General features: G+C 34.6%; 3 protein-coding genes and 1 non-coding gene across 6 annotated transcripts; 3 read left to right on the top strand and 1 right to left on the bottom strand.

Annotated features, from left to right (window-relative positions):
• Nucleotides 1–6598: 6598 nt before the first annotated feature.
• On the top strand, nucleotides 6599–13220 carry LOC114287349 (protein EARLY FLOWERING 3). Its single transcript, XM_028230674.2, has 4 exons — nucleotides 6599–7584; nucleotides 8594–9390; nucleotides 11781–11832; nucleotides 11945–13220. The coding sequence occupies exons 1-4, from the start codon at nucleotides 7369–7371 to the stop codon at nucleotides 12923–12925; spliced, it is 2046 nt and encodes a 681-aa protein (XP_028086475.2). The 5' UTR covers nucleotides 6599–7368; the 3' UTR covers nucleotides 12926–13220.
• A 1105-nt stretch (nucleotides 13221–14325) lies between these two features.
• Nucleotides 14326–29362, bottom strand: LOC114287358 (protein neprosin-like). The gene is made up of 10 exons (XM_082895408.1): nucleotides 29031–29362; nucleotides 21962–22049; nucleotides 21046–21143; nucleotides 20477–20588; nucleotides 19265–19351; nucleotides 18871–19143; nucleotides 17964–18125; nucleotides 17783–17836; nucleotides 16725–16871; nucleotides 14326–14816 (listed from the first exon to the last, which is right to left on the bottom strand). Exons 1-10 carry the CDS (start codon nucleotides 29360–29362, stop codon nucleotides 14433–14435), a joined length of 1737 nt encoding a protein of 578 aa, XP_082751534.1. The 3' UTR covers nucleotides 14326–14432.
• Nucleotides 29363–52360: 22998 nt separating this feature from the next.
• On the top strand, nucleotides 52361–57754 carry LOC114263615 (uncharacterized). The gene is made up of 4 exons (XM_028204183.2): nucleotides 52361–52729; nucleotides 53205–53312; nucleotides 54091–54258; nucleotides 57335–57754. Exons 1-4 carry the CDS (start codon nucleotides 52628–52630, stop codon nucleotides 57455–57457), a joined length of 501 nt encoding a protein of 166 aa, XP_028059984.2. The 5' UTR covers nucleotides 52361–52627; the 3' UTR covers nucleotides 57458–57754.
• A 1154-nt stretch (nucleotides 57755–58908) lies between these two features.
• On the top strand, nucleotides 58909–66148 carry LOC114272290 (uncharacterized). Of its 3 annotated transcripts, XR_014344588.1 has the most exons (8): nucleotides 59056–59185; nucleotides 61512–61548; nucleotides 61629–61662; nucleotides 62499–62571; nucleotides 63169–63203; nucleotides 63386–63524; nucleotides 65098–65280; nucleotides 65577–66148. It is a non-coding gene; the product is annotated as an uncharacterized LOC114272290 (transcript). The 3 variants fall into 3 exon arrangements; XR_014344587.1 differs by lacking the exon at nucleotides 63386–63524 and having other exon boundaries at nucleotides 58994–59185; XR_014344586.1 differs by lacking the exons at nucleotides 63169–63203; nucleotides 63386–63524 and having other exon boundaries at nucleotides 58909–59185.
• Nucleotides 66149–72089: the final 5941 nt, after the last annotated feature.

Below are 72089 nucleotides of genomic sequence, written 5' to 3' on the forward strand. Positions count from 1 at the left end.
AATATTTTTATTAAGAAAATATAATGTTATACAAATGAAGTTTATATAAGAAAAAAAAATTATTAAATACACGAATTATATAGAGATGATTTATGCAAATAGATAAATAACAATGTTAGAGGAGCACAATTTTTGTGGTCACAATGGTTCAAAACTGTCAAAACGACGTCGTTTTGGATGCAAAACATGCCAAAACGACATCGTTTTAACAGTTTTGAGCCATTGTAACCACAAAAATTATGACCCTCAAACATTTTCCATAGACAAAATAGTGACACGAACCCTCATTTCCATAAAACCGGCAAGGCTAATAATTGTGAACAAACTGGTAGAAATGTTGCTGAAACACTTCTTTTGATGCCCACGTCATATCTAAGAACTAAAATGATTGAAAAGAATTTGAGGATGTGCATACTACGAACCATTTGGGAAGTAAAAAAAAAAAAAAAAAAAAAAAAGGTTAATTTTTAATTTTTTAATTCATTTTAAATCAAATTAATTTATATATTTTTTATAAAAAAAAATTAAAAAATCAACTTTTAATTAATTCTCAAATCATGCCGGAGTAGTGTGTGAAAAGAGACCCCCCTATGTTGTGCTCTTTCCATTTATAGCTTTCCCTAATCTAGATTAACCTAACCCATCTTGTAGCTTATCCTAGACTCTCACTAAACAAGTATAAGATTATTCAAATCCCATAGTCGTGCTGTCATCAAAGACAAAGGGTAACGATGGACTTCCCACTCAATTAATGGCTAGGCAAGCATGCAAGAGTTTTTACATAGGATAAAACTCTTCTCTATATTTGTATCTTTTCATATTAATTATACTTTTTTTTTAAATGTAAATTCAGATTTACATTGATAATTTAAATCGTTTATTCCTATAATAAATGTTATTTATATAAAAAAATCAATTTCATCAAATATTTATAAATACAAGAATATATCATATTTTATTTTATAAAATAAATAATAAAATTGAACCATTCATTTTGTAAAACAAAACGTGATTTGTTTCTATATTTATAATTATCATAAATCTAATTTTGTATAGATAACTTTTACTGTAAAATTACAAAATATACAATTTAAATCATAATAAATTCAAATTAAAATTTACAATATATATATATATATATATATAAAATTAAATATAAAGAGATAAAATATAGAGGAGAGTTTAACCTTTTACATACGATGTCAGTAATTACCTGACCAACCTATTTGGCACTAAACTCAGCAAGTCAAACTACTCTAGGAGGACCAAGTAAATGATTCTTGTTTGGCAGGAGATTCTATTTACATCTAAAAAATCATTAAGTTCTTATTTGGTATTATTTAAAAAAAATTAAAAAATTAAAAAATTACTAAAAAAAGTAAAAAAAATTATACTATTTACAATGTTTGGGCGAGAATCTGGGGCTGAATACTCATGGGGCAAAAAGATAATTTTGTCCTTACTTTTGTCCCTTCCTTTGAGAATACAATTATTAAAGAGATACTAGGGTTTACAAAGGGTCTCACCTCAACATCTCCTCTCCTTCTCCAAACACACGCATAAATACTCCTCCGTCAAGCCGCCGACAATTCCTTACCCTCACACTGCCGATTGCTGGAGCTTCGCCACAACCTCCTCCTTACAGCATCACCAAAACTCTCCTTCTCCAAACAGATGCTAAACAACTACGAATTGAAGCCACCGACAGTCCCTTACCCTCATACCGCCGACTACCGGAGCTCCGCCACAACCTCCCCTTACAGCATCACAAAAAGCGTCCCAATACGCGAGTGCGTCACACCAGTACCGGATGGGAAGGACCAGCTGGTGTCCAGATCTGCACCACCGCTGACCAGATCTTCACCATTTCGGCCCGTATCTCCTAAAGTAGAAAGTAACATCACTTGCAGACCAATATTTTTGCCCATGTCAAAAATCCGTACATAACCCCCTTTTGCACAAATTGTTTAGCCTATTCTGTGCCATGTTCGACTTTTTAATTCACAGTACAAGACAGTGGTATGAATTTGTTTACCTTTTTTTTTGGCTTCCATACTTTGGATGTTCACATAGGCATATGAATTTGTGTTTGCATTTTTATGGGTTTTCCAAATTTTTGGCGATTTATGTCTCTCGTCTTTTCCCCTGGTTTGTTAGTTTGTTTGATGAATTCTATTTTTATTCATAAATGTAATGTATCTTATATCTAAGTATGTTTTAGACTTTTACATGACTTTGAAGAAACGATGAAGAAATCAACAACCAAAAATAATATTGTAATTATCAACAACCAAAAATTCGTAAACACATCAGGTTTTTAACATTGTACAATTGTACTTTTAAATTTTTGAGATAATAAAAATAATTAAAAAAAAACTTCTAAAAGGTTTGCATTTGTATCTTTTAATTTTGAAAATTTTGTTTCACTGTCATTAGTAATATTATTGAAATAATTTATAAACTTATAATATTATTGTTCATCACCACAAATTAACATAGAAAATATGAAGGTAGTATATGTATATTTCACGTGACACAGCTACGATAATGTGTTTATAGCGTGAAGTCTTATCTTCTTAAGAAGAATATGAAAAAGAGGACCAAAAAAAAAAAAAAGGCAAAAAAGTATGAGATGTTGAAAACATTATAGTATAATGTAACCCCAAAAACTTCACATTTGTTGATCAACATTAGCACATCACTCGTTTTTGTTTAATTTGTTGCATTTTAAATTTTTTTTTTTTGGCTTTTAAATTTTTTTTTTTATTTGCTATTTTTTTTTTTCATATTGCAGACTAGTAATTGTACTATTAGGCTGCCACCATTATGACATTATTGAATGCAGCACAATAATCTTTTAAAAAAAATTTGCACGGCTCATGGTTGAAAATAATAAATAAAAACAAAAGAAAAAAAACAAAACCAGTGGTGCTCAGTGCACTGTCTCAAGTTTGACAACTACACTGACATGTACGGAAAACATGTTTTCACTCAGAAGGTATGACCGTAATTTTGATATTTTATATAATATTTTAATATATATTTTTTTTTGTAAAAATTTAAAAAATTATTCTAAATAATCATCTTTTTTTTTTCCTCTATTTTTTAACCAAAAAAGTCAAAAAGTCCCAAACAACCCCTAAGTACACCTAATTTCAAAATACACCTTGTTTAATTATTTTTCCCAAATTACCCTCAAGATAAATCCAAATAATAAACAATAAACAAACTATAAAAACTAAATTATTTCAAAAACTTTTCAATACAGAAAATAATTCTTAAATACAGAAAAAAAAATTTAAACTTTTACATAAACATTATAAAACTTTTCAATATAGAAAAAAAATTACATTATAAATTATCCACAAGAATGCACGTGAAAAAATAAAAACCAAACTATAAGCTCATAAGCATCAGACACTAACAAGAAAGAATAGTTCTCAAATAATGTACTATTTAAATGACAAAATAAGAACAACTTCAATAATATGTTATTGTTAATCTAACTATTGCGCACTTTAATTTTTGTAAAAAAAAACGATATAAAAAATAATTGATGGTGCTCTACAAAAATATGAATGCTTACCTCATTTTTTATGAGTTACTTCAAAAAACTATTTTAATTATTACTCTCATCTACTATTTGATTTTGTTCAAATTTTTTTTTAGAATTTAGAGTTTTAAAAGAATAAAAAACAATGATGTTGATGTTTTAATAGGAACAACTGATTAAGGTGTACCATGAGAAGAAAAAAAAATTATTTTAAGTTTTAATATACATTATTCTTATTAATAAATTTATATTATGATATAATAAAAATTAAAATTTATAAATTTAAATTAAACTTGCTGACACATATTTTGGGTTCAAATAGAATTCCCTTGTTTGGCACCAACTGTGACATATATGCTTGTTCATTCGTGCTATGGGCCAATGCTTTTATAATCTTTCATGGGCCGAACTTGATCGATCTTATCTGTTCACGAAGGAAATTACGTGGGTAGGGAGATGCAACTGGTGACACTAGTGTAATTAAAAAATATTTTCTATATTTTTGTAATATTTTATATTAAATTTTTTATTTATAATTTTTTTCTTGTGTCATTATTTAGAAAGTCTTATTTTTAAGTGTTATATTCTATTTAACTTATCTTCTTTTTTAATATTTCATTACATCATGTCTAATATTTCATTAGATCCTATCTAATGGAATATGACAAAATCATCATTCCAAACTTTTTAGGTGTATTTCTATTTTAAAACTAATACATAATAAATAATAATATTAATCCCTTATTTCAAGGAAAGAAATTCTCTTTTATTTTATGAAAAAAAATCTCTCTCTCATTTTAGAGAGAAAATCCATCTTTTGTTCTAAGGAAAAAATCTCTCACATTCCTAAAACTTTAAATTGTCTACCTTACTCCGACGTGAAGAAGCATTGTTGTGAATATTTACATCGATCGAAATATAGACACTATGAATATCTACATTGCTGATGGTTGCTTAAATTTGTATACACAACCATTGGCTTAAAGTGGATTGCGATAAATAAATGTTGTTTTTAATGTTGAAGTTCATATCAACAAATGCAAAATATTCAAATCTGATATATATATATATATATATATATCCTATTGTGTATAATATTTACTATCAACATAGAACAAATGGTACAATAGCCTCAAAAAAAAAAAAAATTATAAATCAGGAAAAAAAGATCTTATAAGATGCAAGTCTAACACCAAGTTTGGCAATTTTAAAATAATCAATCTTTTTATCTTTTTTTCATCACATCACCTCTCTACTTTTCTGCACATCTTTTCGTAAAAAGACAAAAACTACACTTATTTAAGTCATCCCAAAATATATGAGACTTGATGGAATACAAGAAACTTTGTGAATTTATTAGACTATAAGTCCATTAAAAAGGATTTATAATGGTGTGTTTGGTAACGTTTACGTTTTCAGTTTATATTTACAAAAATTTTATAAACTAGTTTTTGTTTATTTTTTATTTATTTTTAGAAAAACATAAACCACAAACGCGTTTGGTAATTGACAAAATGTTTAAAAAATTTAAAAAAGAGTGAAAAATGGCAAGTGGTGGCAAGTGGCGGCGAAAGACGGTGGTGGGAAGTGGTGACGGCGGGTGGTGGTTAGCTGGTGGTGGATGACGGTGGCAGGTGGGTGGGTGACGGTGGCGGGTGGTGGGTGGTAGCGAGTGTGTGGTGGTGGTAGTGGCGGCGGTGGCAGGTGGTGGTGTCAAGTGGGTGGCGGATGGCGGGTGATGGTGGGTGGTGGCGAGTATGTGGTGGTGGCGGGTAGGTGGCAGGTGGTGGTAGTGGGTGGGTGGGTAACGGTGGCGGGTGGTGACGAGTGGGTAGTGGTGGCGGGTGGTGGATGGTGGCAGCAAGTGGGTGGCGGATGACAGGTGGCGGTGGGTGGTGGCGGGTGGGCGGTGATGGTGGTTAGGTCGGTGACGGTGGCGGGTGGGAAGTGGTAGCGAGTGGGTAGTGGTGGCGGTGGCGGCGGCGGGTGGTGGTGGCAAGTGGGTGGCGGATGGCGGGTGGTGGTGGGTGGTGACGGGTGATGGTGGTAGTGAGTGGGTAGGTGGGTGACGGTGGTAGGTGGTAGCGAGTGGGTGATGGTGAGTAGTGGTGGTAGGCAGGTGGCGGGTGGGTGATAGTGGTGGTGGTGGTAGTGGTGGCAGGTAGATGGGTGACAGGTGGCTGGTGGTGGCGGATAGTGGATGGTGGTGGCAGGTGGGTGGTGAGTGGTGGTGGCAGGTGGGTGGTGAGTGGTGGTGGCGAGTGGTGGCGGCGGGCGGTGGATAGTAGTGGCGGGTGGTGGGTGGTGGATGGCAGGTGGGTGATGGGTGGTGGTGGTGATGGTGGTAGTAGTGGCAAGGGGTAGGTGGTGGTGGCGAGTGGGTGGCAAGTGGGTGGTGACGGCGGATGGCTGGTGGGGGGTGGGTGGTGGTGGAAAATGGTGGCGGATGGTGGGTGGTGGTAGTGGAAGACGGTGGTGGAAAATGGTGGCGGGTGGTGGCGGGTGTTGGGTGGTAAAAAAAAAAAAACTGAAAACTCAAAATGAAAATATATTTTTTGTGTTTTCATTTTTTGGCCAAATTTATAAACTGAGACCACTGATTTATAAATAAAAAATTTTACCAAATAAGTTTTTATTTGAGTTTTTAAAATTTTTATAAATATAAACAGAAAACTGAAAATGTAAGTGTTACCAAACAGCATCTAAATAAATCTCTCTTTTTTGTTTCATTTATTTATTTATTTACTAATTGTAATATGCATACCAAATAAGAAAAAATTACACACCAGTAGAATCTTTTTAAAATAATTATTTTTTATGAAAAAATTTATAACTTTAATAAAAATTTTATTAATCTAAAATTATTTTTCTCCATACCAAAAATATAAATGATGTTATTAATTATTAAAATTTATAAAATTTTTAACAATCTGAAATTATTTTTATAAACATTTGCTATTCTCCCTACCAAAAATATAAATGATGTTATTGTCAATAATACTTTTTAAAGATGTATTCAGCTCTTTTTAACAGAAGACAATCCATACCTTATCTATTCGACTCTTTTTATTGGAAAACATTTATTTGTTTTATAAGACAATCCATACCTTATCTATTCGACTCTTTTTATTGGAAAACATTTATTTGTTTTATTTATTTAATTATTTCTTTTATCACTTTCGTTCTAGTTCCATCCACAGTGGACCCACAAAACTCGCACTTTTGCCCTTTCCCTTCTTCACAGACCTTTTTGCGATCTTCAGCGACGTCCCTCCGTTTTCTTTGCCGAATCTGCTCTTTCATCTCTCTTTCGATCCGACAATCCGCATAGATTTTAGCATCGTTTGTGTAAGATTAACACGTCCTTTCTCTATTTTCTTCATCAATTTCTCGAGAAAGTACTGTTTCACATACTGGGTCACTTCTCTATTCTTCAGAAGGAGGTTGGTTTTTTGGGTTTTCTGTATTCTGGGTTTCTGCAAGTGGGTGCTGGTCTTTCCTCATCAATTTCAGCTAGAGATCAGTTTATCCCCAACTGGGTTGGCTTTGAAGTATTGAGAAATCGCTTAATTTCAAGGCAAAGGATCGATCTAGGCGTCTGGGTTTGTGAAATCTAGGTTTCTCCAAGTGGGTTTTGGTTTTGGTGGTCTGATTTCCTGAGGAATCTCTTTATTTTTCCAGAAAAATCCGATTTTGACAGCTGGGTGGTATGTTTCATGGGGTTTTCAGGTGAGTTTTATGAAATAATCAGTTATTGTAGTTGGAATTTGCGTTGTTGAATGCAGAGATATAAATAGAAGAAAGAGAAAGAAAAGATGAAGAGAGGGAAAGATGATGAGAAAATTATGGGACCCATGTTCCCAAGGCTTCATGTTAATGATACAGAGAAGGGAGGGCCAAGAGCTCCCCCAAGGAACAAGATGGCCCTTTATGAACAGCTCAGCATCCCTTCCCAGAGATTCAATCATGGGGTGTTGCCTGTGAACCCCAATAACTCTGCCAGTGTGGTTCCCCCAGCATCCTCAAGCCAGGTGTGTTGAAATTTTTTTATGGGTTTGTTGTTTTAAATTCATGCTTTCTTTGATTTAGGCATCTAATTTTAGTGATGGTTCTGTGTTGTTCTGTTTGAATTAATTGTCGTCTTTGGTGCCTAATTTGATGTTTATTTATAGAACTGTTTGAAGATAAGAAAACATGATTTATGTGTTTCATTTCATATTTTTGTTTCTAATAGGCTTGAGTAACTATTGTTGTCTTCCAAGGAAAATGAAGTTCTATCATTTCTTTTGGTTAAGTTGAGGTGTTTTAATGAGCTGATTGAGCATTCAGGAGATATTGTTTTTCATATGGATGATTGATTGCCTTGTCGAGGGCCTATGCACCCTGGGGATTAGTTGGGCTTTGATCCGGACACTCAATGCGAATAAAAAATGTGTATATATATACATGGATGCTTGGTTGTTTGGTGGGGGGATAAGTGTTGTGTTAACATTGAAATTTGGTATGACAATTTATTGTTTGTTGCATAATTCAACAAATAAATTCCTCATAACTCCCAAAACTGGAATGAAAAAGCTCCCAACCCCCCACTCAAAAGGCAAAAAAGAAAGAGGTTGCTAATGCACAATGAAGAACCCATTACCCGCGTAACCCTATGTCTGTGAGGGCACCACTTGGGCTGGTGTTGTCATGTTTTTTGGAGTCTTGAAACCTCAATTTCTCCAAACTGAAGTCTCTTAGTGCCAACCTATAACTCATGTTATGCCCTTAATTGGCTACTTCTCCTGTAGACTGACTGTGATTGAACATGTTCCTTCTTCTTTTTTATTTCCATTATGGACACACTCCCTATTCAAGTCTCAGATGTCACCCCTCTTATGGGATTTTTATTTTTATTTTTTGAAGTTTCCACTCTTCATCTTCTTGGACTTTTGTCCTTATTATAATCACATTTGAGGATTAAGCTTAGCCTGTTTGTATCTATACTCCTGTAGAATCTGCTCCTATGTCCCTGATACTTTAAATAACTTGTGGTTGCAGGGAAGTGGTCGTGAAAGGGGTATGTTTTTTCCGCTTCCCGTACCTCGTTCAACACATCCTGCTGAGAAGTCATATGCTGGCTATTCTGATTTCAACACCCCGTTGGCACAACTTGAGCAGAAAAAGAAGCTAGATGAAGAGGAATTTATGGTTCCTATCTTAGTTCCGTCAGAAATAGGTCAAGATCATAGCAAAAATTCTAATGGCATGGATAGGGGAAAAATCTCTTCCTCCAGACCAGCATATGTGAGTCATTCAATGAATATTAAAAATACCAGTGATAAAGAGCCAAAACAAACTAGCATTATAAGTTCCAATTTGAGACAAGGCAGAAGCCAGGATGAGAAGAACCCAAAAGAAATGACTGAAGGTCCACGGAAACAAACTGATGCACCTGCAGGTCAGGAACATAGGGACCGCCTTGCAAACAATTTTGATAGAATACCAAGCACTGGTACTAGTTTAAATCACGAATCCAGAGCCAGGGCACAGCTACACAACAGTATGTGTGGGATTGATGTCTCAAATGAGCCTGTGAGAGGCGTAGAAAATGGATTTTCATCCATACTTAGAAGAGATCCTTGTCCAGAAGAGCTGAGAAGTCCTAATACTAATGGCAGTGGATATCATGAAGACAAGACAAGTTGGTCAGTACAGGCAGGAAATGGGGAGAGAGGTGACGATGCCTCGGAGACTTCCATGGTGGATTCTATATCAGGCATGGATATATCCCCTGACGATGTTGTAGGAATAATAGGTCAGAAACATTTTTGGAAAGCGAGAAAAGCAATAGTCAAGTAAGTTTCTTTTCTGATTAATAGTTTCTCAAATATTTTACATTTTGGCACATTACATTTGAGCTTCCATCATAATTGTTCATTTTACTTGGTAGGAAGTTTAATATCATGGCAACTAATTCATAAGCAACAGGGTTGAATATTGGAAAAGAAAGACTAGTGGAAATAAATATGATATGGAATAAACTGATGGCTAAACCAGTGTATGAAAAATAGTCAAAAGGTTCTGCAGTAAGTTAATGGAAAATTTTGATACAATTAGATAGTTGCATTAAAGCGGGGGGTTCCTTTTGACATTTGCTGGCAATACTTTTTTTGTAAAGTGATTTTTTTTTTTTTTTAATTAAAGTTTTAGCGAAGAGAACATTGACTATGGCTTATTGTGATTGCCTGTCTTGTGAAAGGACTGGTCAGATTTAAAATGCACTCAAATATAATTTATTTTCTACACTTACTATCCATTGGCTTTGAAATCCATATTTTGATGATTATTTGTTGGTTAGTGTTGTGCACCATAAATCATATAGTGTTGTTATGCATAGTTTTGTTTCAATTGTTATGCAATTATTGACTTAGCTTTGGCCTCCCATTACACATTCGTCCATTTATTTATTTTTTTGGGCAGATGAATTGGTGTTTATGTGTTTGCATAGAATCTAGTGCATTTCCTTTCTTAGTTGAATGTTAGCCTTTCTTGTGGGCTTATTTGTTTGACCTCCTCGTTTGCCCTCCTCGTTTGCGTAGGACTTTCTTGCTTCCATTTTATGCCTTTTGGTTGAATACACTTTTTTATGTGTTCAAATTTTATTTTTATAATTAGAAATATTTATAAAAACGCTCCAAAAGGGGAAACAACCTATATAAGTAGACAAAGAACTATACGTCACCTGAAGTACCAAAATTTTCTATTAAGTCAAAACCATTCTGTAGTCTTGTTTATCATACCCAAGTACCTGTGTGTATACATATTTATGTATGCTTCCTAAACAATTAATCAAGTGATATTTATGATTTGAAGTCAGCACGAGTTAAAGTATTTTTTGTGTTCAAGTGGAGATTGATCCACCTAGAAGAGAAGAGGTAGATAGGAACAAGATTTTTGGAGAACACTTCTTGTCCATCAAATTCTATTAAATTTGTTTAGCGTTGCTAATGTTTTCCTCAAGTGATGTTCTGCAGCTCAATTCATCTCTGTTAGTTGGTTGTTGAATACATAGAAAGGAGGAACCGCTTTAGGGCTGTTTTTAAAAGTCTTGTCCTAGCTGATTCAGTCTCATTCCCTATATGATCCCTTCGTACTAATCCCCCATCCAGAGAATTGGAAGAAGATTGTAAAGGATATTAGGAACTTTGGGAAAGTATTAATATATTTTTTGGAGAAGAGTAGTGAATAGTGATATTTGTACTGGGACATGATGTAGTCATCTAATGTAGAATTTAAAAGCTGCAACCATTTTGTATGTTTCAGATTATTTCTAACAATTCAAATATCGAGTATTAATACTTGTGGTTTGGAAATATTTTGTCCAATTTGAGCCAAAAAGTTGGAAATAAGGCCTCGAGGGAGGGAAGATGTCAGGTGTGGAGTCTGGCTGTTCCCTTGAAGTTGGCTTTTTTCGTGGTGGATCATCTTTTATCCATTTTGAACTGATGTGTATTGTGCAAGGTGAGTAGCTAGATGGTGGATGATTCTCAATTCATTGTCCATTTGCGCTTGTCCTTCGGAATTCCTTTTTGTTAGTTTTCATTCTGGTATTTCTTGGGTTTCAACCCTGCACATTTGGGAAAGTACACCTTTTCTAGCAGTTGTCGGATTGGAGGAGTAAGAAGAGGAACAAGTAAGTAATGGATGATATTTGGAGTTTTGGGACATTTGGTCCTTTTTTTTTTTTTATAATACCCAACAATTGAAACTAGTGAATGTTATGGTGGTGAATAAGATTATTTTCATGTAGTATTTTGGTTTATTTGAATATTTCCTGTAGTGGGTGCCCAAAATACTCGATCTTTGTGTCATCCAAAATTTTCTGTGTCTATTCTTTTACTATTTTTTTTTACCATCAAGTAGATCATGATTTTGTGTTGTGTACATTTTTGTTTCTTTTTCACCTAATGTGTATAAAAGAGTGCCGTATCTTTGTCTATGCCATTAATTTGTGTTTGGGATTTGGTCTCTCATGTGATTGTATGATCTGTATGTTTTCAGAGTTTTCAAGTTCTTCCATGTAGAGTTTAATTAAATGTGGACTTGATATTAATCTGGTGCTTGACTGTGAATCAATGGCTACTTAAAACTTGGTTTATACCTACTGATCGTTACAAATTTATAAAAGCCAATCCTAGTGAAATTGTTTTTGTGTTTATGATCTGATCCCTCTTACCCTTTTCAGTCAACAAAGAGTGTTTGCTGTTCAAGTATTTGAATTGCATAGATTGATAAAGGTATGGAAATCTTCGATGTTAACTATCTTCCCAGTTAACTGAAATGTGATTCACAATAATTTTCATTTACTTATGAAAGTGGATTTGAGTATAGTTCTTGATATTCATACAGGTCCAGAGATCGATTGCTGGATCGCCACATCTTTTGCTTGAAGATGGTGCTTATTTGGGTGAACCATTAAAGGCCTCTTCCGCAAAAAAACTTCCATTAGAGTATTTCGTTAAACCATCTCCGCAAATTGCAAAGCAAAAAGACGATTCTGAGAACCCAAGTCGTAACATGGAATGCTCTGCCGAAAATGCTGTCGGAAAGACATCTCTTTCTTCCGCACAACACGTGAGTCAACCTTCGATTTGCAAACAATTTTCGGGAAACCCACTATCGACAACTGTAACTGCAGAATCCAAATTGAGTCCTTGTTTCCATCAACCGCCCACCGGGCACCAATGGTTGATTCCTGTAATGTCTCCATCCGAAGGGCTTATATACAAGCCATACCCTGGACATGGATTCATGGGCCCAGTTTTTGGATCTTGTGGACCTCCAGGATCAAATCCGATGATGGGTAATTTCGTAAATCCTGCATATAGCGTTCCATCTCCTCACCACCATTATCAAGGGATCGGGGTTCCTCCCACTTCTCCGGTCGGCCACAGCTATTTCCCTCCGTATGGCATGCCGGTCATCAATCCAGTTTTCTCGGGCTTGGCCAGTCAACCTGGTCAGTCCGGTCAGTTATCAGGCTCGTGTAATGTGCTGACAACCCAGAAGAACGGAGGAGTGATTCCAAATGTCGTGAGGCTGCGTTCATCTAAAGAAAGCGAGTTGCAAGGCAGTACGGCAAGTAGTCCTGGGGAGAGAGCACAGGGATTTGGTGTAGGTCCCACCACCAATGAAAGAAACGCGCTTCCTCTTTTCCCGACCTCTCCTTCCACTCACACTCTAGATGAAGTCCCTCAGCTGCATGATGTTGAGCAGCCGGCGACAAGAGTGATCAAAGTTGTGCCTCACAACGCTAGATCTGCAACTGAATCAGTGGCTCGGATTTTCCAGTCTATACAAGAAGAAAGGAAACAGTACGACTCGGCTTAGCTGAAACAGTGAGGGATCACCCAAATTGGTGTGGTGGTTGGTGGGTTGATTTCTTTGTAGTTTTTGATGTTTGATGTTTTTGCGAACTGTTTTGTGTTTAAAATTATAGGTGATACATATATGTATATATGTGTCTGAAGATTATGAGATAAATCAGGTAGTGTTATAATGATAGTTTCTTTTCAGTTACTGTTGTATTAATTTGTAGGGGCGTAGAGCCTTCTTTGTATGCCAGATTGATAGTTGCCTCAAGGCAATGGTTCCTTTTAAATGTAGGGCAGAGGTTGGTGTTTTAGCAGTTGTTTACTCTCTCTCTCTCTCTCTCTTACACACACACACACACACACAAAATTTATAAAAAAAAAGAAAAAAAGAGTAATGTTAGAAATTAACACATTTATATTCACAAATTCATCCACAATGATTTGGCATAGAAGTTGGGCATACCATCAGTGTGTAACAAATTAGAAGTTGACCAATATTTTATCACATTATTGTGGGTAGAATTGTAAATATTTTTTTAGGATCTCAATTATTTTTCCACTAAAAATTGAGATCCGACTATATTTGTAAATGACACTGTTCTGCTCCATTACTGCATTTTGATTGTTTTGCAGTTTTGCAGTTTTGCTTCACTTTGTATTGGCAGTTAAAACAAGTACTGGGAGAAATTATCTAGCAAGTCTGGTTTATATCCTACTACGTGGTGTGAGCACACGGGAGCCTTTCAATGCCTCCCATTAAAATTGTTGGATACCTATTCCTTTTAACATTTGAATTTTTCTGTTTTCCATTGAACCCTCCAATTAATCCAATCCCTGCCCCCATCTACCTCTGCCGCTGCTTTCCCCCTCCTCCCCTCCCCATCCTCCCAGCCCTTTGCCTTCCCTCCTGTTGCACGTCGCCCCCTCTCCTTCTCTTCCTCTCAAATCCTAACCCTTCCCTCCCTATCCCCAAAACCATCCTATACCTCCTCCTCCTTCCAGTGCGAACCACCTCACTGTGACTTCTTTTGAAACCTAGAGATCTCTCCTTATTCTTCTGCTTTTTCTACCCTAGATCTATCTCCCTCTCGCACACACGACAGAGGGCTGCAGGGGTGTGGGATCATGGGGGCAGTGGTTGAGTTGAGGGGGTAGGTGGCTGCGAGAGTTGTGGGGTCATGAGGGGAGTTGGGGAGGTGCATGGAAGGGCGCCGAGGGGCAAGAGTTGGGGGGGTGGCAGCCAGGGGTGGGGAGGAACTGGGTGGTGGTGGTGGGAACTGGGGAGGAGGTTGGTGTGGCTGTTGGAGTTCGTGCCAATGGAGGTCGGAAGAAGAGAAGATGGTGAAATGGATTTTAGGTTGTCCCTTTGGATAATTTGACGCAAGGGTAAAATGATATTAATAAATATATGAATTATGAGAAGTAGAGTGTCCAACAATTTTATGGGTGCATAACGAATCATAAAAACAGAAGGAAAAAAAAAAAAAAAAAAACCAATCCAGTTGCCAACATCAGGAGTGTCCTTAAGGGCACTTGTAACATTTCCCAGGCCCTCCGTAGTAAAACTCAGGATCATCAACATAATCTCCCAGATAAAAAACATCATAGCAATCATATTCGTCAGCATAAGTCTCGACCCATGGCGGAAACATCAAGTCCAGAGAATTCTGTTGAACTCGTATCCTCTTCACACAACCAGAGTTACCGCTGAAGTAGTCGGGGAAGTGTCCACTGCCCATGTTTGTTTTAGTGTGGGGATGAGTTCTTCCTAGCTTGGAGCTGTAAACTTCACCTCCCCATTGAACTGTTTGGGCATGGTGGTTTAACAAAGTGAAGAGAGAAGGTGGCCAGTAGCCTATGTTGATTGTCTCTCCATATTGCACCCACCAGTTGCTGGTGTTGGGATCCTGTTTGTCAAAATTGGAAAATGCATACACAACAATAAAGAACATGAGAAATGGACATTTTCACCTTTCTTTTATTAAAGGGTTCATTAGATATTTGTTCAAAATATGCGATTTGTTTAGTTTTGTTTTGGTTGTCGACATTTTAATTGTGCCAATTTTATTTTCAAACTATTAAAATGTGTGTTAAAGTAGTCCTGCTGCCGTGTCAATATGCATTGGCACAATTGAGGGCATTTTTGTAATAAAAAATTATACTTAATCAAATTTTTTTTTTACACTTCTAGTTCTTAAAGTGTGCACTTCGTGTTATTTTGATCATAAATTTTTGAAAAATGCTATTCCATCATAATTCTTATATAAAAATTTACACAAAAATGATGTGATAATATTATTTATGTAATTAAAAGTATTTCAATGAACTCTTTATTCTAAAGTGATTGGCTCAAAAACCAATCAAGTCATTATGTTTAAGTTCTTTGTATAAATTTTCTATTTGTATATAACCTCTCTAAATATTTTAATTGTGTCAATTTGTAAAGGGTTAATTTTTGTTTTTTACGTGTAATTTTTTATTCCAAAATACCCATGATTCTAACATGAATACTAACATCCATTTGATACTTTAGGGATAAAATTAAGACAATTGAAATGTTATAAACCAAAATGACACAAAGTACATATTTTGAAGGAGTAAAAGAGTAATTAGTCCTATATTAAATACTATTCCATATATTGATCATCTAATCAAGCCTGGCTCTGAGATTTTCGAGGCTCAAAGTCAATAATCAATTAATAAATTTTTGGGGGCCTTTCATATTTTTTTTTTCATTGAATAAAAAAAATGAAAAAAAAAGACAAAAAAATTGTGTCAAAATCACAAAAAAATACTTAGTATTACATTAGAACAATTAATAAGTGTCGCTTGATCCTCGCTCTTCTTGCATTTTTTGAAACAAATAAATCAATCATACTTGCATAATCTAATTTTTTTGAAAAATCATTTTCAATGGATAACAATGCTAATTATTTTAAATAGGCCTTTCAATTTTTTAATAGGCCAATTTATTTTAAGTTAGTTTGGGTTTTCCTTAATTTTTTTTTTTGGATTTAAAATATACCTAATATATTACAATAAACTATAATAGGAGGTACCCTTTTTTTGGGTCTATTTTCAATGGATAACAATGTTAATTTTTTTGAATGGGCCTTTCAATTTTTTAATGAGTCAATTTATTTTAAGTTAGTTTGGACTTTCTTTAATTTTTTTTTTTAAACTTAAAACATACCTAATATATTACTCCAAACCATAATAAAAGGGGCCCTTTTTTGAATCTATTTTGAGGGACCCTTGGCCATGGCCTTGTTGGCCCATGCCCAGGGCCGGCACTGCATCTAATACCATTATCAGGGTGTTTGGTTTGTGTTTTTTGGATTAATTTTTTTTAAAACTGAGTTTTTTTATTTTCGTATTTTTTTGTTTTTAGTGAATATTTTTAAAATTTTAAGCATTTTTTTTACTTTTTTAGATGCATCTTATTTAGATGTATCTAAAAAGTAAAAAATTTGTGAAAAAATATTTTAAAAAATTAATAAATACATAAAAATACAAAAAATATATTGAATTCTCGTATTTTTTTTTGTATTTTTGGTATTTAGTGAAAAAAAATTCACAATTTTTTTACTTTTTAAGTATATTTATATTAGGTATGTCTAAAAAGTAAAAAAAAAAATTGCTTAAAATATTTTAAAAAATTCATTAAAAACCAAAAAAAAAAAAAAACACGGAAAACAAAAAAAAAGAATTTTCTAGAAAAATATTTTTGGAAAAATGGAACCAAGCAAAATTGTTTTTTCAAGTCTTATAATAATAAGATTAATTTAAGAAGCTTGATTGATTTGTAGTCTAACCTTAAAGATGTAAAGGGTGATTTCATAAGGAAGGCCTCCAGTGACTGAGATTGGATAGATTGCAGCACCAAGAGCAATCTCACTGTTTGTTTGAACAAAACCAGGACAGGTTAGATCAAAACATCCTGTTCTCTGTGATGAATCTGCCTGTTTAATACACAGAGCAAACTAAAATTTAGTAATAACTCGCATCAAATATAGATGATATCAAAAAAAAAAAAAAAAATAGTTTACAGTTAAGTTTTTGTTTCATTCTCATCTTCTATTTATTTATTTCTTTTTCACTTGGTCTATTATAATGCCAAATGATCATATTGTTGATTCCACGAAGCATTAAAATATACCTATGGCATGGTAGTTGTGAACTTGAATAATGGGAGTGTGTTTTTTTTAATGAGAATGAAAGTCAGCTGATATGATATGATCTCACTCAGATAAAAACATTAGATGATGCGACATGAATTATTGAGATAAGGGCAGAAGTCAAAATTCAATCAAAATGTGATTCTAGATATGGTGTAATATATTTTCCTAGTGAGATTTGGAACGTTTATGCTATGTTTGGTTGGGGGATTTGGGGAGAGATTTGGAAAGGGAAAGGGAAAAGGTGTGTGAAACTATGTGAAATATAGGCATAATTTATTCACATTTCACTTACCTTTTTCATTTCCCTTTCCAAATCCCTCCTCAAATCTCCCAACCAAACACAACATTAAAGAGGTGATAGGGGTGATATATGTGTTCTAACTATTAGGATTAGAGTATTTTGAATTTTTCTTGTTCTTCAAGTAATTTTTGACTTCAACATCGAACTACCCTCAACACGACTGTACAAATATTAACCTCAATTATCTATCTCATTTCCCAGACCTGGAGACGCAATTTTCCCATCAACAACCATATGGTTAAGATTTTTACTCACATGTATTTCAAATATTTCTCAAACTATATACTACTGTTCAAGAATTAACAAATATGATTGAGAAGAAATGAGACCTAGTGAAAGCATTTCATTAAAACTTATTTAGGGCACCAAGATATTAAATTCAATGACTTACAGTCCAATACACAAATAATCGAGTTTTTCTGTCTCCATACACACTCGGATTTACCTGAAGAACATAGACATTATCATCAATATATTATTGTATGACAAAATATAAGTTCAACAACATCAAAATTAAAAAACAGAGATAATATATATATATATGAAATAATTGAAAGTGATGATTTACTAACAGCCCATCCAGATTCAATGCCTTCATACTTCATGTAAGGGCCATTTTTCAAAGAAACTTGGGAAGTACTGTACTCATCATCAGATTCAACAAAAGGATTCCAAACTTTTATATCTCCTTTAGCCCCTGAATAGCTGAACCCTTCTGCTATCAATATTGCCTCCTGTATATATATATGACAACAAAAATTATAAATGCCAAGACTCATTTCCAACATTAAAAATACTTCTAATAAAAAAAATTATTTTTTGTAAAAAAAATAAAAAGAAAAAAACTGTTTTTCTATAGTTAGTTGTGACCTAAAAATGATGTGCTAGTGATTTGTGGTAATGATAGTGTTGGTGTGGTGGTGGTGGTGGTGGTGGTGGTGGGTGGCGGCAGTGAGTGTGACAGTGGTGTGATGGTGCTGCTGGCGGCTTTGGCACTCAAACAAATTAAGAACGAAATATTTTGATTGTCAAAAGCGGCATTGTTGTATTTTTAGCGACTAAATTGGACATTGATGAATTACTATCTTTTGGGAAGAAATTTTTTGTTTCAAAGACAAACTTTTTTTTTTTTGCATGAAATTGATTTGTATTTATTAGCAATATTTTTAAAATTTTGTCGCTAAAGATCTATTTTTTTAACTTTTTGGCCAATTTTAATAACAACTCTTATTATGACAATAGAAATTGATTAACAAATTTTTTACTTTTGGAGACAAAAATGTTTGATCTCTAAATTTTTTTTATGTTACAGTGTGGTAAGAGTCTAATTCAGAAAATATTTTCTATTTTTAAAAAACAAAAAAACGTTTATCGCCCAAGAAAAACACTTTTCGTCGATTTTCATTTTCTATCATATCAAACACTACAAAATTTAAAAAACATTTTCTGTAAAAACAAACGGAGCATGCACGCATGTACCGAGTGGTTTGCTAGTTGAAGGTATGAATCTATGGTGTCATCAATGTGTTGTGAAAATCTGGGCTTCTTCCTGCCATAGTCTTCCACTGAATGTGCTTTAATCAGGTCCTTCTTTCGTGTTCTTCGGATAGGGATTGTGCCCTCTGGACAGCTTCCACTTCTCTGCCATAACTGTGATGTCACCGTCACTGCAGAGTCTCCCTTCTTTTTCTCTATTGATGTTTTCTTTGTCGCAATTGTCCTTTCCATCGTTGGATCGTAACTCGGTGTCATCTGAAATGAAAACAATCTTTAGCTTTTCATGGATTTGCAGTTGAAGTAATCACGAAGTTTAACATGTCATCATGTAGAGAGTAACAAAATATTTGAAAAAAATAAAATAAAAATTGCAGACCTGGATTGTGTGATTCTGTAGGGCAGGATGATCAAAAGCTGGTTGTTTGTATATGTCAATGCAATCGATAATGTCCCCATCTTCACTCTTGCCATAAAAAAAAAAAAAAAAAAAAAAAACCTGACTTTTTAAAGAAAATAGTTGTTTAAAAAATATTTTCTTATATTTGATTATGATCTTAAAAATAATGCATGGTAGTGGTGGAAAGATGGTGGCAGCAACGGTTGTAGAATGGTGTTAGTGAAATGATGCTGGTAGCACTGTAGTCTCAAAAACACTACTTGGAAAAAGGGACACCACAAACAAAGGATATTAATGCTTCCAAGGTTCAATCATATTTTTATGAGAAATGTTAGGGATCATGAAAATTTTTTCACGAAAATGATCATGAAAGATTTATAATCTTTAGATTACCTTGATTAGTGTGTGGTGTTTTATTCTAAGTGTAATTCAAAAGTCACAAACCTTTCATGATCATTTTCATGAAAAACTTTTCATGATACCTAGCATTGCTGTGTTTTTATTGTTGATGAAAGTAAAATGATTTCCTATTCTCCCTTTGGTGGTAGGCAACTAAAAGAAGAGAGCAAGCTCATGTAGTACATATTTATAGAAAGAAGTCATTTTTTTTTTAGGATGCTAAGCGAAGATGTGTAGTTTAGTAGTCTTTTGTTATGAAGAGGACAAGGATGGTTATCAAAAAATGGAAGATATTTTTTACTCAAAAATCTTGCTTTCAATTGATCATAAAAACTGGTTTTTGTTATGTTAAATGCTAAAAATTATGAAAAGTACTTTTTGTCCAAACAGACAAGCAAATTATATCACATATCAAGCATGTAACTGCTAAATTAATTGTACTATTATTTGGCTCTCAAATTAATAAGTGTTGGTCTTGCAGGCTTTTTCTTCAAAAAGTCTAGATGTATAGAGAGAATCAAACACAAAATATACAATTATAGATGCGAACATAATAATAACTACAAATACAAATAATTTTTATCTCGTATTTATATATTCCATGTCCCGCTCTTTCTGTGTGCACGTAAAACTACTCTTTTCCTCCCCTAAATTGACTCAAAAGCACTATTGCATTGACTGCTCTATTCTTCTTTATATAAACACATGGCCAATGATTGGGACTTTGGGATAACAAAAAAACGAGTATATAAAATAAAATAACACATAGAAGAATACCATAGTAGGCCATACCTTAATGCTTTTCACTGCATGTTTATTGAGAAGTTCTAGTTTCCTTTCAACTTCCAATTGCTTCTGTCTAGACATTGATGAGTCAACCTCCACAGCCCCATAAGTGACACAACTGAAAGTTATTACATATAATAATACCAATAATAGAGTAACCCTCAATTGGATTTGGAACCCCATGCAAAATAGTTTTCTAAAATTAGTTCAATTAGAGTTCTTTGTCAAAATCAAAAATAAGTTGCCAATTGCACAAAATGCAGAAGTAATTTTTTTTTCTTTGTTGATGAGATGTGTTGGACATTTTAAGTTACAATGCAAGCTAAGAATACACAACATTTGCGTGATTTACCAACTAATCATCCAAATGTCATTTACAAATTTGAATTTAAGCAATGTGAGACGTTGTGGCGAGACTGATGTTACATAAGTATGTATACATTAATACTGTGTTTGGTTGAGGGATTTGAGCAGGGCGTTAGAAAAGGAAATGGCAAAAGTAGGTGAAATGTGAATAAAATATACCTACATTTTACCTAATTTCACATACTTTTTCTCTTTTCCCTTACAAGTACCTTCCCAAATTTCCCAACCAAACACAGCGTAAGGAATTTATGCAATTGTTATAACTTGTTGTGGTGCCATAGGCTGCATGTGGAATTTGAAAATTACACTAAAAAAAAGAGAAAAAAGATTACACTCAAAGTACATGAAATTAAGATGTTCATATAAATTTTATATGCCTTTCCTATGATTTTAACTCTTGAATTTCTTTTGAAAAAAAAGTGATCTTACATGCAAAATATGTAAAACATCACTGCTGACTTCCGAGGCAAGCAATTGCTAATTGCTTTAGGCCCCCAAAAATTAGTTAAAAAAAAGGCTCCAAAAAAATATCAATTATTATATTTGTTCATAATAATCGTGGACACCCGGCTATAATATATATAAATATATGTATATATATTTGCTCATAAAATAAAAATAAAAATAAACCTTCAAAAAGAAACCAAAAAGTTGATTGAAGTGATGAATTATTTAAAATTGATAATAGATGGTGATTTTTCAAATGTATAAATTATGTTACAATTTCTTATAGGGAAATAAGCTTTTCAAAGTTGAAATTAATTAAATCTTACATTCGATTAACTATGTCACACAAATATTGAATGAATTGGCTGATAAGTTCAATTATACAAGCTTGAGTTAATAATGCGAGAATGATGATATTTAAATGATAATTTTTTATTTTTTATTTCATACCCGAGCTTGGATTATTTTGGTCCTTAATCTTAGACTCCGTTTGTCTGGACAGAAAATATTTTCTGGTGTTTGGTACAATAAAAAATGAAAGTCAACGAAATTTTTTTTCTTCATAATCAACAAAAAACAAGCTTATATAAACAGAAAATATTTTTTACTTTTAAAAAGAAAAAATAATTATGAACTAAAGTCTTATCAATGTCACCACACTATCATTGTCACTCTTACTTCCACCACCACATCACCATCACCACAGTCATTACCACCATCATCGTCGCTATCACCACTGTTGCCGCCCACCACCAAGCCGCCACATCTACATTCATTTTGCCACCATCACTACCAAACATATAAAAATATTTTCTTTATAAAACATTTTTTGAAAATTATTTTTTTGTAGAATCCTGATAAAGTCATTTTTGATAATCGTTCTCATGAAAATAATCGTTTAAATTTAATTTCCTGTATTCATATCCAGAAATGACATTCAAAAGTCACTCTTGTTATTAATGATTTTCAAACTGAAGTCATTGCATTAATTGATACTGGTGCTAATTTAAACTGTATTCAAGAAGGTTTAATCCCTACTAAATATTTTCATAAAACTACTAAACAATTAGGCTCTGATACCAAAAGGGGAAGCAGCGCGTAAAAGAGAAGAAACAGAAGAAACAGAGTTAACTAAAGGATTGTTTGGGATAAACTAAATATGTACGCTTTTTGACTTTTTATGAAATATGAATTGGGTATGGGTTGGGTTTGAAGTGATGTGGTAGAGAGGTGATATGACTTAAATGCGATGATGTGACTTAAATAGGATAGTGACTTTTTGACTTTTTTAGGTTATGCCAAACCAAGCCTAAGTTGGAATAATATGCACACAAAAGGAAGAATAGAATTTAATATGATAAAGTCATTTTTGATAATCGTTCTCATGAAAATAATCGTTTAAATTTAATTACCCGTATTCATATCCAGAAATGGCATTCAAAAGTCACTCTTGTTATTAATGATTTTCAAACTGAAGCCATTGCATTAATTGATACTGGTGTTGATTTAAACTGTATTCAAGAAAGTTTAATCCCTTCTAAATATTTTCATAAAACTACTGAACAATTAGGCTTTGATACCAAAAGGGAAAGCAACGCGTAAAAGAGAAGAAACAGAAAAAACATATTTGAATTGGAATAATATTAACAAAAATTACCAAAATATTACAATTTAACAATTAAATAACTTACAATTGTTTACTGGAAGTAACTGCAGAGAGTTGCTTCAAAATACATTTACTAAAAGTTTAATAGTAGTAACAATTAAATAACTTACAATTGTTTACTGGAAGTAACTGCAGAGAGTTGCTTCAAAATACATTTACTAAGAGTTTAATAGCAGAGAAAGGTGTTTGTTCTCACTCAGAATCCTAACAAACTCAAACTCTGATTTACAATTGAACGAAATGACTAATTTATAACCAATACAATTAATTGTGAGCCTTGTGAGCTGGGAGCTGGAAGAGCATGATGGAGCACATGGGTGAGGTCTGCTGCTTTCAGCTGATTGACTAAAGTTGATTGAAGCTTTTGATTGTTGTTGAGCAGGTTGATTGATGAATAGTTGAACAGTAAAGTTGACTTTTTACTATTCATTACTTTCGGTGGCATGTGACTGATGGAAAGCAATATATATACAAAATAGCAGCTTTTCTCAAAAAGTGAGTAAAGAGTGAAGCTATAATGCATATATATCGAATCCAATGTTGACTGGTTGATCAGTGTTGACTAGTAGCTATGCATATGGGTCTTGAGCATCTTGGAAATGGGCCGCATATGGATCATAGCTGGTTGACTGAGCAGTTGAATTAGATGAGTCGGATGAACTGGACTTTTGGGCCGGTGCAGGAGGCTCATCATCAAAGGGTTCATCTTTTAACTGGGCTGTAGACCGCCTTGAGAACTCCTGGCTCTGCGCGCGATGGGGTGCGAATCGTTTTGTTTTTAGGCTACTACAGTTCGAACTCATGTCACGGTTCTGAATCTAATCTCACAAAGTGCAATGTGAGACTGATAAATCACCAAAGAGTTCAAATCCGGCAAATCGTTTTGGAAAATTGATTTTTAGAAAGAAGTGCCAAACATAGACTACTTTGCCAGATACAGAGTCGCCACCTAAATATTTTATTTTGGTGGAATTTAGGAAACCCTGACTTGTGCCTAAGGCCACGTATCCGTCATCACCAAAGTTGTCTCAGCTCGGAAACTTGGGTACGAGAGGGGAAGGTCATGCAATGAGCACCCCCGCTCGCCCGATCAAAGATCGACCTTTACTAACATGATATGTTGTTTTTGAAAACACATGCGTTCTTATTCCGGTTATTAACCTAGAATTACTATGTGATGCGCGCAGCATACAAGTATAGACTAAATCGCCTAAGTTAGAACAAAACATTTCATGTTTGTTTTTCGAAAATAGTTTAAAGATGCTACTCGCAAGTAGGCTAAGACGAAGATTTTGCCACCCTCAAGTGGGCTTAAAACTCGTATTTGATGAATTGTTCCAATTCAAGCAATCCAACCTTCACCCGCAGGCATTCATGCAGTTAATCACTTAAGCGGTTAGCCTCATGACAAGCATGCTAAACATGGCAACACTTACACTCATGCAAGGATGCTAAAGCATAAACACTCACAGTGTACTCTGAGCCAAAACAGAGAACTAGTTAGAAATCATGCATGATCCTAGTTCATGTTAAGATGGCTAATGCAACACATGCGAAAATGTAATTAAAATAGGCTCGGCTATTCTAAGATGGCATATGAAATGCAACTTGATATCATGTATTCAATTTGGAATTGAAATACAATGTAGTTTGTATGATGCGTCGAGCCCGGTGCATGCAAACAGATGAATGATGCACGCATGCAAGCATAAGGTATGCTAATTGAACTATGCCCTAAAATTAACCACTGAAAGCGGATAAGTAAAAGGAAGAAAGAAATGGAGGTTGGAAAACATGCATTGCACACATGCACGCTTATTACAATAATTGTGCCCTCTCGATGGAGGGTCCGAATAAGAAGCTAACTAGCTAATCTAAGCTAATTAAACTAATTATTACATCACAAAACTAATTAACTAACAAGCTAACTAATTAAGTACAAAACGAAGCTAATTAACTAACAAGTTAACTAACTAGTTATTACAACATTAACTAACTAGCTAATTAACTACTAAACGCATTAACTACTTAAATACAAAACAAAGCATAAGCTAGCTATCAAATCAGCCTAGTAAAGCAGTAAGGAGATGCCCTCGGAGGGAGAAGAGTGCATGAATGCCCGGTTGCCTCGTTCGGAAATCCGTCGCGATGCCCTAACTTGCCTCTATTTACAATTGTTCTCAGAACCTTGCACCAAGCTACAGATAGCTTCTAACTCACCTTGGGGACCCTTAGGAGCATGGCTGACCAGTTGTTGATGTTTCCAACCACCTGCCGACCACTTGCCATTGCTGCAGACCAGAAAAGTGGTCGGCCAGCTAGTTTTTCTGGTCGGTCGACCAGTTTTGCTGCCACACTTCTAGTTTGCTGCAACAGATGACAAGAAGAGGCATTGCAATGTATTTGCAACATATTTGTGCATAACCACCCTCCCTATCATTTCATGAGCTCAAGGGAGTGTAGTTCTCGACCCTCGGGCCACCAATCACGCATCTCGATGCATGATGGCCGAAAAGCCAAGATTGCACGAATCAATGTGAAATGAATGCACACATAAACACATAAAGCCTTGACCTCTATCATGTGTGATCAAGAGCGTTGGCGACCGAGAATTGAGGCACGTTTCATTACTTCAAGTATGAAACGCCCCTCGTTTCTCGTGTTTGGACTAACACCTAATCCAAACACAATGCAAGCAACAACATGCATAACACAACGCAATTAACAACATGGCATACACAATGCAAAGAATAACATGGCATACACAATGCAAAGGACAACATGGCATACGCAATGCAATGTAACATAAGCATGCAAACGATGTGGCATACGCAATGCTAAGAACAACATGGCATACTTAATGCAATGTGACATAAGCATGCTAACGATATGGCATACACAATGCTAAGAATAACATGGCATACTCAATGCAATGTGACATAAACATGCAAACAACATGGCATACACAATGCTAAATGCTAAGAACAACATGGCGTACTCAATGCAATGTAACATAAGCATGCTAAATGGACTTAAATCAAATGTGGACAGATCTCAGTCATGCCCAAAACAGTGGCCACAATGCTAAGAAATGAAGGCACGAAGAGCAAATACAAGCATGCATGCCAATTGGCTCACAAATTAAGCATAAGAGCACAACTCTCAAGAGTGCTCAAGGAGTGACAAATGTGGAAGTGTAACAACACTATAGGCACTGAAATTAAGTAATAAATGATGCCAGATCATTCAAACAACATAAGTATAGCATACTAGAGTCCTTAAGGCATAAGGCTAGCAAAGGAGACTATACTAGAGACAAGCAATACATGGCACAAATGCATGAACCAGCCACAAAGAGAGCTCAAGTAGGTCAAAACAAAGACCAAAACATGCTAAGATGGGAGCTCAAAAGTCTAGACATGCAAGCATACAAGCTAAGCCATAAGCTAGGCAACAATGTATAACCCTTAAAGGCATTCAAAGCATGAAAGAAGTAGGAATATAGCAATGCTATAAGCTCTGAAATATCATGATAAATGATGCCAAATCATGCACATGATGCAAATGAAGCATGCTATGGTGCTCAAAACTCAAAACTAGCATAGGCACTTGCACTATAACTATACAAAACATGAAGCATATGGTCAAGGCAACCCAAAACAGTCTTAGAACATGTCAAAATGAGTCTAAAACATGTATGTAAGGAAGCCAAAACAAGCTAGCATGAAGGGCATAAGGCATGGTGCATACAAGGCCAAAAGGAAAGATTACACTACGCCTATCAAGACCAAGCATGAGATGACATAACCAACAAAAATCAGAGTTATATTATGGCAAAATAATTCCAAAAACACATTGAAATGATAGCTCGCAAGCATAGGCATGAAGGCATACGCAATGACTCATGTTTAGGGCATAAAGGACCAACCCTTCAAAACATTGAAAGAGTGACAAATGTGAGTGCATGAAGATGAAACATGAACTGAAATCACATAACAAATGATGCAAAATCATGCAAATAGCCCAATCAATGCATGTTAGTGGACTTGATACACAAAGCTAACAAGCTAGAATGCATTATAGCTATGCAAAGCATGGCATGCATGACCAAAACAACACAAATTAGAGCTAGAGCATGCTAAAACATGGACAAAAGCTTCTTAGAGTTAAGCCAAAATCATGCTAGAATGATGATCAAAAGCATGATACACATTAAGCTAGTTTGTGGGATTGCACTACAAGTGCATGGAGCATGCATGAGGCTATCAAACCAAACCTTAACAGAGGTATATCATGACAAAACAACACCAAGAACATGCTAAGATGGACTCAACACAAGCTAGAAAGACATGCTACTTCATGAAGCACACAAAGCTAGTTTGTGAGAAATACACTACAAGTATATAAGGCATACAAGGGATGACAAAACCAAGTCAAAATAGTGGTATGCCATGCTGAAATAAGGCCTAAAATAGGTTGAGAATAAGCCAACACAAGCTTAACAAACATGCTCAAACATGAGGCATACAAAGCAAGCAACCAAGATATAAGGAGAGGGGATGACCCTCTCCTATTTGGGACCTCAAAACACCATTTCCACCACTAAAATTCATTTGGAACTCAGTGGTAGAAAGTTCATATAAAGGCTAAAACAAGAGCCTAAAGGGATGGCTCAAAACAAGGCCTAACAAGGTCTAAGTGGGGGTAGACTACCCCCAACACAAAAGAGACCTTAAACAAACATTACAAGCATGAAAAATCATAACTTTTTTTAGTTTAAAGTCAAGCCTAAAACAACATGCAAGTAGGGCCAAAAGCTTAAGCAAAAATAAGGGTTTAAGAGGTTAGTTTCTCACCTTTGTAGAACAACTCTAGAAGCTTTTTCTGACCAAAACCAATCCAAAAACTTCAAAAACAACTTCAAGGGACCTCAGCTCCAAGAGTATGGTGTTTCACTATGTGTTTGTGTGTTAAAGTGTGATAAAAAGGCACTTTTGAAGCACAGATGTGAAGGAAAGAACAAGATAGAGACAAATGTGTATCTATATCTCTCAAGCACAAAATTCTGAACCTGGAGGAGGAGGGGGGAGGTTCTTTTATATAGAGAACCAAAGTGTAAGCTTGTTGGACAAGCTTAGGCCTAAAGCCTTCCCTCCATACACGTGTATAGAGGATCACTTTTGTGCCCTTCAACTGTAACAACTGGCTAGAAAATATCTCCAAAAAGGTGATGGAAAGCTGCAGACCATTTGAAGTGGTCAGCCAGCTACTTACACTGGTCGGCCGACTAGTGGAAGTGGTTGGCCAAGGAAGAAAGTGGTCGGCCATGGAGGGGAGATGGTCTGCAGCATGAAAACAAGGTAGTGGTGTGGTAGCCGACCAGAAAAGGCTGTCCAAAGACCAAGAAAATCAGTTGGCCAACCAGAAAACTAGCTGGCAGGAAGGAAAGTGGTCTCCAAGGGGAAGAACTGGTCTCCCACCCTTATACCACCTTCCATACAAGAAAAATAAGGTTTGTACAAAAAACAAACCAAAAAGGATGCAAGACGAAAGTCTGGGAGGCAAGGCGTGCGGCCGGGAGCCTCGAAAACTAGTCTACGGGCATCAAAAGTGGTCTACGACCACAAAAAGTAGTCTCCCAGACCACAGTGTCCCTCTAGGCAGAGGCAATAAGGCATGGTTCAAAAACCAAGCCAAACGGAGAACGTTAAGTGGTCCTGAGATAAGCTGCGCGGCCGAAGATTCTGAAAACTGGGAACTAGTTTCCAAGCAGGAAAAGTGGTGTATGACCACAAAAAGTGGTCTACAAGACCTCTCCCTCCCTCCAGGGAAGGGAAACATGGCTTGGTCCACAAATCGAGCCAAAGCACAAAGAGTTCAAAGGCCCGGAGGCAAGGCACTCAGTCGAAAACTCCGGAAACTCAAAACAAGCACAACATGCACTATCACCGAGTGCTCAATTGATGTCGTCTGAGTCTTAAGGTCGGTCAAAAATGGGGTGTCTACATCAGGAGATGGGCCATTTAAAGCAGTTGATCACTGGATGATCCAGGTTTGACTTTGGGCTTTGACTGAACTGACTTGGATTTATCAGATTTGGGCTTTGACTTGCTTGATTGATCCATCTTGGATTTGGATGACTTGGGCTTGGAAGAACTAGATGGTGGATCATTAGGGCTTCCAAGGTTGACTAAAGGAAGTGGGCTTCCTTGAGTGACTGAAGCAGTTGGGTTCTGCTGAGCTTTAACCATTGTAGGAGTTGGAGCATGAATGACTATATTTTTATCAATTCCATATCGCCATTTAAATATCCAAGAAACTTTATATTTGGACATAAAAATGAGCAACCATGGAAACTGCTGCTGATGTTGACTAGGTTTGTAAACAGTAGAAAAATAGTTGACTTGTTCCATTAATTCTAGTGGAAAGATCTCAGGTATTGCACCATGAAGAGACCGTCATCTAAGGAACCATGTAGGAATGACTGATTTGAATTAATGATCAAACTGGAAGAACCAGGAATGACTGAAGGACTCATTTTGATACAAGAGAACTTTAAACCAAGCATCCATATAGTCATAATAACTATATTGGATGGAGTGACCAGGTAAATCTCGAAGAAGGTAGGGAGTACCCCATTCATCGAGAGATACAATATTGTGAATATAAAGTGAATGGTAAACAATTTTACTTGGGCAAACTTTATCACGAATTGGTTTAATAAGAATTGACTGGTGATGAAACAGGATATCTTTATAAAAAGAAATAGTTTTATCAGGATGGAGTGGCACAAAATGCCATCCAAGAGAAAAGTATTTATAACGATCCCGGTTGTCCTTCTACTGTTTTGTTGTATTCCGGGCTCGGTTCCGTGAAGTTGGTGGTTATGTACCTTGTTGTTATCCTTTGATTCCACCAGTGTGAGTTTTAGGATGTTTTGAGCAGGGTTGTTACAGGTTGGTTAGGCCTTGGTTTCAATTCCGTGTTGCCCAGTTTTTAGGCGGTCCGCTCGAGCGGGTCTTATTGCGCTCGAGCGGGGTTTACACACTTCCAGTATTTCGTGGCCCTGCAAAACTTCTGCAAGTGTGTTTTCTACACTCGAGCAGGTTTCTTGCGCTCGAGCGGTATTGTTGGCGCTCGAGCGGGTAGTCCTTTTTCCTGTAAAGTTCTGGGAGATGAAAATCTGTGCTCGAGCGGACTGGTTTTCACGCTCGAGCGAATGTGTTTTGCTTTTGTTTCTTGGCGCTCGAGCGGGACCAGATGTTTGCGCTTTACGCTCGAGCGCTCTATTATACGCTCGAGCGGGTCATGCGTATATGAGTTATCCGCTGGGTCATTTTAAATCACTTTTTCACTTTTCTTCTCTCTCTTACTTTCCCAAAAACCCCATTGTTGAGCTTCTCACTCTAGAACTCTACCTTCTCTCTAGGTATTGATCTAGTAGGAGTGATTTCCTCACCTTTGGCCTTTACAAAAAGGTTGTTGATCGTCGAGGGCTATCTTTTGATCCGAGAAATTCGTGGTTTGGAGCATTTTCGTTTTCTTCACCTTCTTGGTTGGGAGTCATCTTTTGAGGTAGGGATAACCTACTCCTCACTATGGGCTTTGTCTTTAAATTTTAGTATTTTGAGATGTTAGGGTTGGTTTGCTAATTTTGTGAAAGTTTGGGGCTTTTGTGTAAATTTACAAAAATTGGGGTTTTAACTATATAAAACCTAGATGCATGTTTGGCATGGAAAAGTGAAATTAATGTTAAAACATTAATGAAAATGGAACCTAAGGGTTGTAATGTTAATTATGGAGAATGCCCTAATTACATTGGTTAATTAATTCACATAATTAATTATGAGAAATGAGGAATAGATTTGGAAAGGTATGGGATTAAAGGGTGTGGTTGGATTATTTATCGCTCACCTAGTTGAAATATTGATTATATATCCATTGTTGCATTTATTTTTTGTATAGAAATAGCTGCTTTGGGCTATCGGTGGAGGATAGTCTTGATTGTTGTAGACAATGCATGATGATTAGGCAAACTGAAACTAATCACTGGGATGTGTCATTGAGTATGACGGTTGAAAGAATACATTAAATTTATGTATTGTGTGATGATGTGTATAATTATTGTTTATATGCATTGTGTTGTGTTGGAGGAGATAGGGGATGTACTCCACGGTTTAGGGGAAGATAGGAGATGGACCTCTAAACCGGATGTTGTTGGGAGAAGATAGGGAATGGACTCTATAGATAGAGCTCATATGCTTATCTAGTAATGTGTTGACACAGCTCATATGCTTGTCCTTGGAAGTGTGATAGTGCTCTTATGCATATCTATGGAAGTGATGATATAGCTTGTATGCTTATCTGTTGGTGTGTGATATAGCTAGTATGCTTATCGATTATGAAATGGGAAAGTGTTTAATATCAGTTACTGTCTCATATAAGTTGTTTGACCAGGTTTTGAGCCATGGTTATAAATTGAGAATTGAAAAGGATTGGAAAATGGACTGTAACATGGACTTGTATGTCATGAAACTGTAAAGTGTTATAAGTGAAAGTATCAGTGTTGGCCATCTATCAACTGCTAATCTTTTAGTCACTGTTCATATTTGGTTTAGTGTATTTCTATTGGGCTGTGGCTCACCCTATATGGGAACATCATTTTCAGGTACAGGTAACATGCCACCTCCAAGAACATAGCTTGGGAGGCTAGAGGCGGACAGACTTTTGTTATCTTATTTCCTTTTGATGTGTTACATATAAATCCAAGCCAAGGGCTTAATGTGTAATTGAGTTAGTACTCTTTTTTTTTGTAACCAAGTGTTAACTTGGAAAGCTGTAAGCCCGTAGGGCATTTGCTTTTGTTGTTAACATGTAATACTTTTATAAAGAAATACTCTGATGAATTGAAGAATGTGGATCTTATATATATATAAATGCATGTCTAATGAGATGGGTTTTATCTATTATTTTGAGGGCGTTACAGTATTTCTTGGTTAAATTAAGAACATCATGGATGTTCTTATGAACAGGTTTTTTGAAGAATAGGTTGACTGATTGCATTTGAATATAATGGGATTTAGCAGTTTTGATTGGATTTGGTGGATATGGAGTAAGTGTTTGACTAGATGAAGCAAAGGGATCTGAAGCAAGAGCAGAGGTGTAACTAGGTTTAGGAATATTACCAAGAACTTGGTAACGGTTGACCATTTCAATAGGAGGAACAACAAAAGGTTGAGAATTGGAATGGTAAGGTTGACTAGATGGAACCAGGGCTTTGGAAGAAGGCCTTGGACGAGACATCTGTTTAAATAGAAACAAAGATTAGCATCCATTGAGGAGATCTAAATAAGCTTGATGATAATCCAAACAATTATAATAATCAGAAAATAAATGGCGACGGGCTTGGATTTGGTGAAATTGAATATATTGAGCACGTTGAGTAGTCTTTTTGGCTAATTTGAGTCGAGCAATTCTGTAAGCAGTGTGGTGAAGAAGGGTTTGGTAATGAGTAACCTGGAACTTATGGTAAGAGATAAAAGGAGTGACCATCCCTATCCCCCCTGTAAAAATTCTCGAGTAAGAAAGTCAGAAATAGAATTTTGACTACCAGGTATATATTCAATATCAATATCAAAAATACTTAAAATAGATTGTCATTAGGCAAAAATCTGTTTACTAGCAATATTTTGAACATCTTTTTCTGAAATATATTTAGCACTTTTGCAATCAACACGAAATAAAAATGTTTGATTTAAAATATCATCTTGAAATTTACTAATACATAAAACAATAGATAAAAGTTCTTTTTTAATAGTACTATAATTTTGTTGCGTTTTATTCCAGACACCAAAATGAAAACGAACAATTTATTCAGATGACTTGGGGGTAATCTTTTGGAGAAGAATACCACCATAACCAATATTAGAAGTATCAGTTTGAATAATTTTGAATGAATCTTCAGTAGGAATACCAAGATAGGGCAAAGTTTTAACATACTTCTTGACTTGTTGAACAATAACAGTATGAGTAGAAGACCAAGGAGGAGGATTATCTTTCAACCAATCAAAAAGTGGTTGACAAGTTTTCTGAAGGTCTTTGTAGAATTCAACAATGTAATTCAAGGATCCTAAAAACCTTTGTAACTGAGTTTTATCTAAAATTTCATTAGGAAATTTAGAAGCAAATTCAATTGAGCGACTAATAAAAGAATAGTACTTTGGTAAATATCGTAACCTAAAAATCTAACTTTAGTTTGGAAAAGTTTAATCTTAGGGGCAGAGATGACTAAACAATTATGTTTAATAATTTGGAACAAGGCATGGAGATGTTTCCAGTGTTATTCTAATGACTTGGAAAGGATCAGGATGCCATCAATGTAAACAATGGAGAAATGACTAAAAGGGTTGAATATGTCATTCATGATATTCTGAAATTCACTAGGAGCATTTTTTAATCCAAAGAGGCGTGACGTTCCACTCATAATGACCAAAAGGTGTAGTGAAAGCAGTTTTATACCTATCTTTAGGATGAATTTGGATTTACCAAAATCTACTTTTTAAATCAAATTTACTTAAAATGACAACTTGACTAAGCTTTTTAATTAAATCTTTTTTATTAGAGATGAGATACTTGATCCATTCTAAGACTTGGTTTAATGGTTTATAATTAATGACTAGGCGAGGGACACCACGCTCTAATTCAACATTTTTATTAACAAAAAAAGCAGGGCAAGACCAAGGTGATTTACTTAGAGAAACAATTTTATTTTTTAATAATTCATTAATTTTTTTTTACACATTTCAACTAATTCATTATTCATCTGAATAGGGCGCGATTTAGTTGGGATTTGTTTTTTATTAAAATTTTTAATATAAGGTAAGGTGACGACATGTTTTTTCCTACACTAGGTAATGTTGAACAAACATGGGATTCAAGTTTTGGATTAAATTGTTTGATTTTGGATTGTAAACTAGGATTGGTTAATTGAGTTTCAATTCTTTTGTACTTAATTTCTTCTTTAAGAAATTTAAGTTGTTTAGTTAATCAATTAATAGATTGGGATATGGAATATTCTTTTAATTGATTTAATTCTCGAACTTCAGGAGGAGATAAGAATTTAAATGTGACTTTTTGACCAAATGCATAAGTTGTTATTTTGTGATTAGTAGTAGTAAATGGATATAATAGAAATATAAAAGGAGTTCCTAAAATAACTTTATCAGTTAAGTTTTTAACTAAAACAAATGATGTTTTAAAACAAACATTATCCTGACAAATATGAACTTTGGGTAATTTATATTGAATATGCATTTCACTTCCATTAGCAGAGCTTAATTGTTTAGTAGTTTTATGAAAATATTTAGTAGGGATTAAACCTTCTTGAATATAGTTTAAATCAGCACCAGTATCAATTAATGCAATGACTTCAGTTTGAAAATTATTAATAACAAGAGTGACTTTTGAATGCCATTTCGGGATATGAATACGGGAAATTAAATTTAAACGATTATTTTCATGAGAACGATTATCAAAAATGACTTTATCATGATCAGTTTCAGAACCAGATCCAGATTCAGAAGCAGTTGCTGATTTAGAAGAGGATTTTTGACTATTTCAAAATTCATCAAGACTTTTATTTGTTTTAAGTACGGATATTTCTTCTTCTAAAGATTTATCTTTTTCTTTTAATTCTTTAAGAGTTAATTTAATATTGTTGATTTCAATTTGTAAATCTTGCAAAGTGACTTCTTTATGTTTTTCTTTTTTAAATCTTTCTAAAGTTTTATTAAGACTAATTATAGGTTTATCATGTTTAGGTTTTTGTTCCTTATTAATAAGTAATGATTTTAGTTTATCCATATATTGTTGTTTTAGTTCAGGATTTTCTAATTTAGCAATTAATTCAATAAGAGCAGTTTCTTCTTGTTGTGATTTAATAAGTACAGTAATTTGTTTATTTGTACAGCAAGTATCATTACATCCTAATTCAATATTATTATCAGAATCATCACTAAGAGTATGGTAATTAGAACTATTATCAACAGGAGTAGATTCATCAGATGATTGATTAAATTGAATAGGAGAATTTTCTAACTTGAATTTATCAAATATTTGTTTTTGATTCTCTTCACTAATTTGTAGTTGATTAAGTTTTTCTTTGACTCTACATTTATTTGAGTAATGACCCTTTTTACCACAATTGTAACAGGTAAAGTCTTTAGTAGATTTTGATTTAGGATTGAATTTCTTATAATATTTCTTTTTTGGTTTAGTATAAAATTTATCAATTGATTTGGCAGGTGAATACTTCTTTTTATATTTATTTGAATATTTGTAAGAAGATTTATGTTTAGTATGTTTTCTTCGGGAATGTGCAACAGAAGGTAAACCATATTGTTCACAGAAATCATTTAATTCATATTTAGCTTTGTGCTTATCTTTAGCAGCTTTTTAACTTAATTTTAAATCTATACACATTCTTAATCATTCTTTTTGAATTGTACTTATTATGTCACCATAAGTTAAATTATCATATTCAATAACACTAGTGGGTTGACTAAGGACATCTCTAATCTTATGAACAAATAAACTAGGTAATCCATTAATGAATTTTTCTTTCCAAAATGATTTAGTACAATCATCTTTAAGCATTACTCGAGAGGTGAATACATCTTTATACCACCTAAAATCACTAAGAGTGGGACAAGTGAGATTACTAAGTTGATCATGGATTCGTGAATAAATATTAGTTGGTGTACCAATGAAATGTTTGACTATGGTTGTAAAACCCAAGTTATTTATAGAATTATTTTGGATTGATTAATAATTAAAATAAATTGTATGGGTGATTTAGTAATCTTAAGAATTAGGTTTTCAACCCTTTTTAAAACAGAAAGAAAAAAGGAAAGAAAAGGGAGCCTTGTGAAAGTGTTGCTGGGTATTTGGAGGCTGCTGCTGCTCAACGGTTTGAAGAATAGAAGAAAACAAAAAAAAAAAAAAAGAAAACAAAAAAAAAAGAGAGAACAAAACCAAAAGGAAGAGGGAGGATTCATAAGAGTGGTGGTTTTGCTTTATTCGTCACTTAGGTAAGATTTATTTTATTATATTCTTATCTATGATTTTGGTGTTAATATATCAATAGATGATTTTATGGGCATATATGATTAAATAAATATATTGATGTAGTCTATGTTGGGAGTCTCGATTTTGTTCAATTTTAGAGTGTATTTTGCATCCCGTTTGGGTGGTTCATATTTTGAGATTGATATATGATGGGTTAAGTTTAATGGTGGTGTGTTTGTGGGATACACGATTGACTACAAGCAATTACAAATTTTTACATGTATATTAACAACAATAGAATAATATGGGTTGAGAATTTGTGAAGCCGTGATGGCTTTGTTTTGATGCTAAATCGTGGGAGTTCCTAATAGACTATTGGGTTAATTTATTCTATTGTTGTTACAAGAAGAGTTGGATGGGTGCACATAATAATTGTTTATGCGGTGTAATATTTTATTACGTTTGTGAGATTGAGGTGGATCTTGGTAATTTGAAATTAGCTTGGAAAATATTATTTTAGCTGTTTGAAGGTAAGTAATCCTCTATCACTGTTGGTTCATTTTTATTCCTATCGAATCGTTTAAAATCATAAATATTTATTTATAGCCTTCATGTTCTCTTAAAATAAAATATGGGTCAAGTATAAAACAACATCGAATATTATTATGAAAATTATTTGAATATTTGGTGAAACTATTATGAAAATTGTACTAAACATTTATTTTGAAAATGTCGAATGTTTTATTTAAAAATTGTGTATTGTTTGAATATTTGAACATCACTCTTGTCTGACTATGATTTGGACCTAGCCAATGGGGGTTATTTATTGGCACAGAAATTAATTTCTTTTAGAGCTTTACCACTGGCCTATGTGTGGTTCTGGACCTTATCACGTGCTAAGTGACCGTAGTCATTAAGACTTGGGTTTTGTGAATCAAATCATTGAACCATCTGAATATCGAACCATCGATTTGAACAACAAATTACTTTGAATTATCTTGTTGGCTTTTCATTTAAAATGTATTGTACATTGTTTATTTTTAGCTATGAAACTATCTTACAAATAATTGTTCATTTATTGAACTGTAGAAAAAAAATTATATTTATTGGTTATCGATTTATTTATTTATTTATTGTATACTTGATCCAGCTAGCAGTGATGGTTGGTTATTTACTGGGCTATCTAGCTTATCCTTATTTTTTTTCAGATTCTGAAGAGTAGAGCTGCGCGGGATTTTTACATGTGGGAGTGCCGAGCGTAGGACTATGATTTAAGTACTTGGATTATTGTTTTGTTAATGAATTTTATTAGTGGACTTGGTGGATAATTATCATAATGTGCCGAGAGTAGTACTATGATTTAAGTACTTGGATTATTGTTTTGTTAATGGATTTTATTAGTGGACTTGGTGGACAATTTCATACGATAAGAATAATCAATTTTTATGGATTTTAGCATTATGATAATTAAGGATTTAATTGGAGTATTTTACATTGTTGGTTATGTGTTGGACTCTTAGCCTTGCATGTTCACTTAAATGAGTGTGCGGCGTTGTCACGGAGCTTGGGGCGTGGCAATTTTGTGGTATCAGAGCCAGGTTGTAATTTTAAAGGCTGGTATAGAATAGTGGTGAGATTGGGTAGATGTAGGATTGGGAACGCTTATAATTTGATATAATGTTAATTTTATTTTTATGTTATAGGAGCTTGAGAATAGAATGAGATGAGGTTTTATTATTGATGCATATAGGTTGCAATGGAACATGAGGAGACATTGGCAAATATGGCTAGGAATACACGCCAGGGTCAAACGAATCGACGGACTGGTAATAACAATTGGCGAGGGAATGCGACTAATAATGGTAGTGGTTCTCAAGCAGTCGGAGGAAATCAGGGGCAAGAGTTGGGACAATAAGAACAAGCTGCAATCCCCAATCCAATTGGAATGGTTCAAGTGCTTCAGACTTTGGCCGGGATGGTGCAACAACAAACCACCATAGGGAATAACTTGACTAGACTTATGGAGCAACAACAATGGATGCAGCCAGGTGTTGGGCCACAACCGAAGCCACGTTGTAACATTACTGAGTTTAAGAAGATAGCCTTGTGTAGACACCCCATTTTTGACCGACCTTAAGACTCAGACATCACCAGTTGAGCACTCGGTGATATTGCATGTTGTGCTTGTTCAGAAGTTTCGGAGTTGCGGCCGTGAGCCCTGCCTCCGGACTCCCGAACCTTTTTTTGTGCCTTGTCTCGGTTTGCGAACCAGACTCGGTTTTCCCTGTTTCTTTTCCTGAGGGGAGGGAGAGGTCCCGTAGACCATCTCTCAATGTCCGTAGGCTACATTTGGTGGCCGTAGGCCATTTTTCCCATTTCGGAGTCCGGTTCCCGGTTTTCGGAGCCGTCAGGCCGTGTGCCTCGGTTCGGGACCGCTTAACCATCTCCTATTGCTCTGATTTTTGGCATACTTCCTATTTTCTCCCTTTTGAGGGACACTGGGGCTGAGAAACCCACTTCGTGGCCGATTGCCATTTTCGGTGCTTAACAGCCCATTTTCGGGACCCCGAACTGCGTGTTTTGGCCCCGGAACGTTCGTTTTGCAACGGTTTTCGTTCATTTTTGGCAGGTACCTCCGTTTTATCACAAGGAAGGTCACTGAAGGGTGGGAGGCCAGCAATTGTTACAGCAACCAGTTATCTCTCCTCCGGAGCCTCCCGACGCCCGTTTTTCCAACTTCCGGGCTAATATTGAACACCCTAGGGTTAGTGTTGCCAACTTTCAATCACATATCTGTGATCTACACATCTGGGAGGCCCCTAAAAGTTGGTGGCCGGCCATTAAGGTCACTTGACCCTTTTGACCCCTTTCTTCCGGGCTAATGTTGAACCCCTTGGACCTTTTTTCACGAACTTTGAACCACATATCTGTGATGTACACACATGGGAGGCCCCTAAAAGTTCATGGCCGGCCAGTAATTCAACTTGACCCTTTTGACCCCCTCTTTCCGAGCCAATGTTGAACCCCTTGGGCCCACTTTCTTGGAATTTTAACCACATGGTTGTGTTGTACACACATAGGGGTACCTCTCCAGTATCTAGCCGGCCAGAAAATCTCATTGACCCTTTTGACCCCTAACCGGCCGGCTAGGTGGTGTGGCCGGCCGGCCACCTCCAACAAAAGTGAGAGGCCGGCCGTGTTCTTCTCACTGTACCCTTTACAGCTGTGGGGCAATATCCCCCAGATATTTTCTGTATCCGGGGGATATTTTGTGGGGGAGTTTTGCTCTCCTTCTCCCCCACCTTTACACCCCCTTTTTGATCCTTTTAACCAGCTGGTGGCCTTCTTTGTTAGGGTTGAAAAAACTCTTCTCCAAGCTCTCATATAGAACTCCATCTTCTTCCTTCTCAATTCTTCAAAAAACCCTAAGTCCCGTAACCACCATTCCTTCTACACCACCAAGCTCTACCACCACTACCTCATTTCCAACAGCAAGGAGGGTTTTTAGAAGGCTAAAGAAGCTGCAAATCCATCCAAGAAGCAACAAAAGTTTGGATCTTCAAGGGTAAGTAATACTTTTACTCTTTTGCCCTTTTCTTTGATCCATTTATGAGCCTCATTTTGTTTTAGCTTCAAGCTCCGGCCCTAACTGAAAAGGCCCCTTTTTTGAGCTCATCTTCACTTCTCATTAAGGGCTCAATCCTGTTTGAGCCCTCCATAATACACTTGCTTCAATACCCCTCGAAAATACCGTTTTCTTGCATGCTATTTTTGGCCCATGAACAATCTGTTTTCGAGCATGTTATAATCTGTGAATAGGCTTATTTTGAGCCTCTCTTCAACATTGAAGAAGGGGTCAACTCCATTTGGGACTTCCATGTTATACCTACCCTCTATCTCTTCTTTATTCCCCATTCTTGCATGCAATGGCAACCTACCATGCTTTCGGTTTCGGCCATTTTACAGTTCTGAAAAAGTGTTTATTTTAGTCCATTCTTCATGTTTTGTTTAGGGTCTTTCATGGTTTGAGGCCCCCATAAGCCACTTCATGTTATATCTCACTTTTGGTTCGTTTTCTTGCATGTTTAGTTAGCCTACCATGCTTTTGTTTTCAGACATTTTACAGGCCTAGAGATAGTCTTATTTTGGCCTATACTTCATGTTTCATTAACACTTTTTTTCTGTTTGGTGATTATTTGGTATACTTCATGTTTTAACACCTTTTGAGCCTTGTTTTGCATCACATTTTTAGCGTATTTGTATACTGATTTTGAGGCTTCCATATACTGTAAATGTTCATATTTTTGGTCCATCTTCAGTGTTGTAGAAGGAAGTTTTTCAGTTTGGGTTTTGTTTATATCACTTGCTTCATTACCCCTTGAGAATACCGTATTCTTGCATGCCATTTTTGCCATATCTATGCTTGCTGTTTGGCCATGTTTATAACTGTGAAAGTGCATATTTTGGGACTGTCTAGCTTCTGTCTTTGCATTGCATGTCCATATCGTGCATGTTTAGCATAGCTATAGGCCATTTCGGGTGCCTAATGTTGCATTTCGGGGCATTTCCTTGCATTTCATGTCATTTCACCTCATTTTGGGACTGTTTTCCCCCATATTTGGTTGCTGAAATTCCATTAGCATGCTTGCATATCATTTCTGCCATGTTTCATTATATTCTGCCACCGCCTCGGTTTGCGTGCCTGTGTGCACGCATTTCGAGGCACTTCATTTTTATCCGACGGCATCCTATGTGAGTGTGGCTGAGGCTCACTCATGTTGGTATAAGCCCATCTGTCATTTACATGTCATTTACATTGCATTTGTCACCGCCTCGGTTTGCGTGCCTGTGTGCACGCATTTCGAGGCACTTCATTTTTATCCGACGGCATCCTATGTGAGTGTGGCTGAGGCTCACTCATGTTGGTATAAGCCCATCTGTCATTTACATGTCATTTGCATTGCATTTGTCACCGCCTCGGTTTGCGTGCCTGTGTGCACGCATTTCGAGGCACTTCATTTTTATCCGACGGCATCCTATGTGAGTGTGGCTGAGGCTCACTCATGTTGGTATAAGCCCATCTGTCATTTACATGTCATTTGCATTGCATTTGTCACCGCCTCGGTTTGCGTGCCTGTGTGCACGCATTTCGAGGCACTTCATTTTTATCCGACGGCATCCTATGTGAGTGTGGCTGAGGCTCACCCATGTTGGTATAAGCCCATTTGTCATTTACATGTCATTTGCATTGCGTATGCCATTGCCTCGGTATGCGTGCCCGAGTGCACGCATTTCGAGGCACTTCGTTTTCATCTACCGGCATCCCATGTGAGTGTGGCTGAGGCTCACTCATGTTGGTATAAGTCCATGTCATGTTTTCATGTCATTTCATCATATTTTGCCATCGCCTCGGTTTGCGTGCCCGAGTGCACGCATTTCGAGACACATATCATCGCCTCGGTTTGCGTGCCCGCGTGCACGCATTTCGAGACACATATCATCGCCTCGGTTTGTGTGCCCGTGTGCACGTACTTCGAGGCATCTCATTTTCTTTGCATCTGTCATCGCCTCGGTTTGCGTGCCCGTGTGTACGCATTTCGAGACATCTCATTTTCATAGCATTATGTGTGTTAGGATTGTATATTAGTTGCATTTCACGCATATCATGCATATTGCATCGTGTCCGGAATAGGAGTTATCCCGGACACGGGAAACGAGGTACATTTCGTACTCCGAGTGACGGAATGTGTCTCAATTCCCCAGTCGCCGACACTCCGGATTATCCATGATGGAGTTAGGTTTTAGCTGTAGTTTCATCTGCATTCATCCTATATTGAGTTGTGCATTTCGATTCCTCGGCCATCATGCCTCGATATGCGTGATTGGTGGCACGAGGATCGAGACATGCATATATCTGTGCAAATACATTGCTATGCCCCTTTTCTGCTCTCTGTTGCAGCAAAACGAGGAATCAGCAACTTTCTGGAACTTGGCACACATTTCAAGGACAGGTGTAAACAGAGGCTAATTGGGGCATTCCGGTGGATTTCCGCGCAAGACAATCCGGACATGCATCATCCATCAGAAGCAAGACAGTCCCTGGCTTGCACGCCAGTTTTACTTGCTTTCTTAGTTAACTCATTAATTAATTAGGATTTCGTAATATTTCGGGACTGTAATATTCTTTTATTCAGGACTGTAATATTCGGAATGTATATTTATTCGGACCCTCTCTGCGAGGGCACAACTGTAATAAGTGTGCGTGAGTGTGATGTATGTCTTCCAACCCCACGTCTTTCTTCCCTTTTATTTATCCGCTTATGATGGTTAGATTAGGGCATATTTAATTTAGCATATAGTATGACAGCATATTTGCATCATTCATCTGTTTTGCATGCACCGGGCTCGGCGCACCATACTAACTGCATCGTACTTTCAATTCCAAGTTGAATACATGATAGTTGTAACATTTCATATGCCATCTTAGAATAGCCGAGCCTGCTATAGTTGCATTTTTGCATGTGTTGCATTAGGCATTTTTGCATACTTAGGATCATGCATGATTTCTAACAAGTGTCTATTTTGGCTTGGAGTACTCGGTAAGCTTTATGCTTTAGCATCCTTGCATGCGTGTGAGTGTTGCCATGAATAGCATGCTTACCATGAGGCTAATTGCTTATATGATATATCTGTCTGAATGCCTGTGGGTGGAGGTTGGGTTATCTGAATTGGAATAATTCATGAAATGTTTTGTTCCAATTCTGACGACCCAGTCTATACTTATATGCTGTGCGCGTCACATAGTAACCTAGGCTAATAAACCGGAATAAAAACTCACAATGTTTTCAAAAATTGATATCATGGTTAGTAGAGGCCGGTCTATGACCGGGCGAGCGGGGGTGCTCACGAAGTGACCTTCCCCAATCGTACGCAAGTTCCCGAGCCGAGGCAACTTTGGTGATGACGGACACGTGGCCTTTAGGCACCGAGTCAGGGTTTCCTAAATTTCCCAAAATAAAATATTTAGGTGGCGACTCTGTATCTGGCAAAGCAGTCCATGTTTGGCACTACTTTTTCAAAAATCAGTTTTCTCAAAACGATTTGCCAGATTTGGACTCTTTGGTTCAGATTAGGAACCGTGACAACATAAGAGTCCGAGCTGTAGCGAGGTCCCCCGCGGGCTTGTTACACCTTGGCATTTGATGGAACCACAGACCCTTTGGAGGCTGAAAAATGGTTGACAGAAATGGAAAAGTTATTTCCCATTTTTGAGTGTACGGATGATCAGAAGGTGACCTATGCTACGTTTATGCTACAAGGGATAGCTAATGATTGGTGGCAGATAGAGAAGCGCATACACGAGCATGATGCCAACCCCTATACATAGGAAAGGTTTAGGCATGCATTCAATGAGAAATACTTCCCTAGGAGTGTTCGTCTACAAAAACAGAGGGAATTTTCAAAGTTAGAGAAAGGGAATAAGACAATTGCAGAATATGAAGCCGAGTTTACGAAGTTGTCTAAATTTGCATCAGCATTTGAAGCAGACGAGGATAACAGAGCACGAAAGTTCGAAGGTGGGCTAAGAACGAACATTATGTAACAGGCGGTTCCTTTCAAGTTACCTACTTTTGGAGCAGTGTTGAATAAAGCTTTGTTGGTTGAGAGTGGCCTCACTAGAGCCCAAGAAGAGAAAGAAGAGAATTATAAGAAGAGGCCTAATTCTTCCAACTTCCAAACTAACAATAGTTCGAAGGGCAATGCTAAGAGACAAAACACTTCTTCGGTTGGGAGTTGGGAAAGTCGAACTGTGAGTGGTAGTGTTGACAAGCAGAACGATCGGGTACAGTGCACTAGGTGTAATGGATTCCATCGGGATAGTGAGTGTCATTGGAATACTGAGGCTTGTTTCTCTTGTGGGCAACAGGGGCACATGATAGCTAATTGCCCTAACCGGAAGGGGCATGAGATTGAACAAAAAACATAAACGAATAAAGGAGCATCAACAGACAAAGGGTCTTCAGGAAGACAAAGAAAAATGGAGGTCATAAGCCAAAGACTCAAGGTCGAGTGTACGCACTTACGCAACAAGATGTTCAGATTTCCAACACAGTGGTGTCAGGTACTGTTTTAGTGTCTTCTGTTTATGCACATGTGTTATTTGATTCTGGCGCTACAAATTCATTTGTGTCTATGGGATTTGTTGAGAAATATGGATGGAAATGTGTCTCTAAAGAGATCGACTTATGTGTTGAAACCTCGATAAGAGGTGTTATGGTTGCTGACTTAATTTGCAAATCTCGTGTGGTTAGTATAGATGACAGGAAATTGCTTGTAGATTTAATTATTTTAGATATGTGGGACTTTGACATAATTCTTGGAATGGATTGGTTGGCAACCAATTATGCTTCTGTTGATTGTTGAGGCAAAAGGGTAGTATTTCAGATTCCTAATAAACCAGAATTTTGTTTTGTGGGTAGTGGAGTTAACACTCATCTTCTGGTAATCTCAGCTTTGCTAGCTAGACGGTTGTTAAGGAATGGTTGTAAGGGCTATTTAGCTTCTGTGAGAGATACCCGTGAGACTGAATTGAAGTTAGAGGATATTCCAGTTGTGAAGGAATTTCCCGATGTTTTTCCTGAAGAGGTACCAGGGTTGCCACTAGATAGAGAGATTGAGTTTGCCATTGAATTGATACCCGGCACGGATCCTATCTCCAAGGCTCCGTATCGGACGGCCCCAGCAGAGTTGAAAGAGTTGAAGGAACAATTACAAGAGTTAATAGATAAGAGCTTTATTCGGCCTAGTGTTTCTCCTTGGGGTGCGCCTGTTTTATTTGTGAAAAAAAAGGATGGTAGTTTTCACCTTTGCATTGATTATCGAGAGTTGAACAAGGTGACAATTCGAAATAAATATCCTTTGCCTAGGATAGATGACCTATTTGATTAGTTGCAAGGAGCACAAGTCTTTTCTAAGATTGACCTTTGTTCTGGCTATCACCAGTTGAAGGTTAAGGCAGAAGATATACCTAAGACAGCCTTTCGAACTAGATATGGGCATTATGAGTAATGATGCCGTTTGGGTTGACCAATGCGCCTGCAGCTTTTATGGATTTAATGAACAGAGTATTTAAATCCTTCTTAGATCAGTTTGTGGTAGTTTTTATTGATGACATTCTTGTGTACTCGAAGAGTAAAGAGCAGCACGAAGAACATCTGAGAATAGTGTTGCAGATATTAAGGGAGAAGAAGTTATTTGCTAAATTAAAGAAGTGTGAATTTTGGTTGGAGAGTGTATCATTTTTGGGTCATGTGATATCTAAAGATGGGGTGTCTGTTGACCCCAAGAAAGTGGAGGCAGTAGTGGAGTGGAATAGGCCTACTAGTGTCACTGAAATTCGTAGCTTCTTGGGTTTAGCTGGTTATTATAGAGGGTTTGTTGAGGGATTTTCCCGAATTTCTATGCCTTTGACTCTTTTAACACAAAAATGGGTTAAATTTGAATGGTCTAATGATTGTGAGAAGAGTTTCCAGGATCTAAAGAGTCGATTGATGTCTGCTCCAGTACTTGTAGTTCCGTCCGGAGATGAAGGTTTTACCATCTATAGTGATGCATCGAAGATGGGCTTGGGTTGTGTCCTGATGCAGAATGATAAGGTAGTGGCATATGCGTCTAGGCAGTTGAAGCCATATGAGCAGAATTATCCTACGCATGATTTGGAGTTGGCTGCCGTGGTGTTTGCATTGAAAATCTGGATGCACTACCTGTATGAGGTAAAATGTGAGATATTCACTAATCATAAAAGTTTGAAGTATATTTTCACTCAAAAAGAATTGTATATGAGGCAAAGGCGATGGTTGGAGCTATTAAAGGACTATGATTTGACTATCAATTATCATCCAGGAAAAGCCAATGCAGTGGCGGATGCCTTGAGTAGAAAGACCTCGAGTAATTTGGCTACCCTTATCACTGACCAAAAGAATATCTTGGAGGACTTACAGAGGTTGAATATTGAGATTAGATGGCATAGCCATGGAGTGCAGTTTGCAAACCTTAGAGTTCAACCCACATTGATTGATAGAATTAAAGATGCTCAGGGAAGAGATCCTCAGTTGCAAAAACTTAAGGCTGAAATGGAAATAGGGCTACAGATGGAATTTTGTATGCATAAAGATGGAACCTTGAGATTTGGAGAGAGGTTGTGTGTGCCTAATGATTTAGAGCTCAAGAGAGAAATCCTGAGAGAAGCTCACAGTTCAGGATATACTGTACATCCAGGGAGCACTAAAATGTATAAAGACTTGAAGAGGAACTTTTGGTGGAATAATATGATGAGAGAAATTGTTCAGTATGTTGCTCAATGTTTGGTATGTCAACAAGTGAAAGTTAAACATCAGAGACCTGCAGGTAAGTTACAACCTCTTCCTATTCCCGAGTGGAAGTGGGAACATATAACCATGGATTTTGTGACAGGGTTGCCTAGGACCTAAGGTGGTAACAATACTATTTGGGTTATCGTTGATCGATTGACCAAATCCGCTCACTTTCTAGCTTTTAAGGTAGGGTTCTCCTTAGAGAAGTTTGCAAAATTGTATATCAAGGAGATTGTGAAGTTGTATGGTATTCCGGTGGCCATAGTGTCTGATAGAGATAGCAGATTTGTATCTATGTTTTGGAGGAGTTTGCACACAACTTTGGGTGCTAGTTTGAATTTTAGCACTGCCTTTCATCCTCAAACTGATGGACAGTCAGAGAGAACTATTCAAACCTTGGAAGACATGTTGAGGGCTTGTGTTATTGATCTTGGAGGTTCTTGGGATGAGCATTTGGCCTTAGTGGAATTCTCTTATAATAACAGTTATCATGCGAGCATTCAGATGGCACCATATGAGGCTTTATATGGACGAAAGTGTAGATCACCTATTTGTTGGGATGATGTGGGTGAAAGGAAGTTGTTCGGGCCTGAGATTGTGCAATAAACAGTGGACAAGATCAATCTTATTAGAGAGCGACTTCGTATGGCACAGAGTAGATAAAAAAGTTATGCAGATAATAGGAGACGGAATTTGGTGTTTGGGGTTGGAGACCATGTATTCCTTAGAGTGTCTCCTATGAAAGGAGTAATGAGGTTTGATGTTCGTGGTAAATTGAGTCCTAGATTTGTTGGGCAATTTGAGGTTTTAGATCGAATTAGTGAGGTAGCTTACAGACTTGCCCTACCACCTTCACTAGCTGGAGTTCATAATGTTTTTCATGTCTCAATGTTAAGGAAGTATATACCGGATCCTAGTCATATGATTGATCATGCACCGTTGCAGTTTAAGGAGGATTTGACTTATGAGGAACACCCTATAAGAATTGTTGATATGAAGGAACATGTTTTGAGGTGTCGAGTCATCCACTATGTTAAGGTTCAATGGAGCAATCACTTAGAAAGAGAAGCAACTTGGCCACTCGAGGATGAAATGAAACGAAAGTATCCACAACTTTTTGAGACTCCAGATATGTCAAATTTCGAGGACGAAATTTCTTTTAAGGGGGGGAGAATATAAAACCCAAGTTATTTATAGAGTTATTTTGGATAGATTAATAATTAAAATAAATTGTATGGATAATTTAGTAATCTTAAGAATTAGGTTTTCAACCCTTTTAAAAAAAGAAAGAAAAAAGGAAAGAAAAGGGAGCCTTGTGAAAGTGTTGATGGGTATTTGGAGGCTGCTGCTGCTCAACGGTTTGAAGAGTAGAAGAAAAAAAAAAAAAAAAAAAAAAAGAGACCAAAACCAAAAGGATTCATAAGAGTGGTGGTTTTGCTTTATTCATCACTTAGGTAAGATTTATTTTATTATATTCTTATCTATGATTTTGGTGTTAATATATCAATAGATGATTTTATGGGCATATATGATTAAATAAATATATTGATGTAGTCTATGTTGCGGGTCTCGATTTTGCTCAATTTTAGAGTGTATTTTGCATCCCGGTTGGGTGGTTCATATTTTGAGATTGATATATGATGGGTTAAGTTTAATGGTGGTGTGTTTGTGGGATACACGATTGACTACAAGCAATTACAAATTTTTACATGTATATTAACAACAATAGAATAATATGGGTTGAGAATTTGTGAAGCCGTGATGGCTTTGTTTTGATGCTAAATCGTGGGAGTTCCTAATAGACTATTGGGTTAATTTATTCTATTGTTGTTACAAGAAGAGTTGGATGGGTGCACATAATAATTATTTATGCGGTGTAATATTTTATTAGGTTTGTGAGATTGAGATGGATCTTGGTAATTTGAAATTAGCTTGGAAAATATTATTTTAGCTGTTTGAAGGTAAGTAACCCTCTATCACTGTTGGTTCATTTTTATTCCTATCGAATCGTTTAAAATCATAAATATTTATTTATAGCCTTCATGTTCTCTTAAAATAAAATGTGGGTCAAGTATAAAACAACATCGAATATTATTATGAAAATTATTTGAATATTTGGTGAAACTATTATGAAAATTGTACTAAACATTTATTTTGAAAATGTCGAATGTTTTATTTAAAAATTGTGTATTGTTTGAATATTTGAACATCACTCTAGTCTGACTATGATTTGGACCCTAGCCAATGGGAGTTATTTATTGGCACAGAAACTAGTTTCTTTTGGAGCTTTACCACCGGCCTATGTGTGGTTCTGGGCCTTGTCACGGGCTAAGTGACCGTAGTCATTAAGACTTGGGTTTTGTGAATCAAATCATTGAACCATCTGAATATCGAACCATCGATTTGAACAATAAATTACTTTGAATTATCTTGTTGGCTTTTCATTTAAAATGTATTGTACATTGTTTATTTTTAGCTATGAAATCATCTTACAATAATTGTTCATTTATTGAACTATAGAAAAAAAATTATATTTATTGGTTATCGATTTATTTATTTATTTATTGTATACTTGATCCAGCTAGCAGTGATGGTTGGTTATTTACTGGGCTATCTAGCTTACCTTTATTTTTTTTCAGATTCTGAACAGTAGAGCTGCACAGGATTTTTGCATGTGGGAGTGCCGAACGTAGGACTATGATTTAAGTACTTGGATTATTGTTTTGTTAATGGATTTTATTAGTGGACTTGGTGGATAATTATCATAATGTGCCGAGAGTAGGACTATGATTTAAGTACTTGGATTATTGTTTTGTTAATGGATTTTATTAGTGGACTTGGTGGATAATTTCATACGATAAGAATAATCAATTTTTATGGATTTTAGCATTATGATAATTAAGGATTTAATTGGAGTATTTTACATTGTTGGTTATGTGTTGGACTCTTAGCCTTGCATGCTCACTTAAATGAGTGTGCGGCATTGTCACGGAGCTTGGGGCGTGACAATGGTGTATATAAATGTATTAATACCATCAGGGATACTAGATCCTATATCATCATCAAAAATAGGAAAACCTTGATCATTCATTTGAATAGAATATTTAATAGATTCTCTTTGTTCAGTAGTGAGATATTTATCCCACCAAGATTTGAGCATGCCAGTAAATCCATTAGTAATTAAGATGACAATTTCAGGCTGAGTATAATCAGGGTAGTTTGTAAGGTAACTATTTGCAACCATAAATAAATGATATAATTTAGTAAGAATTTGATGTTCACTAAGACCATCTATATTCTATTCATAAAGTTTTTTAGCAGAGACAGAAAATTGATTATTAACATTAGTGTCTTCAAATTGTAAATCAAGAGGTGTAGGTCGATTATACCAATTCTTAGTAGTTGTAGTAGGAATTACTTTAGATTTGTGAGTAATCCGATTAAGATTAGTATCTTGAAATTGTTGGGATAATTGAGTGATTTCATCATTGGATATGGCAGAATCACTATAAGTAATTTCATCAAATGGTTGTGTTAATACTGTAAATTCTTTAGTGTCTTTAGCAGAAGAAGAGGTAGCTAATTTACTAAATATTTTTTCAATAGATTCAACAGTAGTATTATCGTGAGTAGTAAGACTCAATCGTTTCCTAGAATTAGGAAGGTTAATTAAAGGTTTGTCTAAAGTTTTACTAGTAGATGTATGACTAGTTGAATATTCATCAAAAATGGTTTCAATTTTGTCTAATTGTTTACCAATATTTTTTAAACATTGATTTGTATAATTATTTTGTTCAATGACTTTTTTAACTTCAGTTTTAGCATCAGTGGATTCATCACCAGGTAACTTAAAGGGCGCAGCAGGGACATGAGTGCCTTTATGATCAATGATTATATTTTCTAAAGGAGGGCGACTAGCAATAACAAATGTGGTAGCAGAAGTTTCCCATTTAGTTTTAGTAACAACATTAACCTTGTTATAATAATTTTCCAGATAATCAAAGAAAAGAATTTCAGTATTGATTTCAGTCATAAATTTATACCATTTTCGGATAATTTTCGTTTGCTGTTTATCATTATATTGTTTATAATAGGCATGTCGTTTGGTTTTATTTGCTTTTGATTTGTATTCAGCATGAAGTTTAGGTAAATCAGAAGTAAAAGGTTTACTAAGAATGAACAGTTGTGGATTAACAGGAGGAACAACTTCAAAATCAATTTGAGTAGGTGAATCTTGGGATGCAGTATCTTCTTCATAAACAAGTTTACTAATTTGGGCAGTAGATGAGTTATCTAGACCTTTTAATTTAGTATGCATATGAGAAGATTGACCAATATTAATTTGATTATTTTTTCGAAATAAAGGTGTATTAAAGATTTCATCTTCATCAGCTTTAGTAGTGGGGATACTAGATGTACTATGGCGAGAAGATTGACTATTTATTCTATTAAATTTAATATGAACAGATCCATCGGTGAATTGTTAAATTCCTTTGAGTTTATCTTGATGTGTGTGTGGATTAAGATTATAATTTTCATTGGTTGTTATCCATTCATCAGGTAATGTATTATCTTTCCAACTAAGCATATTAGGAGTAGTAATATTAGCTTCAGCAGTACTACTTTGGATAAGCAATGTTTTATCTTTGGGACTTTTGTGTAAAGCTTGAACATTTAAATTAGTTTTCATAACTTTATAATGAACACGATAAGTTAAAGCAAGATTATGAACTTTTTCAATCATATTAGCAGTTGCGACAGATATTTGAATATTGAGGGTTAAGGCTTTTAATATATGTCAATCACGTAAACTAAGAGTAAAATCAGGAAAACAATTAAAATGAACTGGTCCTTTGTGAAGGCCAGATTCCATCATTCCTATAATGCTATCATTAAAATCAATAAATCGAGCATCACGTAAATAGAGTAAAGCAGATGAGTTTTTACGTTGTTGAGTTAATGGTTTGATTCCTACTTGAATTAATCCTAAGTGAATAAAGTTGTGACCAGTGGCCAAATGACGCCTAATAGTATTAGCAGAGAATAATTGACATGTTTCTCTAAATTTAGTTAAAGCATAAACTTGTTCAAGTGTTTTAATATGAAGATTTTAAAGGATGGTTGTAAGAAGGTTGTTTTGTAAATATCTTTAATTGGTATTTTGGGTATATTTCACCTTAAATCAATTTGTTCATTATTCTGTAATTCAATTTCTTCCATTAATTACTAATTCCATGTTTGGAATAGGAGCTAGAATTGTAGAAGACGATCTATAGCTAACAAATGAGTTACTTCTGAATAATCGATTCATTGTTTAATTCTGTTATTGGGATTCAGTTTCTTAAATTCTATTATTACTTATCATACATAGCGTTAATATAAAATTTTTTATATATTTAAATAAAATTTTAGTGTAGAAAGTAGATGTACAAAGAAAAGGGATGTTGAGAATATTGTGCCAGAAGATGGGCTAGACCGGTCTTGTTGGGCATCGTACATCTTTAGGCTGGGCTGGACTTCTTGTGTGGGACTGAGATCGGTCGGCCCTAATCAGGCCAGAGATTCAAATCACAAAGAACAGTTGGAGGGTGTTGGCCTATGGTGGGCGTTGATTTTTGTCGTTATTGATTATCAATTATCTAAATTGTATACGACTATTGAGTAAATTATTGTTATAAAAAATACATTAATTGGATATTAATAATTATCTGATTAAAATATATTTGTGTTAATAATAATATGATTTTTAAAATAAGTTATTGACACAAATATATTTTGATTAAGTAATTATTAATGTTTAATTAATATGATTTTTTAAAAATAATATATATTGAACAATTTGAATAATCGAGATTGAGTTTTAATTTCGGCCCACTATGGTCCGAGCAATCTGGAATTTACCCTTTGTTAAATAAATAAATAAACAGTAATAGAGATTTTTTTTAAAAAGACTTCACAACTCTCAAATAATTCACACTATTTATAATGTGACGCAACACATATATCAGTCGGCCTCACCCCGTGTATCACTTTCAGAATTGTGGGGTCTTCTAAAAGGATCTCATTTTCCAAAAAAAAAAAATTTCTTGGACACATGGCATGATTTTGATTTTATTAGTCCCCTAGCCCCTACTCATTGTACGAGCATTCACTTTAGAAGGCTTGGGATTTAAGCCGAGTCAAGTGAGTCCAAACGCTCGAGAAAGAAAACAAACCCTGTTGATTTTCCAAGCTGAGAAAATGGTGAATCTCATGTTGATGATCACCGCAGAGCTCGAGAATCTGACCAATCTCCAGCCTCAAGGTGGTTGTGACGATCCCAACTTCACCTACTACTTCAAGGTCCATTTCCATCTCCATCAATCATCTCTACTCAACCACAAACAAATTCATCTATATATATATAAGGGTTTCATGTGTTTTTTGTATATAATGTTCGTCAACTCCAATCCTTCTTCAATCTAGTCTGTATTTGATTTGAATTCCGATGCATCTGACTATTTACCACTTCATATCAAAATTTCATATATCTGCATTTAGGGTTTCTCAATCTTATCTGTATGTTTCTTGTGATCAATGCAAAAATAGGATATTTAATTTTGTCTAATGTGGTCCATTGTTATGCTTCTTTGATTTCAGCTTTGTGTGATTATCTATTTTGATTAGGGTTTCTGATTTTGGTCTTAGTTCAAGGGAGCTGAGTTTGATACTGTTTATTTTATCCCTTTTCTCATTGCAGATGCGGTGATTTGTATTTTGTTTTTGAGTATTATATATTGTCATTGGTTCTGTATTTATATATGCATGGTTTGTGTAGATGAGATGTGGGAATTGCGGAGAGCTGACTCAGAAAGAGACATGTGTCAGTTTGAATGAAACAGTTTCTCTCCACCAGGGCAAGAATACCACTAATCTTGTTCAGAAGGTAATGTAATGATAGTGTACAAATTTTACAATTATTCATGTGGTTGCTACACGAAGTTATTACGACACACCCATATGGAAAAGCTTTCAAGAATTACGGAGTTTGCTGAATTTTGTGTGATTTTTAGTTCTCTCTCTCTCCATATATATATATATATATATACATTTGCTTTGACATTTTATAGATCAGCAATACTACGAACTCAGACTTAACTACCCAGAAATTATTCAAAATTATCTTGTGATTCAGATTTGGGGTTGTTTTGAAAAGTTGATTAAAAGTTGATTTTTTGACTTTTTTTGAAAAAACGTGTAAAGAAAGTAAAGAGATGATATGATTTAAAATAAGCAATTTTAGCCAAGTTTCCAAATTGGTGGATCCCACACTATATAAATTTAATTTTCACAACACAATCTCCCACCCAAAAAAATCTAGGTGGCTAGGTCTGGGTCCCTAGAATTTTTCTTTACCGATATTTGGATTTTCCTTCTAATACTTTAGGTTATGTTTGGATCTTGGATATGTGGAGGAAAAAGAAAAGGGGAGAGAATATGTAATCCCTTCCTTTTTGTGATCATTCCACAAATATAAGATCCAAACACAACATTAATGAGTCATGATTTTTTCTGTGGAAGGGCTTTCACTAGTATATCGTGAATATGTATAATTTGATAATATCTTTTAATCTAATTTGATCCTTAAAGTGGGACTTACATATACTGTTTAGTTTTTTTCTGTTTTATTTGTGAAATTATTATTTTCCTTTCTTCTGTTTCAGTGTAAGTTTTGTGGAAGGGACGGAACTGTGACGATGATCACTGGCCGAGGCCGTCCACTGACCCAAGAAATGAGTCAATCAGGGAAACATACCCCGCTGATGTTATTTGACTGTAGGGGTTACGAACCTGTGGAGTTTTTGTTTGGCAGTGGTTGGAAAGTCGAATCTGTAAGTCTCTGCTTGCTTCATTTTATGCTACTTATCAGATATGAAGCATTATTAATTTTAAATTTACCTATTGAACAGAAAAAGAAAAGAAAAGCTTTAGTTCAAGTTAAGCTTGTTAGTGCTGGTCTTTAAGCTTTCAACTGAATCATTATACTGCTATGATGGACATCCCTTTGCATTTAATTCTAGTACCTACCAGATCAAAAATGCTCACCTTCTCTCTCTCTCTCTCTCTATATATATATATATATGTATATTTTTTTTCCCCGTAGAAGTGTGTATCATGGACATCCCCTTGCATTTAATTCTGATCAAAAGTATTCTCCTTGTCTTCTTCCTTTATTTATTTATTTTTTTTGGAACAGTGTATTTTCTTTTTAAATATTTATCTTTTATCAAGCATAATTTGGTCTGGTGATTGCTAGCAAGTTTGAGAATAATGTCTATAACATATAACTTATAAATTGAATATTGCCCTCTAGCTTCATAATAGAATGCAGTAACACTTCTTTGAAGTTTTGTTATTGTATTTTGCATTAATATTGTGAAGGAGCATGCGCTGGAATTTTTCCAATGTGCATAATTTATCCACCCATGTTTTGTGGTTTATGAGTGAGGAGAGTTTATTTGAAGTTACTCAATATACTAAAAACTTGAGAATTCCTTCAAATATGGTAAAAGATTCTATAAAAGAATTTGTTGGCATGTTTATGACTGGATCTCACTTTACTCCAAACCTCTTTGGTGTAGCTTTTCTCTTGTGCCTTATTATTTTTTCAAGGGCCACATCTTAGTATACTAGATGCATGTAAAAAGCCTAGGATTAATAGGGTACCTCTGTCTAACCTAACCTTATTAGACTATAGTAATGTGCAAATCATTTTTCAGTAATTCCCATATTCCCTGTTTTTTGTTCCGTTCCTATGTATTCTGTTTTATATGCCTTGTTTTTTTTGGGTAAAATATTTATGAATTTGTTCACACTGCTTGACAAATTGAAATGAAAGTGTTTCTGACAAGGTCTGTAAGAATGAAATAAATAATCCTTCTTGTTGCATTCTAGTTGGTTAAGTATAATAAAATGTTAAGGAGTACTGTGCATCTTCTCACAGACTGAAGCACGGAAGTCCTGGATATCTGCAAGACACTGACTGTCTATCACGCGTCTTAACTAATTTAGCACTTCCAACGTTCTTTTGAATATTTTGATACGCGTAATTGAATGTAAAATTCAGAGGACAACAAAAAGGCACAAGAGAACGTAAAATGGCGGGTAGTAATCTATAAAAGAATGTTCTTTAAAGCTTCTTGAATTACAATTACCATAGTTGTGAACTTATCAAGGTGCTTGAAATAGCTTGACAATTAATTAAGCCCACCTCCTTACATGATGAACCTAGTTTTCAACTTAAGCTTGACTTGGCACAACTGACAAATGAGCTCAAAGTGGGTTTTTGTGAAAGCTAAGAAGTCCTGTAAGTGAATGGACGAGCTACCTGACTATTTGATAGTGTAACAACTGGTTGTAGGTTGACTCCGTCAATTGGTGGTGCTGATTAATTTATAAACTGCAGATGGAATGCAGCATTGGTTGCACCTAGTTGCATGATTACTTAGTTGTGAAAACCATTGATAGTTGCTTTCCAGTATTTGGTCAGTGAATGGCAATGTTAAAAGTTACAATGATTCATTGATTGACTAACGCAAGGTCTTCAACTAGGTTTTAAGAAAGTCAGGAAAACTCTTACAAGGGCTAGAGCCTATGAAGCACGTGTGCGGGTACAGATATGGGTACGGGTATGATATGAGTACACCGATACGGCAAATTCTTTAAAAAGTAGGGTTAGGGTACGGGTACGGGTACGGGTACGGCTGGGGTATGTCAATTTTTTTAAAAAAAAAATTTATAGTTAAACATCCAACATTCAAATCAAAGTTTCCATATCAATACTAAAAAAAGAACAGTTTGTCTAAAAAATTATATAATTCTTTCTTTTTCTTTTTCTTTTTTGATTGTCTAAAACAGGATGTAAAAAAGAACAAAACAATGACTCATGGGTAAAGGGTGTTAGAAATAAATTACTTGATGATTTCTGAAGTTGAAAGAATAATAATGAATGTTACAACAAATTTTAGCAGTTGAAAAAAAAAAAAAAAAAAAAAATTCACCTCGTCATACCCGTGCCGTACCCACGACGTATCCAAACATATTTGCCGTACCCGGCATGTATTCGGCGTATCCGGTACGCATACTCGCACTCGGTAAGCACCCGATACTCGTACGGCACCATTTTTGGAGTACCCGTGCTTTATAGGCTAGAGCTAACTGAGCACCTACTCTCTTCTTTTTTAAAAATATGCTGCTATGCTGTGTTTTTAGAGGTAAATTTCATGTTGTGGGGATGTCTAGATTCATTTGTATTGCAATGTTAGATAGTAAATGGGTGGGGTGGGGTTGTTGATGCTTTCACTGTTATAATCCCTAGGTATGCTGTAAGCTCTGAAGATTAAACTACCCCCTTCTCTTGACCTCCTCAGGGCACTAGGTTACTAACTAGCATGGGCAGCCATCTCAGTATGGTGCTTAAAAGTGAATTTTGCTTAAGAATGCACTATAGTTTTGTGCCTTTAATTTGTTTTAGTGAGGGCAAAGGAATGTGGGTGACAAGTGGATTTGGAGAGTCATTCCACCCTACCCTTCTCATATGCTAAAAAAATATATAAAAAAATACTGACAATCTAATAATGTGAATCTCTTACTCTTTAGTACTTTTGACGTATTCATGTTGGTTCAACTTGTGTTTTATATGCTGTAGAGTTGAAACACTGAAACTCTCACCTGTCTTCTGGGTGTTTCTTCCACTGTCTTAAAAATTTTAGTTTTTACAGTGAAAAGAAAAACCACTGTCCTAAGAAAGTTTGCTTTGGTATATTGATGTCACAAATATATGCCTATGTGCGGGATATATTCTTATTTAAATCCACTTAAAATTTCTGAAAGTTGTACCATTAACTCTTTTTTTTTTTTTTACCTATTAAATTTGTGTACATGCCTAGCTTATATGTTCTTGTGCAGCTCAAAGGTACTAAATTTGATGATGTGGATTTGTCGGAAGGCGAGTTCGCTGAATATGATGAGAAAGGAGAGTGCCCGGTTACGATATCTAACCTCCGTGCTGTTTTCAATGTGGTGAAGTAGGTGTTGCTATTGTCGGTGCATTTCCCACTGGTTTATAGAAGAAATGGATATAGACTAACTGCTTTCCTTTAGACACTGTAAATAAGTATGACATCATATGTTGCAGGCAGTTAATTGTCTGTGGTCTGGTGTACGTTTCAACTGGAAGTAAGTCTTGTGGAGAGACTAATCAAATGCTTTCTATGCATCATGATTCATGGTTGTTAGGAATTTGTGATTTGTAATATTCACGAGTCATTACTGGACACAGTTTTTTGATGCAGACAGGTGCACAAGTTGGGGCACATTGTTAGATTATAGTGAATGTCTGACGCTTGTGCATGTTGGAAAAAGGTTTATAATTGTTGCCCTTGCAGTAAGGGCAAATATGGAATTTCATACATTTTTGGAAAGAGTGAGCTTGTAGCCACACTGAACTAGTTTCTCTCTACACCCAATACATGGATCGTGCACTTTGTACTTCAAGAAATACTTGTACCAGAGAGTGTGGGTGTAGAGAAAAATATGTTGGGTGTTAGAAGTTCTCCCATGAAGGCCACTTTTGTTGTAGTAAAAATAATGTGCATTCTAGTTGCCTATTTACTTTACTTTTTTTGAGATGTAAAATAAAATTAATTTTGGTATCATTTTAATTATGTTTGGATTTTGAATTTATGGAGGAAAAAGAAAATGAAGAAGTATGCCACAATTTTGTGGGAAACGTTGCTCAATTTTGGCATTATGTATAGATTTTAAAAAATTTAGTTGAAAAGAGTGCCATATAGCATTAATCAATCACATTTCATTTTATTGACGAGTATGCTAAAGGTACTTGTTTATGAATTTGAATTAGATATATATATATATATATAATAAGGAAGCTCGGTTTTTAAATCTTGATTTGACTCTTATACCTCTGTCAAAATTTGGGCTGTTAGATTGATTTAATCTAAGGGCTCAAAAAATCTGAGCCCCATTTGTCTCTCATTTTCAACAGACAGCCTCTCACTCTCATTTGTCTCACTCATTTATTTCTTTTTGATTTCAAATTTTAAAAACACGCAGCCTCTCTCTCTCTCTTTTCGCCATTAGAATCCAACCTTCCCTGTCGAAGCCCATTCCCTCTCATCTTCTTCTCTCTTCTTCCCTCTCTCTCTCTCAATCTTCATCAGCAATGGCAGTCCCAAACCCCATTGACGACGGAGCCGTTGCAAAAGAGGAACAAGTGGGCTGCAAAAGAGAACAATGGTGTTCAACAAAGAAATAATCCGGTATACATACGGTTCAGGTGATCAAACTTGCGCTTTTTCTTTGTATTTATATTTCTATCTTTGAGTAATCTTTGAATAAGCTTTACTCTAATCTTTAATTTTTGGATAATCTTTACTCTAATCTTTAGTCTTTTAGTCAAAATACTATTAATCTTTACTCTAATCTTTAATACGGGGTCACCTCTACAATATCTAAATACAGGAGTCCTTTCATCTCTCTGCTCCTCATCTATTCTATGGAGATGGAGAAGAGGCAACTGTTCTTGAGGAGCTACCAGTTCTACAGGAAGAAGAGTGTTGCAGAGAGGATCAAGGGTTCTTTCTTCTGGGTCAAGAGGGTTGTCTGGTCCAGGTTCCGATCCGCCAGAAAGATCCGAAAGATAGTCTGGTTCAGGCTCCGATATGGCCTCTTCTACTCCACTACGAAGAGAAACTTTCTTCGCCTCCACAACCCAAACACCACCACTACTACATCTTGGTCTTCTTCTTGCTTCTCCTAGGACTCTACTCTCTTTTTATTTATTTATTTATTATTATTTAAAATTTTAAAGTTGATTTCAAATTATGTAGCACTACAAACTGCAGAGTATGATCCAAATTCTTAGTTATATCTCTATATATGATTTTAACTATACAAATTTATTAGTCTCTGTTTCTGCCTTCATACAATTTTACCCATATCCTTCTTGAAAAATTATTGAATAATTCTAAAAATCATGAATATTGTTGTGTTACTTTTGATAAATGAATAGTTTAGTTCTTTCCAGCACTACATAAAACACATTTAAGTGGGTATTTTTGGATTGTTTTGGGAAGATGAGTAAAAGTTAATTTTTTGATTTTTTTGTGTAAAAAGTTACGAGAGACGCTATAATTTAGTGCTCTTTTGGAAAGCTAGATGATATATATAGATATAATTTATGTATATACATACATAATTCATGTATTTGTTTGTATTGTTTAAAAAATAGAGGATGGAGAGGATGGTGGTAGTGAGAGAGAGAGAGAGAGGAGGTGGCGGTTTTGGTGGATTGAATTTTTGATAATTGGGTTGGATACATGTGAACAAGTCTAAAATTATCCTAAATTTGATTAAATAAACCCTAGGTTTGTTTCATGTGAAATTTTAGATGTGTTTTCTTCTTTCCATGCTCAGCATCAGGTTGTAACCATGTTAAGTTGACAAACATTACTCAGTGAACACAGTACTCAATTTTGAAAGTAACTTTCAAGTTTGAAATCAAAATCTGCAGGAGTGTTTGAGTATACCTGCAAGTAAAATTTAAGAAGAAAGTATATGTTTCAAATCAAAATCTGCAGGAGTGTTCAAATATACTTGCAAGTAAAATTTAAGAAGAAAAATCAAAAGACCTTAAGTAGTATATTTTTAAAGTTTCTTCATCACACTCATAATAAATCTGTCTATCCTATGGATGCCCTGCTGTGACTTTTTTTAACAGTTTTTTATAATCATCTGAGATGATTATGTGTGGATTTTCAGAAATTATTATTTTGGTTCAATTTTCAGGTTTCATTGAAATTTTTATATTTTGTGGAATTTTAACAAGATCAATGAAAATGATGATTATGAGTGCGATTTTGATTTTTTTTAAGTATATTTGTTTTGTTCAATTTGTATTATTCATTATAGTGTTTGAAACTTGCGAAATTCAATGAAATAAATGAAAAAAACATACTATTTTTGGTCATTAACTTTTTTTAAAACAACTGTGTTTTTTTTTTTTTAATTTTAATAATGGGCAGGTTTTTGTATATTTGTTTTATTGAAATTCATTTATTTGGGTCAACTTTTAGATCCCTATCTATAAAAATTAGAATTAAATTTTTTTTGTTAAGTTTCTAATTTTTCTCTATAATTTTAGAATTTAGAATTATACTAAGATGAACAATAAAAAGGCAAATATCCCAATTTCTTTAGCCACAACTACAGATAATGTTGGTGCAACAATATGTGCTCAAGGTGTTAAGAAGTGAATTAGTAGACATGACAAATGATGCATGGCAAGAGCATCATGTAAAATGCTTTCACCATTTGATTGTGACTGGAAATGTGTTATCTTCACATTGATGACAAGAAACTGATTTTGATATTGTGATATGAGAAATTCTACAAAACCAAGTCTTTGAAATACCAAATCTTGGATTTTTCTAAGAAGGGACTATATACCTAAATGGAAAAAAATAGGAATAAGCACTTAGTTAAGTTAAAGTCTTGACAGTAAACCTATCATCTATTTTTCATGTTCTGAGTAAAATGGAATGTACTAACCTATCTACGACACATTGTTGTTTTGTAATGTTTATTATGCCTGTGTATTTCTAGAAGTGTGCTTCCTAAAATGCTCTTTTGGTTTGTGAATTATATAAATCTGATATATATCAAAATTCTATTGTTTCCATTAAAACACAATAAAACCCAATGTGATATACTGAAACCATAAGTTGTGTCAACATGAATTTAGAATGTCATGAAAAGAAAATTAGTATTTTTGACTTCTTAATGGCTTTTAATATTTATGCCTTATTTATCACTTTTCGTGTCGGCTATGTAAACCTAAATTTTAACCACATTCCAGGCTAGGTGCTGTACCACTCCGTTCTTTTCCCACTGATAGTGATCAATCATTTCATAAAGTTGTTTGAATTTACAAAGCTGGTTTGCTACTTTTTGATAATTCATAGTTGGCAACAGTTCTGATTGTAGAAGGATGAGTTATTTGTCATTATGGTAATCAAGGCATATTTGGCTTTTTGGAGACTCTTATACATGTTTTATGGAACAGGTGAAGCAATAGCAAGTTGCAAGTCATTGTTGGTACGGTATGTACAGATGGCATTTTCCTGCCAATAATTTTGTAGAAATCCTGCCTATCATTTTGAAACATATACTTCTTCTACAGGTAGCATTTGGAATGGGAATCAACAAACTAGCTGGTTGGTATTTTACCTGTCTATTCTTTTGATCTATTGCTTCTCATATGAAATGATACATCGATACATGAAAGCGACCCTAAAAATGTGTTTATTTAAGGTTCGTTCTCTTCAGTGGCGGAGCCAGGAAATTGAGTTAGAGGGGGCACTATTAATTATAATTTTTTATTTAAAAAATATTATGATAAATATTAAGATAATAATAATTTTATGAGCTAAATTTAAGCATAAAAAATTACATATTTATTTTTAATAGGAACAAATTAAAATTCTATAATAGTGTAGAATAGTTCGGTGCGGGATGGTGATATAAGTTTGTAATTTTAATACAAAATTATGAATCAAAATTCTTAATTTTAGAAAATAAAAACACATCGTTTATAACACAAATTATTATAAAATCTATTTAATTTTTATTTGATAGAAAAATATTAAAGAGATGATATTGCTTATAAATGATGTGTTTCGAATAAAAATTATTAAACAGTCTTAGAATACCCTATGCGATGCTCAAAGCATGAGAAATCACAAATCACACTAAGTAGTCTGTCAATTGTTTGAAAATAATGAGTTCATTATATCTAATCTATAAGATTTTTCGCTATACTATTGGTTTAAACTATTACATAAATAATACCAAATAGTGCTCTCAAAGTATCAAATAACTACTTGTTTTGAACAACACAATAAATCCTTAACCAAAAAACATATTAAGAAAAAAAATATACATTTTATATACAACAACAAGACCAAAAAAAAAAAAAAATCTCAAAACTAAGGGGGGGCACGTGACCCCCCTCGTCCTTCCTTCCCTGCGCCCCTGGTTCTCTTCCTTCTAGGGCTTTGATTCGCATCGATTCCAGAAGCTCAGTTCAAAGTTTGACTAAATCGATTCCAAAAGTTCAATTCAAGGTTAATTTTTCTCTAATTCCTTTGTTTTTTTATTCGTCTCTTTTGCATACCTGTAAAAGAAATTCAAAAATTGAAGGTTAGTTTGATTCAGTTTTACATGTGTATTGATTGATGTATATACTGTTCTTATATAGATTTTTTTTTAAAATATATATATATATATATATAAAATTCATTTTGGCCCAAATTTGATGATTTTTGGCGTTTTAACTATCATTTAGATTGTGGGTATTTTCTATTATTCTCTGGTTTGTTTTTATTTTATCAAGAAAGATTTTTGGTTACTAGATATCTGCTCTTGCCATGCAATTCTCTGTTTGGGAGGAGAGAAAATAATGATAGAAAGATAAACTTCATAAATATATATGAATTCAAAAAACCTATATTTGTTGCCAACAAAGTAGAAGGCTTAGACTCTCAGTTAGTGAACTCATTTTCTTTTGTTGAACTTGGAGGGCTCAAAGTGCTCTGTATTTGTGATTAGCTATTTGCTCAAAGTGCCAGCAAATCTTTTTGTTCATTTCTCATGAAACCGATTTTTTGTAAGGTTTTCTTTGTGTGTATATATATTGATTACAGATTTTTTTTTGTTTGAAGCCAAGAGATCATCAAGTGTGGTTGCACTTTTATGGGTAATGTTTTCTTTGTGTGTATATATAATGGGTAATGTTTTCTTTGTGTGTATTGCAATTTGTATGTTCATCCCTCCTCCTCCCACTTTCTCCTCTTTCCCTTTTTTGCATTTCTCCTCCAAAATTTTAAGATGAAACAGTTGCTTTTGTATGTATCTACTGTTTCCTTTTGATTGTAGCAGTGAATTTGGAGAGCCGCCAGCATCTGGCTGACTCAAGTGCAGTTTTTACTTGACATTAAGTGTAGTGAAACAAAGCTGCAAAACAATTATCCCCAACCCTAAAAAATAGAAAGGCTAAACTACAAAAACATGGGATGAGGTAGAATAATTGCAATAGAGGTGGAAACTTAAAAATTAATCTTAAAAATTTTACAATTTTCCCCTAACTTTTGCCCTGTTCTCTTTCTTCCTCCCCCCCTCCCCTTCCCAGCTGCTAGGGTGGGGAGGGGCAGAGGGTTGGGGGGGTGTCTGGGAAACAAGGGTTGAGGGAGGGGGTCGAGGAGGGTGGAGAAGTGGCCAGCAACTGGGAAGGGTGGGTGAGGGCTGGCCGGTAAAAATGTAATTTTACTATGTTTTTAAAATTAATCTTCAAATTGCATTTACATTTCAATTATTTTTATTAATCTTCAATTATTAATCTTCAAATTGCATTTATTTCATCTTGCAATTGTTTCAATTTTTTCCATTTTATTGCAATTTTTCCAAAAAGCACAAAAATTAAAATTCTTGGAGATTTATTTATTTTCTTATATTAATCAAATGCCAGCTGCAAGATGCAAGTATTTGTTTTGATTCATGGCATGGATGTTGGTTAGAGTTTTATTACTTTGGATTCTCATACTTCAGTTGAGCTTGGTAAGAAGAAAAGGTTTAGTTAGGGTTCTTCAACATTAACCAAATGACAACAACAGTATACTATTGTTGTTCAGGTTTTTCTTTGTGTTATCTTTTACTGATTTTTTTCTTTGTTTTTTTTTTCTTTTTCTATGAGTATGGTTTTTCTTTAATTTTGGGTACACTTTTATGGGTTTTGTTAATTTTGGGTTCACTTTAATTTTGGGTGCACTTTTATACACACATAATAAGGGAGAGTGGTTTTTGAGTTACTCTATTTAATGGTGGTTACCAAAATGTTCGATAACCATTCTATATTCCTTACTTATTAAGTGTTTGATAAAATGTTTCAATGGAATTTACACACAACAAATCCAGTTGATGGTATCTTCTCTCATATTTTTGTTTTCGGTTTGATTTTGTGGAGAAATGGGAATCATCCCAATAATTTTTTAACTTGCTTTTGGATAATGGGAATCATCCAACTACCAATATTATTCTTCTGGGTCTGTGTTCTGTTATTTTTTTATGATACACAATATATGTGGAAATATATGTTATTTTACATAAAATATTTACATAAAAATATGGGTCTGTGTTCTGTATCTAGAACAATATATGTGGAACTATGCACAACATATGCTATTTTTTTGCCAACTCCATATTGTTAGAACTATGCACAATATATGTTGTATTTTTCATGATTTTCTAGCCATTGTGTACATTTTACTTTCCTGAAATAACTTAAAACCTGATGAAACCCAGTCTATAATCCAAGTTTGCAATATTTTATAAGTTTCTCTTTAGGCTGCTTTTGGATTTCAGATTTGTGGTGGAAAAAGGAAAGGGAAGGGAAAAAGTAATTTAAGCTCTCTTTTTTTACCCCCACAAATCCCTTCCTTTCCCTCCATAAATCCCTCTACAAATTCAAGATCCAAACACAACTTTAAGGGCTGAAAATTTTAGAATTATACAATTCAGCTTTAGTTAATTTGATTGTTTAGATTGCATGCAAGCACATTGTCTTTTGTTAATTTTTCAGCTATCACATTCATTAGGTGAGCAAGAATGATGCATTGAAGATGTATAGTAGTATGGTTACCCTTCAAACTATGGACAACATCTTCTACGAAGCACAAAGGCAAGGAAGAATGTCCTTCTATCTCACCTCATATGGAGAAGATGCTATCAACATTGCATCAGCTGCTGCACTCACCCAAGACAATATTATCTTGCCTCAGGTAAGAAACTAGATGAATTAGAGATCAATTTTCATAGGTTACTTATTTCTTTCTTCTCAACCAATTAATTAGTGTCACAATATACTATGCAATATCAGCAACAGATTTCAATCTGTTAGGAGCCATATGATATAGAGTCATACATACCATGAACAACAACACTATTGTATATATTGCTCACAAATTCCCTTCCTCATTTTACCACCTTCAGGTTGCTGACTTGCTACTGTAGTTCCATTGCTCCACTACCTATGTTTTCAAAATCTCTAACCATATGTATTTATGTTCTTTGTCAGCTTATGCGGCTTGATCTTAATTTCAATGCTTCAATCATTCATCTTTAACTCTCATAAATAGAATGATTTGAAGCCAACTTCATATCCATAGAAGATAAAACTCCAGCCCAAACCCCAGAAATGTGTCAGCTTTGAAGACCATGCAATTATTTTGATTTCAGCTTTTCATATTTTCTTTTAGACCCCTCCATGTGATGGATAGGTTTTCAATAATTTGTTGGATATATTAGGAAGTCCACGATAGAGAATGATGTAAACGGACATGTATAATGCAATGCAGTATACGGAACATGGTGTTCTGTGGTGGCGTGGTTTCTCCTTGCAAGAATTTGCCAACCAATGTTTTGGGAACAAGGCTGATTATGGGAAAGGAAGGCAAATGCCAATTCATTATGGGTCCAGTGCGCTCAATTTTGTGAACTTAGATAGATGTTTTTGAGTTTGTTTCATGGTGGGTCACCAAAGCTCAACAATGGTTGTTTGTCTATGCCATTTTCTTAGTATAGAAACAGGGATTTTCAGGTTGAAGGCATAATTTCATCTCTATAATTGATAATTTATTTTTAAGACAAGAAGGGTTGAGATTACAATTATATTAAATTGATAATTGATAATTTATTAAATAGTATTGAGATTACAATTATATTCTAATCCTAACATTATTTACACCGTGCCTTCAGGCACGAGTATACGCTAGTATTCTATAAAATTGCACATCATAAAGTGGGTGCCTGGAAAGTGAGTTTTTATGTAAATTTTTTTAGTTATAGGATATTATTGGATAAAAAAATTTTAGTGTTTGAGAAGATAGTTGGATTTTTTTGTGATTTGATGTAATGTTTGTGAGAGAAAAAGTGAAATGATTATGGGGTTGGATGTGATATTTTGTTTGGATTTGTTTTTTTTTTATTTTGCAAAATCTTTGTCTTTTAGCGGAAAAAATCAAAAAAAAATCTGGGAACCAAGTTCCCAAACACCACAAAAGAATATATAATTATTTTATATTTATTAATTTATACTCTTAGGATACTTGTTAATAAAATTATTTTGTCTATAGCATTGAAGAGTTTTAAACAAGTTAAAAAAAGTTACACATTGTATCTTAAGAAAATTTCACTTTGACTAAGCTAAAAAAGTCAAATAAATTATAATTTATCATTATAACTTAACATTATTAGTCAAGTCTCTTTTTAGAGACCACCACCTTTTATTACTAAAAGCACACCATAGGTCTCATAGTTCCTCTCACCATAATTTTTGTGTACTGTTTGTCCAACGTCCTAACACTCTTGAAAGGGAAATTGTTAGTTCCAAAGGCGTTAGCGTGGTGTCAAATCTAACCTTAATCCAGCCAAGACCATCCATTAGTTGAACTAACTTGACTCTACGCGGCCGGATCACTCTAATGTTACTACTGTACGAGTGTTGTATTGTTAATTCACATATATAAATAAATAAATTTTACAAAGGTATTTATTAATCAATGTGTCAATTGTATTATTATTATAATATGTCTCAATTTAAATATTAAAGTTTTTATTAACACACGAGACGGTAGTAGGAGAAATTTTTGTATTATTTCACTAAAAAAATTTTTTTGAGAAAAAAATGAGAGAGAGTTGATGCACGAGCACAGCTAGTGATTCCATGCCGCGTGGCACACGGGACGTACAAAGTTAGGGAGTCCGAAGTGAGCATTTTCTAGAGTGATTTTTTTGTAAAGTAATTTTGGAGTAATTTTTTTTATAGTTGAGATTTTTTTTGTTTTTTTCAAGTAATTATCAATATTATTGTACCTCAACTTAAGTCCCGTTTGACATGTTGATATTTAGGCCAAGTTTGGCTATCCTAAATAAGTACACATTTTTTATCTTTTTTCCATCACATCATCTCTCTATTTTTCTGCACATTTTTTTGTAAAAAGACAAAAAGTACACTTATTTAGGTCATCCCAAACAACCCCTTAGTATAAAAGTCAAAAAATTACTTAAAAAAAGCTAGAAGTTTTTAACTTATATGAAAAGTCAAAAATTGTTTACATCCATTTTACTTTTTACGTATCTTTTCATAAAAAGTCAAAAAGTCATTTCGGATATTATTTTTTTTCATTTCAAATTTTAGCTAAAAAGTCAAAAAATCACTTTCCAAATGACCTCTATTTAGGGGTTGTTTGGGGTGTCCTAAATAAGTACACTTTTTGTCTTTTTAGACTAAAAAGTTGAGGTAAAAAATATGAATGTTTGGGTTAATTTTTTAACTTTTTATGAAAAAATGTGTATTAAAAAATTATATAAATTAATGTGTAGGGAAAAATTAGTATTGGGAATTGTCCAGCCGTAATTGTTGACTTTTGGTGAATAGTAATAACTTTTTAACTTTTTAAATAACTTTTTAACTTTTTAATTTTTTTTGAAACTTCCCAAACTTAGCCTTAGTATTATTGTATTTGTATCATCAATTTTTGTAACATTAAATTTCATGCATTCAAAAAATCACTCTAAAATTAATTTATGAAAAATTAATCTCTAGAATTCGGATTAGTCCCATGGACTATAATCATATGTTGTATAGGTTGGTTTCAACACGCAGTTGCACTTTAGAATTTGTTTGTATCTCTTAAATAAATAGATTTATTTAAATTATATTATCCTTTTATTTTTTTACATAGTTTTTTATAACAGATCAAAAAATACATTTCATTCTAAACATCTGCAATTACGTGTGAGCTCCACCCTATTTTATTTGTTTTTAGATAGGGGTCCACCCTACTTCTAATCCCATCAATTTTGATATCATTTTTTAAGATAGGGGTCCACCCTACCTCTAATCCACTTTACGGATTCCACAAACTTAACCCACGAGATCATCAAAGCCCTTTTTAAGTGGATTATAACTCATTTCGTCCCTCATAAAAAAAAAATTATTTATAAATAATTTATAAATAATTTTTAATTAAAAGATTAATTATAATCATCTTTCTAAAATAACTCAAAACTGTCAAGTCTCTGCCATTGATGGAGAAGTTATATGGTGTTCCTGGGGCACAGTATCCCAAATCAAATGTTCTTGTTGGAGAACGTGTGACTTATTGTTCATTCTGTTTAATTATTCAGTTTTGAGAATCAGATTTTGATTTTTTAATTTGTATTATTTTATTTTTAATAAATGTTTTTAATATTTTGGTCAATTTTTTTTTAAAAAATTTTAGGTGCATTTAAATGTATTTAAAAAAAAATATTTGTAAAAATCAATAAAACTAAAAAATATATAAAAATTTAGTTCATTTTCGTATTTTGAAATATTTATTAAAAATTTTACTTTTGGAGTACATTTTGATTAGATTCATTTAAAAAATAAAAAATATAAACCGACCAAAATATTAACTAAAAATAGAGAAATATGAATTGAAAACTCAAAATATGATTTTAAAAATAAAAAATAAAAAAAATATGAATTAAAAACTCAAAATCTACAGTTTTGTGTGGGGTCACCCTTTTCTAATTCCACAAATGTTGAAGGGATAAGTTCCCTTTCATACCCTATCTCTTCATATCTTTCCATACTTAATTTATGAATTTTAATTTAGATCTGCACTGATAATCCGAACCGTCTATCTCATAAGCCTTGTAATGAAGGTTATTCATACAAAAAATTAATTTAATCGGACAACTATAACTATGGGAACAAATCATATTTTGTTTTATAAAATAAATGATTTAAATTTTATTATATTTACTATTCATTTTATAAAAAAAAATTATTTTTGTATTTATAATTTTTTGTTAAAGTTGATTTTTTGCATAAATCACCTTTATTGTAGAGCTTACGAGATAAACCATTCGAATTAGTGATCCGGTCCGGATTGAATTCTATAAGAAGAGTATGGATTAGTGTGAAACGAAACTTATACCAATTTGGAATGCTTGTTTTGAGAAATGAGGAAAAAGGTAGCTTATTGAATTTTTTAAATTTTTTTTGAAAAAATATACAAAAGAAATAAATAAATAATGTGACCTAAATAAATTAATAAATCAATAAATTGACTTTTTTTCACGTTCTGAAAAGATACTTAAAACTATCTCCAATGGTTACTCAAACCTTTCATCAAATTTAAATTTGATGAAAAATGAGTTCAGCTGCTGCTCTAACGGTTGCATCAAATAAGTATCAAATTGAGAATTTCACTTTTATTTTATCAAACTGAGGACAAATGTGTCTTTTATCAAATCATTGCTCATTGTCGTTCCTAGATGTCCCCTGAATATCCTCCCGGATGACTACCTCAAGGTAAAAATTTCTAAAAAAATTGCACTAGCCAGTCGACCACTCGGTCGACCACCTCATGGCAAAAAAAAAAAATTTACACTGGCTGGTCGACCATTTAGATATCCACCCGATCAACTGGTATTCTAATGAAACTCCAAAATCCTCTACTAGAATACTTGATATTAAAATAAACTTTTATTTATATTTTTATTCAAATTTAATAAAAAAAAATTGATTCACCGTTACAGATTGTCTAACAACCGTCCACTTTACGGAATCTACAAACTTAACCCACGACATCATCAAGACTGTCAACTCTCTACCATTGGTGGAGAAGGTATTTAGGCCTTATTTGGTTTGTTTTTCAGAAAAATTTTTAAAAAAAATTCTCTACAAACAAATTTTTAAAAGTAATCAAACCAAACAAATTTTTCTAAAAAAAATCTCAAAATTTTGTTTGGTTACCTATTTTCCAAAATCACATACTCTCTCTCATACACATCAAATCAATCACTTTTTTTAAAACTTTCTCCTCAAAACAAATTTTCAAAATCATTTCTAAAAAAAGGCAAACCAAATAAGTTTTCGTACTTTTATCTCAAACAACATTGGTTCATCCCCCTTTTTCCCCTCACCCCCTTTGACCCCCTCTCTCTCTCATTGGTTACATTTTCTTTTTCTTTTTTTTCCTGCTCCTCCAATCACCACCCGCCACGTGGCAAAGGGGGGGTGAGGGGGTGACCCCCAAAAGGGGGTCCCAAGCATTATTCTATCTCAAAAACTAGTCAACAAACACACCCTTAGTGTTCCAGGGACACAGTGCTGTGGTGTCCCAAATCAAATGTAATTGTTGGAGAACCTGTGACTTGTTATTCACCTGTTGTTTTTAAAATTAGATTTTGATTTTTTAATTCGTATTTTTTTATTTTTAATATTTTGGTCATGTTTTTTAAAAAAATTAAAATGCATCTATATACCTGCTTCTTTTTTTAAGATTTGGATGCATCTAAATTTACTTAAAAAGTAAAATATTTATAAAAAAATCTTTACAAGATTTAATAAAAATTAAAAAATATAAAAATTTAATACACTTTCATATTTTGTAATATTTATTAAAAAAAATTAAAAATTCACAAATATTTTATTTTTTAGTACATTTAGATTAAATTCATCTAAATAATAAAAAATAATCAAAATATTAAAAAAGTTCACTAAAAAAAAAAAATACCAAATAAATATTCAAAATTTGATTTTGAGTACTTAAAATAAAAAAATTACAAATTAAAAATTGAAAATCTATAGTTACGTGTGGGGTACACCTTACTTCTAATCTCACCATTTTGATAAGATAAAACTATACGTAATGATTTGACATAATTTTATTATTGTCACGACCTGACCCCTGGGTCCTTAGGATTGAAATCACAACTTATTAATTCTATCTGAACCAATTAAATGGTGTCAGGGAAAACGAAATAAAAGTAAGAAAATAATTAAATAGTTAATTAACTTCATTAACTACCCTACTATTTAAATCAAAAGGAAATTCATCTACCAGCTTTTATTATATTATTATTTAGTGACAGACAATAAAATGGAGAAAAAGTACGAAAAGAAAAAAAAAAAAATAAAATAAAAATATCGGTAACAAGTTCTGTGCTGGTCCACTATACAAGGTCATAATCATTCCTTATATTTTCATCACTTGAAAGAAGTAACAGTTATAAGCACATAGCAGATATTGAACTCCAGAAATTATGTAGGTAAATAACCATAACCACGGTACAGAACAGACCAGAACAAAGGTCACTAGAGTGACAATCAGAACAAAGGTCAATGGTCAAGCAACTACATCTGGGCCTTGACCAACTGATGGAATGACTAATATATGTATAGGCCGATCTTGATGATATAACATACCTATCATAGAGGCAAAGGTGTGCCTATACTCAAAGACGGTATCTCGGATCTACCCATGTAGTCGGCCTTACCCTGGACTAGACTGCTCTCATTACATAATTGGCCCTTTACCCCTCGTATTTTGCTAAGAGGAGGGGAAATGTTTTTCCCGGCAATCCAAAACGTTCAGTCGACAATCCACCCAGGTCTCTTGATATATGTTAAGTCATTGCTAAAGTCAACATTTTGGACATTAATAATGTTCAGAGGGTTGGGGACTGTGACAACCCTCACCTCTGATTAGTGCTAATCTATGATTGAGCATGATAAGTAACTGATAAGAACGAT

This window comes from Camellia sinensis, chromosome 11, assembly GCF_055761805.1.
Source record: "Camellia sinensis isolate YWXY chromosome 11, ASM5576180v1, whole genome shotgun sequence".
NCBI lineage: Eukaryota > Viridiplantae > Streptophyta > Magnoliopsida > Ericales > Theaceae > Camellia > Camellia sinensis.

Bases quoted from the DNA above. Each gene is read 5' to 3' on its own strand.
- LOC114287349 (XM_028230674.2), top strand. From the start codon at position 7,369: ATGAAGAGAGGGAAAGATGATGAGAAAATTATGGGACCCATGTTCCCA. The intron at 7,585-8,593 runs GTGTGTTGAAAT...TTGTGGTTGCAG, and splicing joins CCCCAGCATCCTCAAGCCAG to GGAAGTGGTCGTGAAAGGGG. The intron at 11,833-11,944 runs GTATGGAAATCT...ATATTCATACAG, and splicing joins AATTGCATAGATTGATAAAG to GTCCAGAGATCGATTGCTGG.
- LOC114287358 (XM_082895408.1), bottom strand. From the start codon at position 29,362: ATGGAACAAGTCAACTATTTTTCTACTGTTTACAAACCTAGTCAACAT. The intron at 16,872-17,782 runs GTAAGTCATTGA...TGTATTAAACAG, and splicing joins GATTATTTGTGTATTGGACT to GCAGATTCATCACAGAGAAC. The intron at 14,817-16,724 runs GTTAGACTACAA...TTTGACAAACAG, and splicing joins TCACCCTTTACATCTTTAAG to GATCCCAACACCAGCAACTG.
- LOC114263615 (XM_028204183.2), top strand. From the start codon at position 52,628: ATGGTGAATCTCATGTTGATGATCACCGCAGAGCTCGAGAATCTGACC. The intron at 52,730-53,204 runs GTCCATTTCCAT...TGGTTTGTGTAG, and splicing joins ACTTCACCTACTACTTCAAG to ATGAGATGTGGGAATTGCGG. The intron at 54,259-57,334 runs GTAAGTCTCTGC...GTTCTTGTGCAG, and splicing joins GTGGTTGGAAAGTCGAATCT to CTCAAAGGTACTAAATTTGA.